The sequence below is a fragment of the Serinus canaria genome, chromosome 3 (assembly GCF_022539315.1).
Source record: "Serinus canaria isolate serCan28SL12 chromosome 3, serCan2020, whole genome shotgun sequence".
Lineage (NCBI taxonomy): Eukaryota > Metazoa > Chordata > Aves > Passeriformes > Fringillidae > Serinus > Serinus canaria.
This window is the reverse complement of record NC_066316.1, coordinates 48,365,245-48,437,333: the sequence shown is the minus strand read 5'-3', so window position 1 is coordinate 48,437,333 and position 72,089 is coordinate 48,365,245. Positions and strand designations below refer to the sequence as shown.

The 72,089-nt window shown below is 39.6% G+C and overlaps 1 protein-coding gene across 2 annotated transcripts; it reads right to left on the bottom strand.

The window, feature by feature from the left end:
* Positions 1–35,907: 35,907 nt before the first annotated feature.
* Positions 35,908–71,872, bottom strand: EPM2A (EPM2A glucan phosphatase, laforin). Of its 2 annotated transcripts, none has more exons than XM_009092776.4 (4): positions 71,467–71,872; positions 59,581–59,755; positions 39,094–39,335; positions 35,908–37,704 (listed from the first exon to the last, which is right to left on the bottom strand). In XM_009092776.4, exons 1-4 carry the CDS (start codon positions 71,726–71,728, stop codon positions 37,424–37,426), a joined length of 960 nt encoding a protein of 319 aa, XP_009091024.1. In that variant the 5' UTR covers positions 71,729–71,872; the 3' UTR covers positions 35,908–37,423. The 2 variants fall into 2 exon arrangements, with proteins under 2 accessions (XP_009091024.1, XP_030092148.1); XM_030236288.2 differs by having other exon boundaries at positions 71,129–71,603.
* Positions 71,873–72,089: the final 217 nt, after the last annotated feature.

Below are 72,089 nucleotides of genomic sequence, written 5' to 3'. Positions count from 1 at the left end.
TTGTTGCTCAGCTCTTCTAAGGCAAAATGAACAATAAAAATTGAATAGATCTGGTTACAATGTGCCATTTTTTTCCTGGTGAGCAGAACTCTCCCTGGTTTCCTAGTTCTGCATCTTGAGAAATAAGAAATAAAGACATAAGTAACTTCATTTGAAAAAAATCAAAAACTCATGTGTTGCTTCATTGCTTTTCTCCCCTTCCTATTAGTCATTTCACACTAATGCTGTGAGTGCAAACACGCAGCCTATTTTATGTGCTTTATTTTGGGCAGCTAAAATCAGATTAAGTGCACTCCACCAAGTATTGTTCCTGTTTCATACTCAGTGCTGTGTGAACAATGTCATAAGCCCTTGTGAGAGCACCAGTCTGGGACATTCCAAATTGTTGAGGTAATTAGGAGCATGTGCTCTGCTGGCTGTTGTGGTCACAGTCCCAGATCACTTGATCATTGTGACTGCAAGATCACTTGAGATTCCCATGCAGTTTCAAGCTTATGCCTAGACTAGATTGGTTTTGACAATTTTAGAACACCTTCCAAACATTAAAAAACCCCTTCCAGTTACTGAGCTGCTGAGAAAGACAGCAAATTTCAGGTTCAATGTTGATTCCAGCTATGTAGGCCAGTGGATTTGCTCTTTCCTGACTCAGATCAGCATCTTCTTTTTATCAGAGATAAAACACTGCTTGCCACTGATTCTCATAATGACCTCAGTTCCTTCACATGGTCATTTAGTATGTCTCATATACTAGAAAGAGAAGGTATTCCATACTGCCCATAAAAATGTGCTACATTTTTCTGGTACATTTTGCATGTGAGCAGCCTGGAGGCAGAAAAAATTTGGTCAGCCTCTTTCTTCTCAGTTTAAACATCTTGTGTTCAGTTACTACAATGAGAAAAAAAGCACTCATAGAAAGTTTTCTATTTAATTGCATTCAATAACTGCTCTAATTTCTTGATTATTAATCTTCTTCAGACATTACTGGAAACCCAGATTTAGTGTTGTGACAAAAGTATGACATAAGCTCCACAGAAAGTCTAGACTGCAGGAAGCTAAAGAAAGAATTTCTTGCCTCTTTTTCCTTTGGAGAAGTACAAGCTTCAGGGAATTTTATGTTTGTCTCTTTCCATAATTTCACCTAATACCTTTGAACACCTTCACTTGTTCTCTGTTCCTGAACCACAAATATCCCAGCTCTCAAACCACAAATGTCTTGGTCAAGATGTCACCACAGCCCTCCTGTGCTAAGCAGCTTCAACTGGGAATCCTCTTATACATTTCCATCTGGGATGATACTTGTTTAAATTTAAAATATTTAAAAACACAAGGTAAGACTTATTTTGGAATGTAAAATTACTCCCCACAGAAATCAGAAGATTCAAAATGAGAAGGTGTGGGAACACCACAATAGATCTGGAGCTAAATCATAGGAACTTTATCTCAGAGCTTCTTCTATTGATGCAAAGTTCCCTTGCAAGTTTCTTCTCCAGTGAACAGAGATGGTCATGCAGAAAGGACAAAACAAGGCACTAGTTTGGCCACAAGCTTCCTGTCCCCATCACCATCCACTGCTGCTCTGGTTAGAGGTGTTCTACTGATTGTGTGACTGTGATTGCAAAGGGGAAGAAAGATGCCTGTGAAGGCTCAGGCAAAGCTTGGTATCAGTCTCTGTGAGTATTCAACTTACAGTGTTAATGCTGAAGCAAACTGGGCACCCATTATGTAAACAACAAGTGGCACATCAGACCATTCCATGCCTTAACGAAAGCTATAATTTTTTTTAATGTTATAAGCCAACTGGAAAATGCTGATGAGAGAGGAGTCCTTTCTCTGCAATTTGCAGCAATTTACAGTATGGGTTTTAATTAGTCTCTTCCCTCCATTGCCCCTGTCTTTCATTGCAGAACTGACTTGTTTTCTCATTTGAAAAAATCCAGCCCTCCAGCAGCTCACTGGTCTCTGGAAAAAGGATTAACCTATTTGAAGCCATCACTAGGGGCTTCAAACAGGTGTCCAGAAGAGCATATGTGAACTGCTCTCAGTAATTACTTCCAGCTCTCAATCTGTCCCTCACTGGCTATTGGAAATTTAACCTTAAAGGAGTCAAATGGCACTTACTCCTCATCATCTTCAAAGCATGCAAAACACAAAGCAAGAAAAGTTACAACACAGGAACTTCTCCAGTTTTTTCTTGACACAAAAGCCCTTGCAGATGCTTCTAAATTGTAAGAGATGAGGAGAGGTGGAGTTTTTGCCTGAGATGTTAGAGAACTCTTGAGAGGCTGTGACACAATGGAGGAGGTTGTGCTCAAGCAGAATTTGTGAACAGGCCAGCTAGCATCACCTGGCTACAACAAGATCCAAATGACAAAATGTTTTCAGGGAGTGAATCTGTATTTCCTGTCTGACTCTAGTGGGAATAGCTCTCAAGTTACTGTATTTTAACAATAATACTTCTGCTTGACAGTTGCTTTACAACAGACTGTAGTCTCAGACACACTTTTTTACTTTGGGAAATACATCCTTACAGTAAAAATTATAAGGGAAAGAAAGAAATTTCAGCTCTGAGGAAAGTGATTACAGCAAAGATAGACAGGAATTAGACCATCCAAAGAATGTAATGTTAAGCTTTAATGATCACAGGCTGTGTGCTGCAAAATGCCTGTGACAGATTATGTCAGCCACGGCGTGGCTGCCTGCAAAGAGCACGGCTGTCTCACCCTCCTGGCCACAGTGGGGTTCTAATCTTTTCCCTCCATTAGAATGGCACATTATTGAAAACACCTTGGAAACTGTAAAATGATGTCTTGGGTTTTGGTTTGCTTGTCTGATACTTTTTCAAAGCATTTTCTTTGCAGAAAATTATCAAATTCTCCCTGGAGCCGCAACACTAGAGTTTTACTGGGTTTCTGTCATTCTGTTCCAAAGTTTCACAGTTTATGTCAGGTCTCCTACCTTAAAAGTCATGAAGTCTAATTTAAGATCTACTTTTCGCATAGAAAAATCAGCCAGTCTTCATAAGCCTAAACACACTTGACCAGGCTTCATAACAAAAGGGATCCTAATTTGTCACCTTAAGTTTAAAGGGTTTTTCAAAACTCCTTAAGTTTTATTACAACTGTGTACAATCCTAAAATATATCCAGCTAGAATTTTCTTAAATCCAGATACATCAGGCTTTGAAGTAACCTTTTTCTCTGCCCTTTTTTAATAGTTATATTTTCTAAACATTGATCCAATCACCTGAACAGCATTTCCTGAACAACAATCACTTGCTGTTCTGCTCTACCTTAACTTGACAATAGAATCTCCAGTTCCACAGCCAAATGCCCAGTGGGGAAGATGAGCCATGCAGGGCACAAGCCATGTACCTGACTTTATTTTGTGGTGGCACACGGCCATGGCAATCCTCCAGCACTGAGCGCCACAGCCATGGCTCAGCCGTGGGATCTGCCTGGACCCAATCTCCCCAAAGACCCTCTGTGAAGCTTTCATTTCTCCATCTCTCCACAGGTTTTTGAGGCAGGAGTGTTTGAAGCCATCACTAGGGGCTTCAAGCAGGTGTCCAGAAGAGCAGATGTGAACTGCTCTCAGTAATTACTTCCAGCTCTCAATCTGTCCCTCGCTGGCTATTGGAAATTTAACCTTAAAGGAGTCAAATGGCACTTACTCCTCATCATCTTCAAGGCATGTAAAACTCAAAGCAAGAAAAGTTACAACACAGGAACTTCTCCAGTTTTTTCTTGACACAAAAGCCCTTGCAGATGCTTCTGAGATGTAAGAGGAGGAGGGGTGAGGTTGTACCATATTTGGTACAGCTGGGTGACACGTAGGGAAGGACACTGGAAGTGGGACAGGAATTTCTGGGGATATGGTGCTGCAACAGTCAAGGCCAGATGGTTGGTGGATTTTGGATGAATTTGCAGGTAAGTGCAGAAGCTGCACTTTGAGACTGGTGTGACTGTGACAGAGAGGTCTGATTCCATTTCAGAGAGAAACTCTACAGATTCTTGTTGCATTATGAGATAGCTGAATTTCCTAAATACTGGCTAAAAAATGACACTATCAATACCAGCCCAATGGATATATTACCTAGCACATTTTCTTCATCACAGTTACAAGCAGTCAATGAGATGTAACACAGTTGGATTTCTGCAAGTGTAAAGGACATTAAAAGAGAGATGGCTAATGAACAGAATAATAGAAAGTAACTGCAGAATGATCAAAAATTGATTTGTTTTACATTTAAAATCAAAGAACAAATAGGAATAGGTCTTTAGCTAAAGATTTGGACTTCAGAAAAGCAAATTTAGACAAGTTAAGGAAACTGATTAGCAAAATCTGTTGGACTGAGATGATACAGCAGCTTGCCTGTGGAAGGAGAAAGGAATTGATTGCTATCTGAAGAGCTGAAATAAGAGAAATCTTTTACCTCAGCCAAAATAAAATTTATGGAAATGGATTCCGAACTTATATAAATAAAATAAATATCCAGTATTAAATAAATATCCAATATTAAATATCCAGTTTATAAATAAATATCCAGTCTTAAAAAGATATTTAACAATATACTGCCTACTATAAGGATAAAATTAAAAAGCTTACAGAAAGACCTAGAAAGGCAATAAAGACAGATATGTAAATAAAGCCAAATTTCACAGGTTAAGACATACAAGGATATAAAACAGTAACTGACAAAAAGTAACCTGAGCTGGATCCTGTAAGGGGTAAAAATCTGAACAAAAAAATTTGCTATTTGGAAATCTATAGCAGAAGGAAGAAAGGAAAATAAATTGCCTGTGAGTCCTGATGACTGGGTAACCTGTAGATTATAGATCAGTTAGGTATGATCCCAAAATAAACAAACAATTTACCCAGATTTTCAATAACCAAGGATGCACAGACAGCAAAGGCAGTAGATAGACTGGGAATGGCAATATGGTAATTAAACTTAGTTCCCAGGAGAAGAGAGAAAATTTAAGGAGGATCACAAGTAAGTGTAGGAGGGTACTTTCTAATTGAATCTGCTTACAAAAAAAAAAAAAAAACCCAAAAAAAAACCTAAAAAGAAAAAGAGACATAAGATGGGACATAAGATAAAAAACCTTCTTCACAAGGGATTCAAACAATTATCATCCTTTGACTTCAGTTATATGGCTTTGCAACACCTTTGGAAGGAAAGCAGAACACAGACATGGAGATAAGCACAAAGTGTCTTGCCCATACCCTAGTGTCAAAAGGGAATACCTACTAAATGTGAGTTTCTCCCACTGGTATTCTTGCTGCTCCTGGCTCTGCTCAAGTCCAGCTGACTCCGTGAAAAACCCAAAAACAAGGAGAGCACAGGAAGCTAAATCATTTAATCATGTAAAATACACTTTTTCTATTTGTATTTATGACATAAAACCACACAGCACAATCAGCATTTTTTCTTCATTTCATTGATCATTTTCTGTTCTCCTAAAGAGTATCTTACTCTCTGGCTAGCTGGCCAGAATTTTTTAACATCTTCTGGGTTCCATTCATTTTTCCTGAACTGATGACAAAACTCTTGACTGCTGTATTTTAGAGGAGGGCTTGTCAGGACATTGCCCAGTGATATTTAAACTTCTTGAACTTGGAACTATCTTTCCTAAAGAATTCTAGGGGTATGTCTGTCTCTCTTACATGTGACAAGAGGTAAGACACCTGCCATTGACATTCAGGTCTACCTTAGTCACTTCTCCCTGGTCAGATTACAGTGGAAGTTTATAATGGAGACTTTCTTGTCCTAAAGGCCTCTTTTAATGTCCTGTACTCAAATATTTTTCAGCCACCTCCACCATCCTTCTCCTGTGCTGGTATACTCATTCTCTTCTGCAAGATGATGCTTCTCAAATCTGTCAGTGCTGCAGTCATCCTGTTTGTGTGAAGGTCTTTAATGGAAATGAACAGGATCAGATCTGCTAGGAACATTCTGCTACCTCATCTTTAAAGCTGTTTCTTGTGCAGTGAGTTCCTGGGTGTGCTCTAGTTCTCTATAGAAATTTCCATATCTGAAATAGACTGTGGTACAAAAATCTAAAAAGAATAGCAGTCAAAAGAGATATGGAGCATCTAAACTCCATTGAAACTGTCAGATGAATTGTAGCCTTTATCAGGATTTGTATCTTTATCTGTTTCCAGCCCACATGAAAATCTATCATGTAAACTAACAGTGTTGTCACCATCAGAAGGGGAATGTCATCATAAAATAAGTGTTGTCATCACTGAAAGAGGAATGAGGAAGATGTTTAAAGCAGAGACACCTGGCTGTTTTGTAAAGAAAATCTTCAACGTAAAGAGCAGTACACCTTAGTAAAGGTTTCAGAAATATACCATATGCAGGCAAGCATGTAAAGCATAGGAAGAAATGCAGGGCTTTTCACTATTTTTCTGTTGCTTTTTATGTCCCAGTTTGCTGAAAATATTACTGCTTTCAGGAAAAAAAAAAAAAAAAAAAAAAAAAAGAAAGAGAAAAATCCCCAAAACAGAAGTGCCTGGAGGAGAGTTATGTGCAAGAGTCTCTCTGGCAATATGCCTGGATAGAGGCCTGAGCATCCTGGTCTGACCTTGGCTGACCCTGCTTTAAGCATGTGAACTCTTCTGATGCCTCTTCCAATCTGAATTATCCAATGATCCAGTGAGGCTAAGATGCCTCTCTGCAGCCCTCTTGTACAGCAGGGTTTTGTTGGCTGCTCAAGGGCACAAAGTGTCTCAGGCATTCCTGTCTACTTTCCCCCTCTCCAGGGAAGGATGCCTACCAGGTTTTTAAGGGGCTCCACCACAGCCCTGTGAGACCCAACCACAATGCTCTGTGGGGGCTTTCAGTTACACAGAGGGAGAAGTAAGAGCCACGACACCAAACAAAGCCAACATCTGTCACACACCTGCTCTTTGAGTAGAGCACAGTGTCCCCCACAGGAAAAGCAACCTTCAGGCTGATCTGGCTGCTATGCAGTCCCCTGGCAGGCCAAAAAATAGACACAGAAAAGCAGCTTGCAGTCATTCTTCTCACTGCAGAAGTGTGCTCCCACCCTAGCACAGAAAGGATGATGATGAACAGTACACAGCCTGTCTCCTGCCTGAAACTGCCTTGCTGGCCCTGCTTTAGAAACCAGGAAAAGAAAAGGAATCAAATAAACTTCAGATCACAATCTCACTGACCCCTGGCAAACAAACCTGCAAGGGCTGCAGCCATCCTTGCCTGCTGCTTCTCCAGGTTGGCTACAAGTGACCTCATGAAACAATGAAGAGAGGAAACATCACTTGGGTCTGTGCAACTCCCCTCCAGCGAGTAACCCTTTGTCTGAAGCATCCTCCAACAATTCACAAGTGTACATCCCCTTGATGCTGAAAGAAGGCTGAAGAAATACTACAATACACTCAAAAGGTTTAAAAAAAACATGTATTCTGAAAGAGACAGTAAATTCTGCCTCGTTCCTTAGAAAGCCTTCAGTGCATGCATTCAATGAGAGCTCTCTTGGCTGTATTTCCAAGAGTTGGGTGATGTCAAAGATTTATAGAGTCCCAAGGCTGTGTCCAAGGAATTGGGGAAAAAACCAAAGACTAAGATCTGTCTGATAAAGAAGTCCCTGACTATCTGTTATGGGGTCTGAGTCCTGGCACAGTCAGTGGTTTTTAGCCTTTTGATGGTGGGCTGAAGCATGAGTGAGACTTTGCTCTCCTGAAGCATGACAAAGAAAAGGGTAACCTGCTTCTTAACTGAACAGGAAAAAAGATTCAAGCCAATTGCTTTTCCAATGACACCTGCCTTCCAATGATATGAAAACTTCCTTGACAAAATTCTGGGTTTGATTTACTATTTAAATTAGAAATAAAAATAGCATATTTTATTCTCCCTATACCAGAAGATCCAAACAAAATAATTTGTCTGCATGGCTTCAGCATTAATATCTGTGGTGTTTTTTTTAGCTGTTCTGTGCTTTGTGGCTGCTGTTGTCATCTACTTGAGATTCCCATGGTGTCTGGACATACTGCTCAAACTATATACCTGATGGCAGTGATAGCCCTCATTGCTCCAAAATTGCTCCATTTATTTAATTTCATATCACCTTTGTGATATAAGTTTCTATTTCACCTTTTAATATTCCCAAAGGTAAATTCCAAACATCAAAATACTGGAAATTCCTTCCAGGTAAAAAATCCATTTCCCATCATCTCTATTTTTAGTTGGATAAACAGAAAATGAAAATATCTCTTACTTTGGCACAAAGGCAGGATTGAAGGCATGCTCACTTTGAGTTTATTTTATTCTTCTGTGGGAGACACTGTGGAACAACACAAGATTCTTCAGGTTCTGTTCCTCAGCGGGGCTCCTCATTTCCCTGTCAAGCAGCACCTTCAGCCCTCAGGGCAGCAGGGTTAGCCATGACTGGTGGCAGCTGCTGGGATGTCTGAAAGCAAACAAGCTGTATAAAAAAAGAAGTATCAAGGAAAAAAAGAAAACATAAATAAAAGAAATAGCTTGGCACCATGGCAGCAGGTCAGAGCTCATCCCTACCCACTTTGATTAAACTGTCAATACATATTTTTTGTGGTGTCCCAATGCCACAGTGTTTGTCTAGGGCTCAGTGACGCTGGGAGGAAAGGATTTAGCTGTCGGCAAAACAAACACAGAAACAAAATCACAAAGCTGGAGCAGGTGAGAGCAAAGGCACAAAACTCTCTTTTTCAATCAATAGCTCCACAGTGCTCACAGACCTGAGCCAGGAGCCAGGCTATAAAACAGATGATGCCTGTGCTACCAACAACACCCTGGGTACGAGAATCATTCCCCTCTTGTCGACAGAAGGGTAAATCAACCCCACTGATTTCCACAGAGGGTTATTCCTATTTATGCCTCTATTCATCAGGAGGCCATTGGGCTCTTGGTGTGCCCTGGACATCTTCTGCTGCCTGTCCCTCTCACTGAGTGTACCATGGCTCTTTTCACATGTAGGAGGGTTTTTTTGGTAAAAAAAATTACAAGAAATTGAATTAGAGGTACACTTCTTACCCCTAGCATACCCCCACACTCCCCCAGCCAGCAAGCACCCTGATCTTGAGGCTGGCATGGGAAGGCACAGCAGTGCTGAGGGCAGTCTCACTATATCACACAGCCATGGGGACCAGGAAAGGGGCTGAAATTGCTAGTCAGGCTGGAGCAGCTGAAGTGGAGCCCAGCCAGGACACAAAGGCTGAAACTAAGCCCACAGGAAATGTCATCAGACCTTTAGTTATTGAAGCTGGGCAGCACCTTGATCCTTTGTTGTTCTGAAAAGCAGACAACACGTATGCGTGCAGGAATGGTGGATTTACCTCTGTGCCCAGTTCAGCTGCATTCACAATAAATTTTAGAACACTGTCATCTGCTCACCACATTGCCCTCCTAGAGACCCTAATTGTGTCAAGTTAAGAGATTTAGAGAGGGCATTGGAAAATTATACCCCAAATTCAAGCCTTTTTATTTTTAAAATTTACAGGCTTGCCTTAATACAAAAATATTCCCTTTAGGGTTTCTTGGCAGAATTAGAAACATATAAAATTATTTCATAGCTGCAGGAAGGCATGCTTTCTGGGATAATACTGGTTTATGTAAAGAGATTATTCAAATACAGTGGCAGTCTCTTTCATTATACTGGAAGGTTACATTCAGGAAAGATCCTAAGATTGCTTAACAGGAATTTTGGCAAAGTCATGCAGTGAAGACTGGTAAGTGGTGATTCTGATTTGGAAGAAATTTAGCTGAGAGGATAAAACTGTGGATGGGAGAAACGCACAAAAAAATCTCAGGATGGGGCAAAACCCCTTTGAGAAAAAGAGCCTGAGGTGATTGCCATGGAACCAGAGTTAACCTGGGAAGGCTGTGCTCCACTAGTCAAATTGGTACAGCACACCGTGAGCAGGATTTTAATTTTTAAAGCTCTTCACCAGGCCCACTCTCCTTACTCTACTTAGCAGAGCAGATTTGGGCATTTTTCAGATTCTTCCATTACTTCCAACAAAGAAGTAATGGGTCCATTTTCCCAAAGTACTTGTTCTGTTGTCGGAAAACTACAGCAGTTAAGGCAATGACATGAAGTCTTATTTAGCAGAAGAGTAGAAAAAGTACAAATTTCTCTCAATCGTGTCCTGAAAAGCTACCTTTTGTTTAAGAGAAGGGACAGTGCTTCAAGGGATGATAGCTCACTAAATCATTCCTGTGCTCTGGCCTGCTCTGCCAATGGCCTTCTAAGTGATGTCTTTTAACTGGTCCAAAGATTTCCTCACCTGCTGACCTGGCATACATTCAAGCAGATTGGTCTCCCACTCCTGGTTTTGGTGTGCACTATCCTTAAACTAAAGGATGCCTCAGTTTGCACGTCAGCTGTGATTTTGCAGATGGTAAATGATGTGGATGAAACTGTAGAAAGCGTTGCTTTACGCCATGGAGAGATTCATAATGGAAAGCACCAAAATACAGTACATCAGGCACATCATCTTTGTTTTCCTTCTGCAGGACCAGTTTGTCAACATCCCTACAACAGCAAGTGCTATTTGTTTAGAGCACATACCCAGAAATATTATTTGAAATGGTTTTATGGCATAATCCAGAGTGAGCAAGCACAATGCTGACAATATATGTGCAAACCAGAATGGAACAGCAGCAAATGGACTCATTATCATCCTTCAGCCCTTTCCTTCCTTTTACTTAAGTGATGCCTTGGACATGTTAAGTATGGAAATGAAGGATTGCAGGCAGTCTGATTCAATTTTATTAAGTATTAAGTACATACTTAAGGCAAGCCCTTGTGATGTTAAAACATCTTTAGACAGAGATCCTCCAAGAACTGAGAGCAGATTGATCAAGTCACTAAATGACTGAACTAAAAATGGTATGATTAAAAGGAAAAAGACAAGGTCTTATGTCTCATTTTAATGAAATCATAGTACTTCTTGTGGGTGTCTTTATGAAAGCTTTTTTCTTCCTGATCTTCTAGTTTTACCACTAAAATGAGACCCCTTCTTTTTATGTATGGGCTTCCATGCACGGGCTTGTTCTGCAGCCTTAGTGGCATTCACTGTTGTTGTCACTTATTCAAAACTAAGCTTGTGCAATTCAGGACATGAAGTGTTTTTGTGGTGCAACAGGACTTTTAAATAAGTGATGCAATGTTTAAAAAACGTACTTAGCTACACTGTCGAAAATATTTATTACACATTTGTCATTATTTTTAAAGGAGGTTAAGGTGACTTTGTATTAAAATCTGGGGGATTTAGAATTATGAGAATAGCACATTTAAATGATAAATAGTTGTGTCAGTTTATCTAGTACCTACATTTGCAATCTAAGCTTTCTTCCTGAGGGAATGAGAGGAATACAAATATTTTTGGTATGAATTTCCTCTATAATTTTTCTTTTACTTCTAGACCTTCCTGTTGCTATCATCACCTTCCACACATAAATAGATGCAGCAGTTAATATATCTGGAAGTAAGCAATTAACCTAAGGTGTTTTTTCTTATTTAGAGTTGTAAAGATAATATGTTTTAAAGTTTGATGCGAGTCATTCATGTGACCTTAGAAAATCAGATAACACTCTAATTCTTCATTTCTGTGAAGTCTCCCAGGAAAATGAATTTCATGACTGAGTGCCAAGATCAAAGCTTATCTGAAAGCATCTGGGTTACAAAGATGCCAAGTTCATCCACATCTTCCCTAAATCAGTTTCCAACAAATATCTGGCCCAGCATTCCCCTTTCTTGAAAGTATAGCCAAATGCTTAATTCCTGGAGTGAAAAATATTTCTATAGATTTAAACAGTGTCAAGAGATATGGCTATCTTGCTGCTTGTCAGAGGCTGGTGTTCACTTTGGATGGATAGATAGTCTTGGTTTGCAAAGGAAATCACAGGATATCTTGCTTGGCATACAGAAGAAAGATTAATTTGGAGAGACACCAAGGCTTCCATGTGGGGGTCAAATACATCCCAAGGAAGTTAAGGGGGGTGAATCACCTGGAAATACTCAGGGATGCAGTCTCATTATAAACTACTAAACACTACAAAGCTCAGCAACACCCCCGCTTTATGCTGCTTTCAGGCCTTGATAAAATAGCTTTTCTTTTGCTCACATCCCTCTTTTTATTTCCTCCTGCCAATCACTTTCTCAAAGGCAGTAAATAGTAGATTCTCTTTTCTGAGTTGCATGCTGATCTGTTTACCTGCCTACATTTGTTTTTCGAAAAGGAGAATCACTGTGTTTGGATGGAGTGCAAATTCCCAGGCTGTGTGTATATGCCGTATGTAATCCCATTGATTACATACAGTGCTCTCTACATAGGCAGTAAAACATGAAAACAGTAGGTCTTTTTGGAGTTACAAGTGTGGGAAGAAAGTGTTAGGATGCCTGATAAGAATTCTAAAAATGCAGCAAAAACCACATTTTTTATAGGGGCATCTGATGGGAAAGCAACACCACCAAAGCATTTTCAGCTGGTGTTGGGATATCCAAGTGACTGGTACTGAGCAGTTCAGGAGGAGAGGTTTTTCTTTTCTGTACTGGAGAACATCAGAATAGACAGATATCCAATACTGGAGTTTGCCTTGGTCATTGTGGTCATTAACCAAATTTGTTTATGAAAAATGTGTGTTCAGGGGACAGATGCTTCCTATTAAATTTGAACTCAATCATGCAAGACTGAGGAGAAGCAAAGTCCCTTTTGATGATTAAGGACATTGTGGACTACAGTTCAGTCCCTACCTTGATAGAGCATTTTCACACTTCCTATGAGAAGTCAAGGCTCTAACATGGGAATTTAACAGGTTTGGTAAATGATTAAAAAACTTATATTAACTAAGGGGTATGTAAAAGGCTAAGGCTATTAACTAAGGGATATGGAAAATTTTGCTTCAATATTTTTAATGTAACTATCAAAAGATTGAAGTGGCTTTTGAGTTTAGGTTGGACTAAAAGAAACCATTGACTCTCCCTTGAAACACAGTATAAAATGCAGAGTTCACTTAGTGGACTATCCCAGCTCCCAGTGAAAGGGCAAATGAGGCAAGAACCTTCCCCCTGCAGCTCTTCCAAACCTCTCTTGCAGAGTTTATATCCAGTCCTTCATTTGGGATACAGCTAGTCAAGAAAGACCCCAAAGTTTTGGTGCTCTTGATGTGTCACATCCACACAGCAGCACAGCCCAGTTGGGAAGGCTCCTCTTTGCAACTCAGTGCTGTTCATTGTTCCCTTATTGTCTGCCCATAGACAAACTGCAAATAAATAATGAGACAAAAAGATGGATTCTGGGACAAAAAAGTATTTATTTTCCCAGAACTTATGGATTTAATCCTACAGCAAGCTCTGAGGCTGCATGATCACTGCTCCCTTCAAACAGCAACACACAGTTCTTCACACTCTGCCTGATTTATTGCCCACAAATATAAGCCTGTGTGCAGGTCTTGTCATCTGATACACTTGTCTTAGTAGTCCATATAATATGAATTGACTACCAGAAAATGCATATTTGTTTCACAGCCAAGATGAAATACAGAATATATTTCCAACTCCACCATTTCCCCCCCTGTTTATTGATATATAAAGCCAAATGCTATTACTCTTACTGAAGCCAGTGGGATTAGCTGGGCTAAGGAATGCTTTCATTTACGTGAGGTTACCATTGTGCACTTTTGTGACCAGACTAAATTTAGGAGAGAGGATTTAGCAGCAGACAGAGCAAAGCAAGAGGTGAAAGATGCCAGGAGAAAGTGGTGCTGCTGGGTGGCACAGCAGCAGGAGGGGCAGAAAGCATGAGAAAGCTAGAGACCCTTGAAAGCTGGCCTTCAGGTGTCTCCTTAGGCCTGCCATCACTCAGGATTTAATGATCCCCTGTTATTCTGGTCACTTCAGCTATGTTTTCTTCAGTATCCCAGCTGTAAATCAAGCATGACAGCAGCAGTCCATTTTACCTGGTTGTCATGACATCAAATGAAAGATGCATTCAAATTATAAGAGTAGCAACCCAAGAAGCCCATGAGGAAAACAACACTTCTGCCTTTAGCCCAGCACTTAAGTGGGGTGAAGGAAAAAGCAGAAAAATACTAAACCCTTTCCTTTGGAAAATGGAGTCAGAGACAGGAATGCAGGAGAATGTTGTGTATGCCTCAGAGGAAACTGCTCTTCACAGGAACCATCACACCATGGCTGTCAGAAAACACCTGAAAATGTCAGCTGAGGGCTGCTCAGAGATTGGGAACTAGGCTAGTCTAAAATTAAACTGGTCAGAGAACTGAACCCTACTGAAGCACACCAAGAGAGATTACAGTTTGGAGTTACAATTTACTGAAGAGATTACAACAAATACAACAACACAGAGAAAACTGGTTCTAATCCCCAGTGTCAGAGTTCAACCTGGCACCTGTTGGTCAGAGTCATGGTGAAGTCCTGGGATAATTCAGATCCTCCTCTGGATCTATCAAATGGTGCTGTCCCCATCCCCAAGCCAAAGATTTATGCATGCTAAGGTTCAGGTGGGAATGCTCAGTACCTCCCCCAGGGCAGGTAGTTTCACAAAGGACTGTGCAGCACTGTGAATCATGAGATATTTTGGGAGTCCTTGATGGTCTCAGCCATTGCAGCTGCCTGTTCTGCTGGTGCCACTGGGTCCACCCAGGCCCATGAGCAGAGATGACCCCTCAGGCTGGGTGTGACTGTGCTGGTGCTTCCCCAGTGGGGAGTAATCACAGCTGAGTGATTTGTGAAGAAAAAGAAACATTAGCCTGCCTTGCAGGGTTTGCCTCTGTATCTCATTTAACATTCAGCTCGTAGCCTGAGGTGCCAGGTGCTTTGGGCAGCTCCTGCAAAGGACCCATCATTTCCAATTCCTCAGAAACGGCGTAGAGGGGAGTCAAATACACAGTTGGGTTACACCCACAGAGGGCTAAACTGGCACCCTGTAACCAGGACAGACTGCCACCCTCTGCACAGACTGGCTCCCAGGGTGTCAGTGTAGTCCACCAAACCAACAGGGCTAAGTGCACATTTAGGTCATGCAGAAATCAGAGAAATGATGGGGGCAAGACAGCTTTAACAAGGGATACTGGTGGTGCTGACACTTGATGGTGCCTGGATTAGATGGGAGTTCTCCATGGTGGTGAACCAGCACTAGGAAGAGACAAACAGACTGCCATCATAGATCTTGAGTGTATTAATGCCAAAGAGATCTCTGTTTCAAAAACGTCAGCATGCACAAAAGCAAGAGGAGAAAAAAATGACACCAAATCACCTGCTGCTCAGTTCCTCTGAAGTTAAAAGCCTGTAGCTAAAATTTTTAAATCCTTTGCACCCACATCTCATTAGCAAATGTCTCCAAGCCATTGATATGAATAACGATTTTAACTTTAAATGCCAAAAAACTTTTCTACTGTTTGATTTCTGGATGATGTAAAAGCCTGACAGAGAGAGAGCACCAGGTAACATAGGTGAACCAAGGTACTGCTACAGCTCTGAGAACCTGAGGCTGAGATTAAGAAAAGAAAAAGAATAAGCACACAAGAAAGTGAGAACACATAAGAAAACAAGAAATGCATCTTCCAGTTTTAAAGAACACAAGCCTTGTTTCTGGCCCCAGCATTTTTACTTTCTTTTCTGGGACACCCAGAGGTAGCCCTGACACAGACAAATTTCTCTTAATTCTAGGAGTTGCCTTGTACAAGATTAAAATTTGTAAGAGGTCTAAAACTTTAAACACTATTTGTCCAAAATTTGTTGTCTCTTGGGATCTCACTGGGGAAAAGAACTGCCTCAGCAATCAGGAAGGATCTCTTCCAAGATATGTTTGAAGACATTGCTGGGTTGATTTTTTTGTGTTGTATTTTTTTGTTTGTTTGTTTATTAATGCCAGATATCATTGACAAAATAGCAAATAACAATACGAATCTCCTCCTTGATTTTTTGTCTTCTCAGGTTTCCCTGTTTTAGGAGACCAGAGGAATCTTTTATCTCCAGGAGCCCTGTGCCCTGCCACTTACGGTTCTAGTGAGTGTACTCAAGTTACCTAGTGATGCAGAACAAGTTATTGCTCTGGTTTGAACAAATGGATAGAGAAAAACTCAGAGTAACTGCAAAGTACTTTTACTAAGAGAATTATTGCATAGAGTAAGGAATTACATCATCCACTAGCAACAAGTAAAAATTTGGGTGTAAATATATAGAAAATATGGGTTTGAATGTATATACATATTTATATTTAACAATGAAAGTGTTATAAATGTAGCAGGGAAATTACACTACTATTTTTGAATAAGAGAACCAAGCTCAGAGCCTACAAGAAGTTTATTTTGTGTAGAGTTTTCATACTGTTAAATACACTGTGACAAAAGAAGAACAATCACATTTCACAGGAGGGGACCAAGCCAGCAGGCTGGTTGTGTGTTTACACCTCCTAAGTCTCTATAGCTGGGACATGCAAATGCTATAAAAATTTGCCAACGTTTTAAATGCCTTTCTGAATGAAAATGAAAAAAGCTACAGAAAATCAAGCTCAACCTGCAAATGTCTCCCATAAACTTGTTGTTAAGAGCTATTTTCTGGCAAAGCTGAAGAAAAATGTTTCTGTCTGGTTTAGGCAATCCATGGAGAATTCAACAATGAAACTGAACTTGTATTTATTTGGGGTCCTAAATTAGCACAGAAGCAGCAGTAGAAAATATTTGAATTTCAAATTGTATCTGAGGCACATAGCTGTCATTCTGGTGAGCTGGGAGAGATGAAGGACCACGTTCTTCTCTGTAATTGCACTGGCAAAAGTCAGGGTGATCATTTGTAGGACAAGTACTGGGAGCCTGGGAGCTTAGACAATTAGTTGTCCTTCTCATGGATCCTGGCATCATCCCTCAATGCACCCACAAAGCAATCTGACTGCAATTACACCCAAACTATTAACATTCAGGTAGTTTTTAAATCTCAGATTCACCATCAATCCCTCTTGCATTTTATTCCTATTGACCTTAAGGGGTTTTTTTCTGTCTTAGCCTTTTCCTTTTGTGTTTTCCTTTTTCCTGCTTCAAACTTAACAAAGACAGGCCAATTATTCATGATACCTGATTAATCCAAGTGTTCACTTGGAAAGATCCTGCTGCAGCCTGATAGAAAAGGTGTGATGAATTAAGAGCCTATCTTTTGAAAAACTTCACAGAATCTGAAAACTAGAGAGAAAACTTTTTCCAAAGAAATCTTACTTTTTTAATTTGTCTGTTTAACTTTCACCAGTATTTAAATAGGTCTCTGGCAACAGAGGAGGGTGGGAGTTGGTTGATGTCCCTGTTACAGGATGCCCAGATCCAGAAGAACCTTTGGATCTGGTCCTGCATTGATCAAATGGACCCCTTCTTGAGGTTAGGGGACAGGATCTTATTTTGTGTTCTGTTTTCTTTTTTTCACTTTCCTAATTTACTGGTGCAAAGAATATAATGTAATCTTTCCACATTCCTGAGAAGTTTCCTAATTTTTAGGTGTTCCTATTTGCTCCAGCAGTACGTACTTACCTAGGTGAACTTGCAATACCATTTTTAATTGTGGTTCCAGTTCAATGAGACACTCAGGAGTGGAAATGCTTTCCCACACAGCAATACCTTAATGTGTTAATGGCCAACCCCTCTTGTTAGGACTTCCTTCACTGAACGCTAGTAGTCAAACCAACCAACCCAGAAAAGCAATTTTTGCTAAGGCAATAAATTGCTTTTCACCTTGCTATTAAAATACAATTCACCACTAAAAAGCAGTGGTGAAGAATGGTAATAAAATTACATTTTCCGTAGTATTTCAGGAGATTTATGCTGATAAATTTTAACTCCGAAATTTGAAGTTGCCTGAAATTTTTCATTAAAGGTTAGGAGACTGTCAGTACCATCTTTTCACTTGGAATGGCCCAAATCAGAAAATGATTCTGAAAGGTACTATTTAATTTATTTTCTTCTCTTCTAAAATCCCAGATATTCTCATTTCTATGGAAAGGACTTCAATTAAAAGCCTATCTTCTTTCCTAATAATAAAAATAAACCATCAAGAGCACAGAAAAATGCAGCCCTGAACCCTCTTGCTCAGTGGTGAGATGTCTTTTATTTGCCTAACATTCTCACCATAAATGGCTGAAGTCATTTAAAGATGGTGATCAATTAAATACTGCTATCCACTTGTTGTTGGAAGGAATTAGGATGTAGAAATTAGAATTTACCAGACATTTAGAACAAGAATAAAAACAAAGCCAGAGAAATTCCAAGTTTTGTATCTCAAACTCACAAGGCCAGACAGAAAGAAAAGCATTCACAAGGAAATCACCATGCAAAGTCCCATTGTCTTGGTTTTAGTCTGTGAGACTGAGGAAATCAATTGCTCTCTGTGTCCAGCACACTTCCTCTCTTTCTACACTGCCCCTTCTCCAGTCAGTATCTCCTACCAGGTGCCACCCAAATAACATCCTCCATCTTCTTTGGCCACTTCCTTCAGGAAATAGAAGTGGCTCACAATAAAATATTAAGTCAAATAGTGCTTAAAGGATTTTGAGTCACAAAGGACATGGAACAAGTCTCATCTCACTTGTGTGAGTGATGCTCAAGAAATCAGTGGCGCTCCACCAGAACAAAATAGGTACCACTGAAGAAGACACTTAGTGGTCCCCCTTTATCCTGTTCTGTCTGTTCATCAGTAGGGATACAACCCCTGGCCCTCACTCCTCTGCTCTCTTTTCAAGAGGGACACAAATCTAAAGACACTTTTGAGAGGCGTTATTGGTTCTGTTTCAAAAGAAATGCAGGAAATTAATGCTTTGGGTAGTTCTTGTTTGATTTACTAAATAGTTTGATTTTTTCCTTACACTGATTTTTTTTTTGAAGGGTGCAAAAGCAAATGCTTTCCTTTGCTCCCTTTTTCAAGCAGAGCAAGTGAATTCATTCACAGTCCACTCACTTAAAGCAGAAAGCCTGGTTCTTTTCACAGCTCTTTGTCTTGTTTTAAGCCAATTGTTTGCTTCTGCCAACTTTTAATTGCACAGAAAACTTGACGTCTGTGAGTGTGAAAGGAGGTTTTCCATCATTATGTCTGATGGCTGTTCTGCTCTGCTGGTGATTATTCATTTACCTCCCATGTTTGCAGCTCTTGGCGGCCTCTGCTACAAAACTTGCAGCAGCTCAGTGTTACTTCCTATTTGTCATTCACAGAATCATTTGTTTTCTGTTCTAGGAAAACATCAACATCTTAATGCAATTTATTCTTCTGATTACCCACAGAAGTAAACCCATATGTTTTTCTAGTTTACACCCATTTTATTCAATGAGCTACAGTTGTAGGTATTCAAGAATATTTGAATTGAAAGCACACCGTGAAATTTTAATCCTCATGTGGAAAAGAAAACATTTTAGCTGATTAGTCTCACTTTTTCCTATCATCTGCTGCAGGAAACAGAGATATTAGGGAAACAAATTTTGCAATAATCAAATAAGCTTGGCAAAGCAGTATTTTGTTTCCATGTTCTCACTGTCACCCAGGAGGAGGCAGCTGTTTTTATCTGCCATAAGCAGTAGGCCTGTTGTTGGGGAATATAAATCCTGATGTCCTCTTTGTGAATCCCAAGACTATGTCCAAAACAGAGACTAAAATTTGCATTTCCTAACTAGACCATTATAAAAGTCCTTTTAGACAAATAGTCTTTTTTCTATAAAGGCTTGGGAATTAAATTGTTTCTTAGTTAAGTGTGAAACCAGTCAGAATCAGAATCATATCATTGCCTGGTATTCACAGAGGCAATGCCATGAACATCAGTGGACAGATATGTATTTACAGAATATACATTTGATCCAATCAGTACTGGTGGAAGGTATGAGACTGCATTTTACCTGGGATCCTGACTCTCTATGAACTTGGCTGATGGTTTGAAACTGAAAGAGGCACCCATCACCCCACCCTTGGTTTTAGCAGACAGCTTTTCACTTAAAAGGAAGATAATTTCTTTAAGCCTAAAAGACAATGCTTTTTGCTTGAATTTTTAGCAGGAAGAATTTAACTGCCTCTTACTGAATAAGTAATGATTCAATACATCTTAATCAGAGTACATGTCCCTCGGAGACTGGAGTTCTTGGGAAATTTCACCTGCAGCCCACTTATATCACCAGTTTGACAAAGCTCAGGACTTGTTTGGTACTATAAAAAAATGCAGATGTATTTCATCATCATCTCCCTTGTGCTTTCTCTGAAGGACATAAAGTTACCAGCCCAGACCTTTCTGGTAAAAATAGTTATCAAATGTTTAATTTCTCACAGCAGTATTTATTTACCACCTCTCTTCTTTCATGGTCTGATGTGGTATGGGAATGGGTTTATACTGTCTTCCTTCATAACTTTCATAGAACTCGGTGTCTTTGACCCCATTTTTCCATGACAACAGAAATACCCATTCAAGTGCAAACTCTGCTGCAAAGTTTGTAGAATTAGTGGTTGAAAGATAACTCAGTTTTCAAGCTTTTGTTTGTTTTGTTGTGAGTGGCAGAAGATGTCAGGGTACCATGGGTATGGGCACCATCAACTTCTGAGTCCAAAGTGCTGCAAGAGAATCTGAGAGCTCAGCAGCCCAAAACTTTCTTTGAAAAATAGCCAGTTCTGTTTAGTGAACAAAAAGCCTTGAGCTTCAGCTGGGGAGAGTAATAGATTTGCTTCTGGGTGAAAACTTTCATCCTGCAAAATGTCCCCCAGGTATGAGTAAGAGGCTTAAAAATACAAATTTTACCATGCAAGTGAATAATCTGTCACTGGCCTTCCAGCAGCTTTACTGCTGTTAGTGGGCCTCATCTGGGTCTTGCTGATATGCAGTATAAGGTCCCAGTAACTTTGAGTACAGTTTCCTAAAAGGTTAGATAATTTTGTGCAATCATTGCTGCTTGGCATGCTGAAATAATAAGGGTAATTGAATATCACTCTTCTGGGTGTATGCTAATTGCCTGCAGGGCTCTGGAAGGATGGTTCATCCCTGCACACCACACAGCATTATTGGATAGGTAATTGGCATTATGGGAGCCTTCCACCTTCCTCAAGAATATCAGTGCAGAAGGCAAAATGTCAAGTTAGATGAACAGAGGATTGAATACAGTCTGGCAAGCCCTCTGCTCCTATGGTGCCATGGTGAGCAGCTGATTGCAGGGTATGCACCTGCCATTGTGTAATGAGGTCCTGAGCATCCCAGGTCACTATTTTTAACCTGAAACACCAGCAAAAGCCCCAGACTTCTCAACATGCTAATTTCTATAGCAAACTCCATTAAAAGTAATGTTCAGTTGTGAATTAAAATGTATTTATGCTTAAATAAGAATCAGGAGTGACTATTCCTGGTTTTATAAACACACCATCCCCTGAATCCCTTTAATCTTCTCTGTGTGCTGCTGAATGTCAGGTAATGGAGGCACAGTGTGAGTTCAATTAGTTTAAAATCTTATCATTGTAATTGGGCAGGATGAGCTGTATTATCTTGCCAAATAGGACTCAACACTTTGAGGTTATTTACTAATTTTTTATACTCTTCCAAATGCAATTAATTCCATAACCATTAGAAGTTAATATTAATTAATTATCAGAGTTCCTACATAATTGTATGTGATAGACATGCCCAAATGAGTCCTTTGAGATTTCTGGAAGGTAGGGAGGGGGATTGCTACCATGAATACCAAATCTCCTTGGCAGACTGCTGACTCACCTATAAATGATGCTCAGGGACGATTGGGAAAATGGTCCATTGCTGAAGATAACTCTAGAGCATGCACATGGCCTCAGCTTAGAGATGCAGCAGATCATTAAATCACAAAAACCTTGGTGAAATCAGGACTCTTGGAAAGCTGTGTACCTCACTAGTTTCATCTGCCTTAAACAGCATTTCACTGACTTCAGCAAATTTCTGTCTTCAAACGCATTTTCACTAGCTAAATATCCTTCCCTACAATTTCAGCTAACTGGGGCTGAAAACTTTCCATGTATCAAGGTATTTCCTCTGGGTTTTTCACCAAGGATCCCTGCCTGTTCTTGCCAGCACGCTGCTGCTCTGCTTTCTTTCCTTCACCACCAAAACAGCCTCCTCCCAAAAAAAGGAGGGACATTGAAGCAATGCTTCTGGGCCGCTGTGCTGGCTGCCCTGTTTTCTTGCAGACAGCAATGTAGAAGCCACATAAAATTATATCACTGACCATCCAGCTGCTGAATTAAAGCACTGTTGCTATTCTGCCATTAAAAGTGCCACTGTTTATAGCAGCTGTAAACCCTGAATGCCTGTGCTTATCTCAGGTGCTGAACTGCCTTATTAGCTAGAAGAGGCTGTCATGATCCTGACCAATTTTCTGACTTTGTTTTCATTGTTCATGAGCAGGGTACTTCTGTTATGGTCAAACTTTCCTGGAGCAGGAATTCACTCATTGCTCCTGATTTGGGCTGTCTAGGGAGCCTGTGCCTCAGCAGGATGAGTATGTGAATGGGGCTCCATCAATAGCCACTGATTTTGTTGCAAGGTCATTGAGCACCTCTGAGAGTCAGAAAGCATGTACTGCCTAAATAAATTCAGAATAAGCTAGAAGTTTGTGGGGTTTGATCAAAATACTAGCTATAGAGTATGACAGGCAAATCAGATACCTTCCACATGATAACTGTGATACAAACAGGTTTGAACCAGGCAAGCAATGGGATGAAGTGAAATTTCTTGTCAGGAAATTATTTCAGTTGAATATTCATTTTTTAGCTACACTTTTATGTGAAGATCCCCTGCTGTTTCTGCTGGATTCTGCTTTGCTTCTGTCCTTCAGTCCAGGACAGGGTTGTTATACACAATTAAACACATATCCAGTTTGTGCTCCAGAGACTGTGGCAGCTGCACCTCAACAGAGGGCCAAGACAGAGCAGATGGATGGAAGGTGAGTGCTGTCAGTCCGTCGGGATTGAAGATGCCACAAAAATGCAAACAGGACCTGTAGTTTATAAAAGAAAATAAATGTCCTGACAGCCTGATGAAAGACTAAATCAGAAACCCTCATTCCCCCACAAGTTAAGATCAGCTAAGATTGATATGGCTGCACTGTCAAGTGCTTCATCTTTTTATCCTTTTTTATCTTTTTTTTTTTTAATGAGAGACCAGACCAATCTAATCCGAATGAGGAAAGTCACCTTCCCTGGTGCTCCATTTAATTTTCCTCAAGCAATAGAAATGAAAATAAAAATTCCATTTCAAAAACATGAAAAGGGGAATATTCTCATGAAGGTAGAAAAAGACTTCAACAGCCTCACAAGAGAAACTTTAAAACTGTCACTCACATCCCTAAAAAATGAAGTCCTCCAAAACAGAATGTTCAAACCCAAATGTGGGTGCTGCATTTTTTTCCCTCAAAGACCAACAGAAACTGCAGTGACTTAAAAATTCAATAAATGCATAGCAAGGGAACACTTGAGAAAGGAAAGAGAGGGGAGACAGAGTTAATTCAAGGTAATTTGGAAGACACTTTCAGAAAAGAATATGAACACTGTTCTGGAACTCCCAGTTCTGCACAACAGTCAGTAACAAAAGAAGGTGCTGATGCGGGGATCAACATTTAAACCCATAATACTTTGGACAAAATGCTGTTTCTAGCTTTATTCTGTACTTACTGTTTTTCACACTCTATCTGTTTCACATGCCCTTGTCCCAATTTCTTATAGACCAGATGATGCACATCTGAAGTAGTGCCAAGTCCCATGAGATCAATGAAACTTTTCACCCTAACCAGAAAGCAGGATATCAGCTTGTTTTCATGTGTTAATCTTTGTGATCACGAGCAAAGCAATCATCTGTGGCAGGGATGAATTTCCCAATCCCAGTGGAAGTGATTCTTCACCTCACCAGCTCTAGCCCAGCCAGAAGCAATGAATTTGGTATCTGCTCCCCCGTCGTTTACCAATCTGCCCTTTGTGTTACAGCAAAGATCTGCAGTCAGCCAGCTTGGCATTTTTCTATGAATTGACTATGAAATGCTACAGCTAAAGGGCAATATGCCATGGAATGACCAATTCAAGCATGGCAAATATTGACTGAAACAGAATATTTCAGAGTATTAGGGGCTCACTTGGATTTTTCCATAAGCACCTCAAACATACTCAGCATTTGCATTCTCAAAATTTCCACCTGCTTTAGAGCCATGCCTCCACACCCAGCAGCAAGAGGAGCTCATCACACTGAATGCTCTGTAGACAGAGAACTAAAAAAATTGAACCAGCCCAAAATCATTTTTTAAAAAATTGTTTCTACAGGTACATGTTTTTACCCAATTACAGAGCAGTAAAAGGAACAATGGAAATAAATCCTGTGTTGCTGAGGTCAGTGACCTGAAATCTCCCAGGAGAGAGGATGAGCAAGGATGGAGGAGGCTGGTTCTCACACCACGAGGTGCCCTGAGGACACTGAGCACTGGCACAGTCTACTGCACTGTCAAGTGAGATCAAGACAAAGGCACTTCTAGGTGGCTCTCTCAGGATCCTGCATGCTCCACAGCAAAGTGTTTTCCCTGCAAAGTGTTATTGGAGCTCCCTGAGGTCTCTTGTCAGCATGTCCCCATTAGAGGGTTAATCACAGAAATTATGGGATATGTGAAGTAAACTGTAGGGGAAGTTTGTCCTTCCTCCATTTCACAGAAACTTACAGATATTTTAATGTGAAATACTAGGATAAGAGAATTCACTCTTCCCTTGGAGTATCTTGTGGGGAAGTAGAAGAAAAAACAGTTTAAGAAAATTTGCCTCTTACAATATGGCTGGGTGCAGGGTAAATGCCTGCTTTGGCCAAGTGCAAAAGCGTTAAGACACAGGAGAGAAGGACAGGCCCATGGCAAAGGCAAGTTAATCACCAGAGAAGGTGGTATTAAAGGATCTTCTGAGGATTCCTATATTTCCATACAGATTTCATGTATGTCTTCCAGTCAGCAAGTCACAGAAGAAAATATAACTCCAAGAAACATCACTCTCTGTTGGAGCCCATGTGTGAACAGGAGATTTTTGTGTGTATGTGAGGGACTTTTTATTAGGATTCTATAAACATAAGAGGCTGTAAATCTAGACCCTTTTTTTTCCTCTTACTTTTTTGGGGATGATGGGAATATCTTGTCAGAATTGCTAACCCCCACACACACACACCCACGCACCTGGGTGTTCTCTCATAGTTTCTTCTCCTGGTGTATTTTGCTTCACTTTCCAGGTCTCTCATTTCCTTTCCAACCTGGTTTTTCCAGCTACCCTGTTTTTATACAATTAAACAGCAGTTTATCTTTGTTTTGCTCTGCCTGCCTGCCCAGATAGATGGTGGGGCAGTGAGGTTGGCAGGCAGGAGGTCTGGGCTCTCCTCTGCCCTCTGAATCATGCTGGCAGGTGGCTGAGCAGGATTTCAGCACCATGCCCTAAACACATTTTGTGATGCCTCTCAAAACCATGTTCATGTAAAGAGGCTGTTGTCTGGGGCTTTTTAAGCATGAGTCTCTCTCTGGTTTTGTGCCCAGCTGCAGGAGCTGGCATTGCCACAAGCTCTGCTGAAGGACAGTCCCCACATGCCATGCTGCCATGCTGAGCCAGGGGCTCCCTACCATGGCTTTGCTCCGCTTTCCTCCCTTCCACTCCCCCTGAGGTGCCCCTGGCCAGGAGTCTGGACTGCCAGAGTCCACAGCACCACTGCAATGGGCACCCACCAGCCTGAGCCCACCGTGCCTAAAACCTGTCCATAGCTCAGAGGGAGAGGCCAGTCCCTGCTGTAAGGCTGCCCTCAAACCCCATCCTGTCACACAGACAGGTCCCTGCAGGAGGGCACCACCTGTCTGGGCACAGCAGAGCTCTCCCAGATTGGACTGCACGCCCCCAGCAACCAAAAAGCCATCCCTCACCTTGACACCCACTTTCAGGTCATGATTTGGTATGTCCCATTTTTCACAAATATATTTCCTGAGGGAATTCAGCCTAGTTCAGAATTCCTCCACTGTGGCACAAGCTGTTTGAGAGTGGCAGGTGAAGGCTGTTGGAATGGCTACAGAGACTCATATCCTTTTTTTCCCTACACAGCTCCCCTTGTTGGAAAACCACCAGTAAACTGGTGTTTTCCATGACTGCTCTCTCTTAGCAGATGGTTTTTCCCTTTAAATCATTTTAAAAATTATTTTGCCATTTGAGGAAAAGAAGAAAAAGACAACAGGAAAATCAAATTCTTTACATTATAAACCTATAGTATTTCTGCATTCCAAGCACAGCTTTTGCTGGCAGTATAAGGGTGTCTTATATTGGCTAAGGATGGGAAGAAAGTGAACATTTCTCCTTTGGTAAACACAAACTGTCTGTCCCCTTCTATTTTTTTCACTAGAAACTGTTGGAAGTTGTTGAATGAAACAGTGATTGCACACACACACTTTTTTTTATCATTTACAATGGATGACAGCCAAAGAAGAAGCTGACATTCAAAACCCCCTTAGATTCTGGGGTGATGCTGGTGGTGCCAGCATAGAGCATTTCCAGACCTTGTATTCATCAGCTGCCAGGGCTGGAATTTACAACACTGCAGATTCCTTAGTGAGTTGAGGCTTCAGAGCACAAATATCATTTACACAAATATCATTTACATTTAATCTCTTGATGCTGATGTGAACATATGCTACCACTTCTCTCCTTTCTTCTGAAACACCTGAGATTATGGGGATATTTTTGGCATAATAGCTTTCTTCTAAGAATTCTTGCTTTGGAAGTGAGCATAAAATCTGCAAATTCCTTTACCAACATGCTCTAGGCCAGGCTGTGGCATGGTGGGATCAAGTTACCCAATTCCCCCCAGCTTCATGCCAGAATGCAGAACAGAACTCAAATTTCATTGAGCCAGAGGGGGAAGGCACAACAGAGATGCAGATGGTGGGATCTGGAGACCAGGATGCTCATGGTGGACAAGGAGCCCAGTAGTTTCCTTCCTGCTCTCCAGGATGGTTTTGGCTTGTGGTTTTATGCTCTTCAGCATAGATTTCCTTCACATGCCATCCAGCTCAGCATTCAGGGCCACATCCTGGGAGACAGTTGTGAAACATTTTGACCAGAAAAGAGGACTAAGCCTACAGTCCTGTTTCCTAGGCCAGTATTTTGAGCCCCAAATAATTGCAATGAGCACTACAGCTATCACCCCTGTCCTACCACCCTAAAAAACAAGAAAGAGTCAGTAAATTCACTACAAATAAGAGGTGTCTCCTCCAGGGATGATGCTATGCCCCATATCCCAGGCATGCTGAGGTGCTTATCAGGAGTTCCCCCAAGCTAGGGACAGGCATCAGATTTGCCTCTGACCTCTGATTTTCTGTTCAGGATCTCCAGGTGACTCCTCTGTCAGCATGCAGGTGGCATAGAGGGGCTGGGACACCAAACAATATAGCTTCACCTGGTCCATAAAAGCCTTAAAACTTCTGTGGTTTGATGAAGTTTTAGTTGGTAATTGAAAAGAAATATTAAGAAACTTCTTGGTGTCTGCTCTGTAGCTGGGCTGTTACAACTGCAGGTCACACACTCAGAAATAAATCTTTGGGGAAAGGGATGGGGAAAAGGACTTTATGAGGCATTAGTTATAAACATGAGGACCCTTTTTCCTCCTAGTTGTCCTCCATTACTTCTAGGTCTTTTATGTGTGCCTATATGCATCAGAATTTTTGCAAATAAAATAAATCACGAGAATTTCATTAGCACAAGCACCAGCAGAGCCATACAAGCAATGCTAATGTGATGATTGCTTCCACTTGGTTGTTTTAAGTACCTAGAAACAGAATTTGGTGCCCACAGGAGTTTTACATCTTCAGGCTCTGTGGGATGGCCAGGTGAGGGCAGGGACTCATTTTCTTCTTTGTGGTGGTGGCCTCTGACCGCAGCAGAGAACAAGTGGATATCAAAGGTAGGAAATAGTTAAGAAAATGAAAGTTATGTGGGAATGGCATGCACACTTCATTTAATTACTTAATAAACCAGAGGGGTTTTGAGGCAGCAGATAACAAACAGGGATAGGGGGGAAAGTTTGTCTCAAGGAAAGAAGGATTTAGAAGGGACATTTTAAACTTGTACACATAAATGAAGGTTTGGAGCAGGGAGTTCTGCTTTAAAGCAGAACAGAATTAGTGTAGCTCAGCTCCGCAGCAATGCTGTTAGAGCTCCCAAGCTCAGCAAAGCATTTGCAAGTGAGATAGTGTTTAGGTTTAGGCTAAGGTTTTGTTAATTCCCAGTGGAGCTCATCAAGTGCTTAATATTCTGTTATGTGTGTGCTTAACAGAGCCCGTGTTCTCAGATGGAAAGGTGGAGAACAAATTAATTATGCTCTGTCTCTTCCCATATGAAAACCTTGGGGTAGGAAATGTGCTGCAAAACAAACAAAATAATGTGGTTATTCCTCCAGCATGTAGCAGACTCGTGGACTTTCTTCCCAGAGGCTGCTGTGAATATTTGAAGCTTATGCACACTGAAGACAGCAGCAGGACTTGAATAGAGATATATTCTAGATTACTGAACAGAGAAATTACATCAGCTCTGGAAATATCCTGAGCTACAAATGCTCAGAGCCTGGGGGCAGCAAAGTGCCTTTGATGCTTGCCCTGGTCTCACCCTGCCCTTGGCTTTTGCTTTCAGCCACCACCTGAGTGGGGTGTTGGGCTGGGGCAAACCTTAGTGTGACCCCATCTCAGTGCTCTGTGCAGCTGGGGCCTGTGGGAGAGCAACTTCCTTAGAAGGACTGAGGGAAAATCCTGCTCAGCTCTCAGATCCAGATTCTTCAGTGGGGAGATTTCTATCTCATTGTTATGATTTCTGTACATCTCTTGTAGGTGATTCAAAGCCATGCAGAATCCTCACATAGTTTTGTGTTTCTCTCCACTGAATAAAAGCACTAGGAAGAAGCACAGGTGAAAAGAAGCAGCTGTGGCACCAAAGTACAATATAGTATTGCTCTGTATTTGGCAAGTCTGGAATGAACAGTTACCAAGACAGAGTAGAGAAGCCCATATGGAAAAAAAAATTCCACAAGGCAAAGAATTTTCCTCAAAACTTCTGTGGTATGAGTCATTTCAAATGAGAGGAGTAGCAGGGGCAGAAATTAAGCAGAAAAGTGCAGGAGTAAATGGGTACAGACTAGAGAAAAATGATGCTCAGGCCAAACATGACAGCAATATTGCTGAAAAATGCAGACTCACCAAAACACTGCAGAGCTTAGTTGAGTTTCCAGCCACTCATGTACACCTCCATCCTTTTAGTTTGCAGTATTGAAAACCCAGATCTTGGGTAGGTTTGCTCTTCATTTTATTTGTGTTCCAGGGAGGCATGTGGCATACGAACACAGATGCTCAGAAAAGTCTGTTGGTGTGCACAGCAGATATTGCCAGATATTGTTTGCATAAAGAAGTTCCAACACTTATTACCACCCCATGTCTTGAAAAATGAAGTGATTTCACTTTGCCACCTTACACATCTTATTTGAGTCACTGATTCATGTAATGAGAGAGTATTTATCCTCAAAATCATGGCGTTTTCTGGGGGCATTTTAGTTGCAGCAACAAACCAATTTTTCATTTGTTTCATCAAACATCACAGTGGAAAATGCAACCAAGCATTTCTTTACACCAAGTGTAAAGAAATTACTGTACTGGCACTTAAATTTCCATAAGCTGTGTGTATTTTGTTAGATCAATTTGTATCTAAAGGGTGTGTGAGCTGAGCAGAGTCTTTCAGAGCACAGGAGGAGAATCGGCTCATCACCTGCCCAAGTCCTCTGCTGAAAAAAGGGAGGAAAGGTACACTGATCTGTATATGCATGTTCTCTCTTTCACAAGTTTTTCTAAATAATTTTCTCTCCTGCCTTGCCAAATAAAAAGCAGGTGCAGCAGGACAACAGCAGATTCTGGTAACTACTGCACTTGTCATCAATTTTTTTTTTATAGATGTGGGGGTTTTGACAAAAAAATTTTAACACAATGAACCTTGGATTTTCATAGCAACACAAAAACATAACAGTTTGACACATAGTTTTATATTGTCTGTGCTATCCAAGAATATATTTCAATTAGGAATACAAGACAGTTATATGTATATAATACAGACATTCGAGTAAAAAAAGATAACTGTTCTATGTTTAGTAATACCCCAATAAACCAGACTTAGAAACACAGAAATTACTCTATTGATATAATTTCCATCAATTCCTGATACAGTTCTTTGGGGGGTTGTGATTTTTCTTTTTAAATCAGAATGCCACCGAAGGATACCTTGAAATTACAGCTATTCAGGAAAGCAAAATAAAACCGTGTTTATAGCTAAAATTAAGTTATTGATTTTAGCTCCATAAGCAGAAATGCACAAGTAGAGAGCTCAGCATTTTCTGAAATGTACTCAAGTCGTGTTCTCAGCAATCAAGTGAGACCTAATCAGATTTTTTTCCTCTCAAAAATAATGATCCTGGCAGATTTTGTTAAGGAGCTTGCCAGGCTTTGCTGTTCCCAAGGGTGTTGTGTGCTGACGGTGATTGCTGGGTGCTGAGATGCATTGGAGCCTCACTGCTGTGTGTCCTCAGCCCCCGTGCCTGTGTCTGCTAACAGCTGAAGGAGGTATTTCCAAGGGCTCTGAAACCCAAGGGAAGATGGGAGGCTGTGGCTCTGCTGCCCCCAGGGAGCAGGCTCTGCTCACACCTCAGCCCTGAATCTCTGCCCTGGAGTTCAGCTGCTTCCCAAACACTCTCGGTTCACACAGCTCTCCCTGGCTGCTCTCCCTGCCCTCAGCCTCTGCTGCCAACCTCACTTGCTCCTCTGCTTCTTCTCTGGTGACATGAGAGCTCAGGAAGGAAGGCCACCTGGCCACTCCCTCTGCTTCATCCCAGCAGGCTGCTCATTTCTTCAGCTCACATATTTTCCTACTCCTGTTTCTCCATCTTCCTCCAATACAGAGGAAAATAACTAGTGACTGGTATTTCTAGTTATGGCCTTACAAGACACTTTGCAGTCCTTTGCATGAAAGTTGCTGCAAAACAATGCATTCATTTTACCATATAGGAAGAGTGGAAGACTTCAGAAATTAGAAGCAGCACTTTCTGCTTTAGTTGCCCATGGCTGAATAGGTCAATTAAGCTTAATTTAAAAAAATAAAAATAAACAACCAAGCAAAGCCCCCTCACAAATGAGCTTTTCAGTGCTGCTGAGAATATCCTGTCTTGACTGCTTACATTACTCTTTGAAGAGGGCACTAGGATGGAAGGTGACATAAGGCACCAAAAAACTACACCGAGACTGGCTAAAGGTGACAGCATCTGTTCATGCCTCCTTGTTCAAGGTGAGTAAGACATCTCAGGTTGCAAGAAGGCACCATCAGATCCTGGCTGTTATGGCTAGACCCTGAGCTGCCTGTGGGTGCCATCAAGCTGCAATACTCACACCTGTGGTAGGAAAGTACTTGGGGCTCATGGACAAGTAACTCTCAGTGAAATTTGAGGTGGTCATTTAGACCATATTAACATGGAGTTCCAAAGTACCTGAAATACTGTCTGACTGAGTGCTCACAGCACCCCCACAGCCACTGTGACTGGAGGCACTGGGAACAGCAGTTCTCCCATTTAGCTATGTGTTAAGAAACAGAATAACTCAAGCAGAGAGATTAAATAATTCATCTGTGGAGTCCGGCTGGTGTCAGGGCCACTGCTGCTAGTGAGGATTTCCCACTCTGGCTCTCTGGCTCTAAGCACAGGTGTTGCAGGGTGGGAGACATCTGAGAGACCTGCCTGTTTCAGCAAGACATATGTGAAGAAAAAGACTCCATCAGGATGTGGTTTTGTTTAGACTTCCACCTGGAGCTATAATTTAAGCAAGCTGTAAGTGGTGCCCTTCCCATTAGCTCTTCTAAAGCACAGCCCTATGGATCCTATTCCTGAACCACACATCTCCAGACAAAAGATTTAAGTGACTGCCAAACCACAGGGCACCACCAACCATTTTTGTGTTCATGAAGCTTCCCCAGCTTGAGTGCACTGCATGAGGTAATTGCCCAGGAGAAGGTATCCAAGTGCTCTGTGTTCTTGAAAGCTTACCCTTCCACATTTCTTTTTTTAAATACAACTAAATATTGCAAACTGCATTTTAGGCCTAAACACAGTCTTTCATTCTTAACCTCAGTGTTTATGCATTTTATTGAATTTTTGAAGATTGGATTAATTTTCAGCATTTGATTTGTTGCAGTGACTTTGGGCTGGCTGCCCAACTTAACCATGGCTGCTACTCTTGGATGATGGCCTGACCATTAATTATTTCCCTGCTGAAACTGCATTACCACAAAATAAATTTTGTTATAATGACATTAAGTAAAGGCCACAGAAACCTGTCCAGCATTAGAAATTTCTTCTTGGAAGCTTTTTTATGCTTTTTCTTCACATTATCTGAATTGAGAATGAGATATCATTTAATATTTTACCAGCTTATGAATAAACAAGCCTTTTCTTTTCCTTGCTATAAATATAACAGCATCAGCATTGAAGTAATTATCCTGACAATCAAGACATTATCAAGACATTATCCTACAATCTTTATAAATCAAATTTCCCAAATAACACAATATATTTAAGCACCAAAAGACTGAATGATGTCAGGTTAAGTTAGTTACCATATTTAGTTTACAGGATATAACAGTTCTTACTTCATAAGACAAGTCTAAGTATGTAAAAAGGGTTTCATAAAATACTCATTCTTACAAATATGGAAATTTACAGCCACAAAATTAAAAATTAAACTATTTAGGACTCTAATGAAAGACCTTGAGGTGAAAGGAAGAACAAGAGCAAAATATGTCAAATTAAGAATGAGCACCCCATAGGTTCACTGTTAGCACAACTGAGGTGCCAACAATGTGTATTTTGGTTACTTGTATCAAAATCCTGCAATTATCCTAATATATGGTAATGTCATTGCCCTTGAAAATACTGCTTTCCTGTAATAGTTTAAGAAGTGGATCAATTATAAAATCATGTGGCTTGGTCTTGCTGTTGGTGATGTCACTCTGTTGCTGAAAGACATAAAAATTATTAATTCCTTTCCACTTCTACCATTCCCAGTTTTCTCCATCAGAGCTGCCCATTGCCCTTTACATTAGATTCATGTGGAAAATAAACCACAATTTTTTTCAGCAAAATACTTTTTAAGAAATATCTGCAGAGGTGATTTACCACTGAGAATACAAATAGAGTTGGAGACTTTCAGCTATATTTTGCTGCGTTAATCCAATTCCATTTTAGCTAACAGTAGCCTGATGTTCATCATCCTTCCAGAAGGTAAATCTTGCTTGCCAAATATATACTTTTCCTGTAGGTATTATGCTTCTAAGTATTTTCTCATTGTTTTCTGCTACACAGTGTAATTTTTTAAAGATAACTTTTTTTGTAACTTCATCATTGATTTGAAACATCTCACTGCAATTTAATTATGAAGAATAAAAGGAGTAACAGGCTAATACACTTAGAGAAAATGTCTTTGGCTACTTTAGATTTTTTTTTCCTCAGTTACAGACCAGTAAATTCAGTGGGTTTTATAGATTAGAGCTCAAAAAGGCCATCTCGATAAGTAATGGAATAAGTCTGACTTTCTGCATTCTTGTTTTAAATAGGGATTTTTATTACCTGCTCCAGCACAATCTACAGCCTTTCTCATTTCCTTTGCCCATGTGGGCTTGACTGGCAGTCTCAAATTTTAGTTTCATCCCAGAGCAGAGAGACTGTTTTGCCCATGATTTTGTGCAGCACATACAACTCCGCTGCCAGGTTTGAGACTTTTCAGCCATGGAGAACATCCCGGTATCAAACCTGCAGCCAGAGCTTTGTTGTGCTTGCTGCTGTACTGAGAAGGAAAACCATAAACTTACCACACAAGCAAAGGGATCAAAGTGCAAAGTGCAAAATAGCAAGTAAGGAGTAAGGGAGAAAGGAAGGTTTTCAATAGTCACACCAGATACACCAGCTCCCTTTCGTCAGCTTGCATCATCAGTCTAAAAATGTCCTGCAGAAGATTGTCACTAGTACTTTCGTGAAGTCCAAAGGGAAAAATATTCACAAAACTCTACCCCTCAAAGCCCAACCCATCCCTCAAGGAGCTGTGCTTGTGACAAAATCACTTGTAAGAGAATTGCTTAGCTCCTTCATGTGCATAGCCCTGGGAATGAATGCATACTCTTGTTTGGCCTTATAATGACATTGAGACACTCTAACTACCTGGAATTATAAATGCTCCCATTTCAAGCAGCAAATTCTTTAATTTTATGTAGGTAAAAACATGGCTCTAAAAGGGCAGAGAATACTCTGTTCACAGCATTACAGCTGTTTTCCCCAACTGATGCTTTTCTGTGATGAGGTATCAAAACATTTTTACCTGCTTCCCATTACTATGGGCTTCTTGGGCCCCCTCCAAAATAACCATTACTGTCTATCTGATTATAATTCTTTTAATAGGAGCTCTTTTCCCCTAAATTTTGTAGTGCTTTAGGACTAAAGTAGCAAGGAAAAAAGCAAGTACATAAACAAGAGCCTGTCTGGATCCTTTCATCCAAATTACATCAGAGGCTAGCCTGTGGAAAGAGCTAATGACCCAATCAGCATCAGAATACATTAAAAATTTGGAATCTAGTACATTATCTCTAGATGCAGATTTATTATGCAATTATACATTTGAAGAAACGGAATGCTTTTATATGTTTGATTTTTCTGTTGCCGTAGTCTCTTGCACTGATCCCTTTATCATTTAAGTTCCTAGTTGCATTCCACAGAAAAGTTTTGAATGAATGTTGCTTGACAGAGAGGTCTTCATTGACAAAGGCAGGAAGGTAGCAATGATCCCCCTGGGATCCTCCTGGGATCCTCCTGGGATCTCCTTGCATTCTTTGTTAGAGTGATGGCAAGTTGCTTTCATGCAGTTCATGAGCTAAAGCCATCTCTATGATGTGTGCTCCCAAGCAGTTCAGCAGAAAAGCAAACTGAAGTGGCAATAAGCAATAAATCAACAACCCCTTGCTGAATTGACAGTAAACAATGAATTAACAACCTGCTAGGGCATCCTTGAATTTGTGACTCCTGTGTCTTGTGGATTCCTGCCCTACAAATGAAACATCCGTCTGCTTCCATTGCCCATATAATCAGAATTAGGAAGTAGCCAATACAGAGTGGCTGTACTTAGTCATATACTCACTTGTTTGTGCCATGTTATGCACTGCTCAGTCCCAAGAGACATAAAACTACATATATCTATATATACACATTACCTGTGGAACAAGAATCAAATCTGAAAGTATTTGCCCCAGCATTTATTACAAGTTTTATCTGGAGGAAAGGGCTTCTGTCAGGGATGCTTGGAAATACATTTTAAGCTTGCCTTTTCAAATAAATCTCAGCAGAAATGTAGAACTTAAGCAAGCTTTACTCTCTGTTTCTCAGGCCATTCTTCTTCTCTCAGTGCTTGATTTTAAGGAGAATATGGTAGCAAAAGCTCACCAATTTTACTTTAAACTCAATCCAAATGAGGTAACTCCTGGGCAGGCAGCTGTAGCTCTGCACACTTGCATGTGAGCCCAACAGCCAGCCAAGAGCACTCACACTGCCCCTCTTCTCTCTGCTCTGGGCTAGGAGAAGAAACACCTGTTTTAGTCTTTGAAGGTACCAGAGGTGCCATACGGTCCACACATCTTTAATGTGCTGGTTTTGGAGATTTCCTGTCAAACTGACACAGCACAAGACAAGACATGAGCTGTTACCCTTAAAGTGGCTGGTTCCACTTCTATATAGAAATATTGGTTATGACCCTTTTTGCTATTTGTGAAATTGGGAGACAAAGACACATGACAAAATGGGCTGCTGGAATAGTCATTTTGTCTTTATTTTCTCATCCATTTTCTAAACAGGCAGTGTTATTTCAAAAAATAAGAAATGAAGTCATGGTCAAAACCACACATAGAATAACTTAAATAAACATTTTTCTTTTCAAGATGATTGAAGTATAGGATAAATAAAATATATTATTTTGGACATTCTCCATAAACAGCTCATATCCAATAGTTTTTCCATTAAGTATTCAGAAAATCAATATTTATTACTTAAACTACTCTGTCACTGACTGCATCTTTAGAGGAACAAGTTGGCTGGAAAAAATGAGATTTCACTGAAGAATAAACCTATAGAAATTATGCTTCCTAATGTTTATGCATCCTTAAGTCTCTCCTCTCTTGAACTCAATCTACATCAAACTGGTTTCATCTGAGTGGGACTGGAAGCTGTTTCCAAGCAGCAATGGAAAACATTAGGGATCATCCACAAAGCTAACACTGAAGCTGAGCACCTGAGAAACCATCCTCTCCAGAGCTGCTCTTTGTTCCTGTAGAGGAATGTATTGACTTCATTCAGCCCAGAGACAGCCCAGCATTGGCTTCAATCAGTTAAACCCAGCACACACCCACTGCTTGCACAAGGAGAGGCTCTTGCTGTATTGAAGATATTAATCTAGGTCAACAGCCCAGAGGTTGTGGTGCCAGTTGTGCACACTGCTTACCACACAATTCCTACAGGTCCTGTCTTTCCCAGTGTTACTGCTCAGACTGACTTGGCACCTAAGGGAGCCCCTGTTCAGCACTGCATGGACCAGAGGAGCAAAATGCAGCTTCATCTCAGAGAACTCACAGCCTAGGATAATGTAACAAACAGTGGTCCTGCCCCACGACAAAGCAAGGCTGTCACAGCTGGAGCTGTGTCCTCTCTCCATGCCACAGCTCAGCACAACACCGAGGTCATAAGAGAACACAGCTGGAGCCCATAAAACTAGATGACAAAGAGCAAATCTTAGTTCACTGCATTAGATATCAGCTTTTTGTTTTTAAACACTGAATTGAAGAACTGGTTTCCTTCTGGTCTTTCTCATCTACAGAATTATTACAAAACACTACAACAATCTAATATCTGCTTAAAATAACTGAGCAGCTTTGATGATGATCTGCTCAATCCTAACCTGAATCTTAATCAGACAATCTTTGAATCTTTTTCTTGTCACTTTTTATTGCCAACTCTATTTCACCTCACATTTTGTTTAGTGTCTATACTAAAACCTCAGTTCCTATAGGCAAGTAGTTAAAAGAGAATTTTGTTTCCCTTTGCAGTTTCTAGGTCTCATAGTTGCACCAAAAGTCTTGAAAACATGAACCATGTCAGCTTAAGGAAAGCAAATAAAAAACTCTAAGGCACTTTTTAAACAGAATTCTCATTACTTTTACAAGAAGCTTATAATCTGAAGAGGTGAGGTGGGTGCCTGAGTCACAGAAATTTCTAAGTCCTTGAGGTTCAAATGTAAGAATTCCTCTTCACCTTCCTTTTCTCCTTCTGCTTTTCTACTCTTGAATTTGATATGAGGAACGAAGATGCCCAAATTTCTGGTAGAAATCTTCCTCAGCACGATTCAGAGCTTCCTCATCTATGTAGACAGCTGGTCTCCGGGAAGCCAAGAAGTACTGCACTTTCCTCAGGCTCCATCCCACCACGTACCTCAGCCAGCCACTGACAGCAGCTGTAGACCTGCCAACTCCAGCATTGCAATGGACATAGACAGTGTGTCCGTTCTGCAGCAGCCCGTGCAGGAGGCAGACAGCTTGGGGCAACATCTGGATTCTTCCTAAGGTTGAAAACAAGGCACATTCATTTGCACTGGACAAAGTCAGCTCGTGGCTGAGGTCCTGCCTGTACAGCCTGATGAACTGTGAAATATAATGGCAGACCTGACATATTCCACTTTTTTCTTTCTTTTCCCAAATGACTTTCTAGGCTAACTTGTTTTTTTCCTTGCAATATAGAATCAGATCACACAAAACTGTAAAATGCCCCAAGTCTTCTCTAAATATACATTCTGATAACATCAGAAGTGTGTGGCATATTAATTTTCAAAGGAACTGAGACAAGGCAGCACATTATAGAGAACAGCACAACTTACATAGTGCTCAAGTTAGCAAGTCAAAAATGAAATTTCAACTTTTTTAATACCAGAGGTTTGTGAAGGTACCTACATAGTGCTGATTTCCAAAGCATTTTAGTGGAGGCCATCAACTCAGTGAGTGAGGGAGGGAGAGCAGCAGAACATTTTACTGTACAACTTAAAACTGTTATGATTTCACTGTGTACTAAGCATACAGTCAAACAACACAGAAGAGCCTTTCTCACTCTCAAAGGGATGAACATACCATATTTTCAGTCTCTTTTCTTCTGGCTATCCTGGGAAACAGAGCTGCAAGCAGCAGAGCCCAACTTTTCCTCATGGTACATACGAGCACTGACATTAAGCCCTTTCAAATCCCTGTTTTAAGGTCTCCTGCCTTCCCTGATGTCCTGTTGCTGATATGACAGTTACCTATTTGGGGCAGTGATATTCCCCTGTGTTGAAAGCACTCTCTTCTGCAGGCAGGCTGCTAACTTAAAAATACACTCACTTTCTAACCTTCTGGTTGGAAACAAGACTTTGAACTGAGCATTCCAACCAAGGACTTAAAAGTGCTAGTAACTGATGTTACAGCTCAGGTGCTATGAGTGTTTTCAGTTAATTGCAAACTATTATATGGAGTTTCACCAGAGTGGGATACTAAAGTGTTTGTTGGGAGGGGAACAGCAGACACACAGCAATGTCTGTCCATTTTTAATCAGCAAAGGTGGCAATCTGGCCTGCTCTGCAAACCTGCAGTCTTCCACCTACACAGCATAATTTCATTATATAGGCTGAACTCAAGCTGAAAGTAAAAATAGTCAAGCAGTTATTGATGTCAGATGACTTCAAACACAAATACACATAAAACTGCCCGACACAAAGTACTTCAGATGGCCTCTCTGCCCACAAGAAAATATGAATAACTTTTTAGACAGCACACAAAGAAACTATACCTTGTGTTTCAGCTATATTTTCATGCAAAATGTGCACAGAACTCCTCCCCCCGGCCCAGCTGTCATGAAAGTGACAGATTATTAACTCCAAGTGTTTGTTGCTATCAATTTACTGCAAGAGTGACATGAGCATTACCTTCAGTGCTCATGTCTGCAGTTGGCAGCCAGACATAGGCAAGACCTTCTTCCTTGTACAGTTTCATGAGGATTTCGGGGCTCATGGGTTCTGGGTAGCGGTTGCAGCCCCAGGAATTTTGAACAATGTCAGATTCAGTCTGGAAGTTCATCACAGCTGTAATACCCAGCTCATGCTTCAGCTTGATGGTCACATGCTCCAGCTGCCGGGGGCAACTTCCTAGCCAGATGTTTGGCAGAATCCTAGCATTGAGAAAACAGTGGGATTGAGTACAGTATCTTAAGGAAATTGCCAAGTTCAGCAGTGTTCCTTTTCCAAACCTGCTTGACTTCATCACACAAACACTGCTAAGCACAGAATTTTCATGTCAGGCAGTAAGGAACTTCTTCTTTCATTATAACTGATTTTGTTACAGTTGGGTTGGTGATGTCTGACACTGGGGATCAAGCTCCTAGACTACACAAAGAGCCAGATGTACTGAGAAAAAATTCCAGAGCACAGTTATAGCAAAGGTCTCCAATGCATCATACATCACTAAGCTTGAAGTAGAAGCTTACTAACGTCAGGAATTAAAATTAAAATCTCTGAAGATTCATGCAATTTGCACACACACAGAGAAAAAAAACCAACAACAACAAAAAACCCAAATAAAAAAAAAAAACACCAAAAAACCAAAAACATCAACAAGAAAACCTAAAGAATTCACATTATCCTGCATTACTTTAAAATCTGCATTACTTTAACAATAAGTCAAACTGAAAGAAGTCTTCCAACTCTTTAGCTATCATTATAATGAGGGAAGTAGGGAAAAAAACATTTTGAACAGCCCTTCTGTGATGAAACTTGAAAATTAATGAGTCATTTTCTTCTAATTTTTCTCTGATCTCTTGAAGGCTACTGGGAATCAAACACAGAAAACAACACATGTATAGCTTCCCTCAAGGCCTGAAGGACCAGAAATTTTTCAGGAAAACAAGGTTTATGTAGGACGGGAAAGTACCAGAAATATGGTTGTTTATCTAAATCAAACTTCAAGGCTTCTATGGTTTTCCCATTGCTAATTATCATGAAACTATTGTATACTTCAACAGATGTTGACATTATAAACTGAATATTTAGAAACTTTTTTTCAAATGAGGGGTTTTAATATGCACATGCAATTAAACTGATGGCATCTACAATGGATTATTCAGATGCTCAAATTATTAGTGATCTACTAATTTCTTTATGCTTTCATTAACTTCAATTATGAACATGTAATCTACAAACTAAGCAAAATATCCCTGCATTACATAAAGCTTTGCAAACCTTATTAACTGCAACAAATCTGTAGCACTACTAACTACAAACTTAGCAAACACTATTAAATGCAAATCTACAACAAAAGCAAGATCCTCAAAAATAAAATGTCTGCCATGCATGCCTTATGATCTTTCCCAATTTTAACCTCAGCAACAAATAAGGAAATTTTTAATGTTTTTTCAGGAGGCTATAAACCACTCTGAAATCATCAGGTAGCTATTTCCATTTCACTGTCACAGTAATAGGTACTAGCATTTAATTAAGACCTATAATTGACTGTAATTATTAAATCCTGCTATATTAGTACTGCAATATTATCAAAAATAAAAATTCAGATCCAAGAAGATCTATTATTGTTTCCTGTTTGTAATTATTGTTATTGTTATAACAATAATTGCTATTATTGTTTCCATGGTGAGTTGCATACTAGCCACACAAACACAGCCTTTGGCCTTAGCAGCCCCTGTTTCAATGGGACAAAACACTTGACCTCAATATATGGTAACTGAGACCAATTTAAACAAATATATTACATAGCAAATGACCACTTCAACCATGTTCCAACAGTGAGATCACTTGAAAAGATTTGACTTAATTTTTGTTTCAAGAATTGTCCAAAATCCAACATATCAACTCAAGCATTCCCACTGATCAGAGGGATGGGTGAGGCTCCACTGCAACAACTCCTTCACTGCCCCCCTACCCATGTGGCAGCCCCACAGCAGCCCCCATCCCAATCTGAGTGAGTGAATGCTGTCAGGATTCTGCCACAGGAACCTGTCACCATGATTAGGGCATTTCAAGGTGCTGAGTGTGAGCTACAGTGCCCTAACAGATGCTGACAAATGGCCACAAAACTCCATTCCAGAGACAGAGAAATGGCAATATCACTAATAACTTGTGACAATATGAGGATATTATTTCAAGAACAAGAACATTAGTACCCTTCCTTCAAGGGTTTTCCTGGAGACTCATACATATGTAATTCACTTTATACTTTGTGAAACATCCAATGCACTAAATTACCTTGATGGGAGGAAAAAATGTGTGTTTTCTAGGATTTGATTAAATTAAAAGTGACTAAAGCATTCCTGAGATAAATAAAATTCTGATTAGTACTCTTGCTTACTGATAAATCAATGCTATATAATTTTTCCCCCAATGATTTTTCAGTGGGTGAACGTCACAGCTGTGCTATCTGCAAGACTCCTGGGATATAGACCATTTGCTTATTTTGTTCTTGCAGCCTAACAGGTCTTGTACATGACAAGACCTCCTGTATTGCACAATACTAATTGCTGAACAATCTAAAGAATTTACCAAATTTTTATCATTGTCTTTCCCCACAATTAACTAAACTAGCAGAGGCATTCAGAGAATGACTTAAGAGATGTATTTAGGACAGGCAATTCTTGTGAATAAATTTTATGATCAGGTCCCAAAGTTTAGACTTTGAGAGGAAAAACATGTAGCCTGGAGCTTGGTCTGCAAGCCCTTTATCTACCCACTACAAATAACTATAATTCTTGTTCTTGCTGGCCAAGGCTTCACCACCCTTTTACCATGTAGAAAACAGCACTGCAGAGCTGTTCTATCAGCTAATTTATGTAAAAGTTCTGGGATAATCCTACTGGATAGTACCTATATTTCTGTTTGGCTTTATCTAGTTCAAACCTTACGTTTTTCTGACATCAGAAGGAAGGAATAAAAGGGGTTGGTGCAGGTGTGAGTACAGAGACTAATGGAGAGTTTAGCAGCTATATTTTATGTATAGATCTTTTTGATAGCCCTACTGAGGGTTTCATTATGCTGAGGATCAGGAAAACATACATATTGAACCAAGCAAGAATGTGGTAATTTCATTTTTACATCCCTTTCCTTAATGATATAACTTTTAGTTATATGATGATATAACTTTTAGTTATATCATTAAGTTAATCATTAATGCCTTTCTTTAAGTTGCCACTGAACTTCAATAGGTAGCTAGATTTTAGCCACAAGACCATTTGGCATGGGAAAGAAAGTTATGTTCCACTCTTAACTGTCAAGTTATGGTGCTCTGAGCTCTCTGACAGCCACTGCTTTCCAGCTCACATGTGGGTGTATTCCAGCAGCAGATTATGTGATCCCTAAGCACATCAAAAAACATTAGGAAATTATTAGTGATCAATAGACCTTTAATCTTTTCAGCTGAACCTCTTTGATGTTCCCAAAATATCAAAACAGGATGGTGTTTTAGCAAAACTCTACTTGAAACTTTGCTTTCATATAAAAATGGCACTTTGTCATTGTACATCTTTACTCTCTGCATCAAGGCTAATACACCATGGCTCCAGAAGTCATGGTCAATTCAGTCAGAGACAGTTTATCAATGAAGAAATCACCTAGAGTGATTTAAACACCAACACTATTTAGTGATCTTCTGAGATTAAGACTTGAAGATTGTCTATAAGCCCTTTTTTATAAGTAATTTCTGTCAGCTACTTTCAGCCTGCCCTACCAGTTCCCCACCCGCAGTATGGATGCAATATTTACTTACCTTAAGGGGAATTTTAGGGGTCCAATGGATGAATTAATGCAAGAAGCTTGAGGTTGTGGTAACAAGGACTAAATGTCAGGCAAACGTTATTCAGTTTATTTTTACAGAGCCCAGACTGAAAGCTGACATATTTAAAACCTGCTTTTTGCCTTATAAACTGAGAAAAACAACAATTATTTATCATTACCCCTGAGTAAATATGGAACACCCTGCAAACACTTGTAGACTTCTTTTCCAGCACAGTTAAATTATTTTTAATGATGTAGACATATATTGTGTTTGTTGGCTTCCCCCCAGGACCCTGCACAGTCTGGATTAAAATGACAATTCATAGTGAATTATATATAACATTGTTATATTATATAGAACAATTCAGAGTGAATACATTTAAAATACCAAATGCATTCCATTTAATCAATGTGTATGCAAATGTTCTTCCCCATCCCTAAGGAGAAAATGAGTCTGAGGCAGTGAAAAACTGCCAAAAGCAGTTGAGAATTTTTTTTTTTTAATGGTGCAGACTAATTTTCAGGCTGGTTCACAAAGCATGGCACACCATACCTCTCAGCCTTAGTACAGTACCAAACCAGCCCAGCAACTGTAATTGTAGGGATGGGATTCCCAGGGAAGGTGACCTGACCAAGGGGAAGACACCAGGTTACTGCATCAGGCAGTCAGCTCTTCCTCCATGACACCAATGTCTACTCTGCTTCTTCAGCAATCCAGTTTTTCTTTTGCTAATAATGCTTTGGGACAAACAGATCCTAAAATGAAATTTCTTTAAAATGCTGAGTTGCCAGCTGGGATGACTCAGGTACTGCTTCCAGATCTGAGCAATCATCAGTGTGCTAGGAGAAAGCATCTTAGAATCTACCCTAAAATTAATCAACCCTCTAAGAGTTACAGTTCTTATAGAAAAGGATAGGATTTGGCACTTCAGGAACACATTTCATAAGAATATCTATCAGGTACTGACAGGTGTCCTTTTATCCTGATAGTTGTCAGCTTTAATCAAAAGAGAGGACTTTGCAAAACTAAGGAAAAATAGCAGGGTATTTGTCATTGGTTACTGGCAACAATGATCTATCAACTATTTCATTTGTTTATACCAGTGATATTTTTGACCAAGGTCCAGTCTATTATTTTAAATGAAAAGTGATAGATTGAATCATCTCTCAGTTCCAGGTGAAGGGTAGCCTGTGTTAAAGCTTGCACTTCACTTTTCTACACCAGACTTCCTTAGATCCTATTAAGCATCTGATGACAGTGAGATAAGTACTAAAATACATATATACCAAAATAGAACCATTTAGCTGAAAAAACAAAAAAATAATTATTTAATTGACTCTGTCCTCCCTCAAGACTCCTATTTCCTAGTAAGGTATAATGTGCAACCTCAGCTACATGGAACTTGCAGAAAAACTTCTGCATTCCCAGAAGAGCAATGTAAATAATTCAGTCAATTTACCCCCAGAATTTTGTGTTGCTTCTAGGCATACAGAGTGGGGTTTTGGCACCAATGTAGTGCTATTACCCTGATACCACTACAAGCAAGCAGCCCAAAGGGAATATAGGCCTGAAGTACAACTCAGTTACAGACAATTTTTGCAGTACTTGAACTGCTAGAGACTGTTTCCAATTACACTGCATTCCTATTTCCTCCCCTGATGGCATTGGAGTAGGAACTCATTCAGAATTTTTTATAAGGTGGAGTTTTAATCGAAAATTATGATCTGCCTGAACCAAAAGCTTAATAGAAATGTTCAACTTTCAGCCAAATTTAAACTAGTTCAGAGACCAGATGTCTGTTCCCTGTCTCACACGACACAAAAAAGAGATTTCCAGAAGTACTGCTTTGGGCATATTCAAAATGAGAATATAGGAAATCCTCAGCTATAGCTGAGATGCTCTTTCATCTTTTCTGTATTCTCTGCCCTGTAACAAGGCACATCACTTTAAATGGCAACACCACTGGATTATGATGACCCAGAACTATCATCCTGCATGTGCTCCTTCTTTTGCCTGTGGCATCCTTCTAACAACATATAGCGGCTTATTCATAGGTCTGTGTGTGCCTTCCCTGAAGTACCAAATGAGACATCTCTCTTCCAGGCCTTCCTTGCTCTTTTCTCCAAACCTGTGCCAGTGAGCCCTTCCTAGAAATCAGATGAGGTTCCTGTACTTTTGTCAGAGCAGTCTGGAAACATCACTTAGATTGCTGTCTAATGGCCTGAAATGCATTCACAGACAGAGTAGAATTTTCAAATGACCAAATTCTGTTCTCCAGTGGAAGATCTGAGCATGTTCAAATATTCTTTGATATGTAGAAAACACACTGATTACTATCCTCACCTCTGAAAAAAATGTATTTTGTCCAATATGAATAGTGCAGTCACAGGTCATAGACACACCTTCTTGTCTCCACAATGGACACAAAGAACAGAATATTTCTTTTCCTTGTAAAACCCTTTTACTTCTCTAAGCAACTAACTCACTCCAACACAGCTTTGCATTCTTCACACATACACACACACACACTTGTCATATATTCAAAGCATCTGATCACTCTTGTTTGCCTTTGGACTCTCTCTCTTTTTGAATATGTTATGCCCAGTACTGAAAAGAGTACATTTCTGAGAAGAGTCAAAGATTACTTACTTGTGCTTCAAAGGCTTTTTCCCTCTTTAAAGTTGCCTGGCAGTTCCTCTACATCATGTCATTCCTGCCCTATATTCAACATGGGATTTCTTTTTCATGTTAAGATCTTTCCAAACAGATGAACCTACTCAACAAGGAGAGACCAAACTTTGCCCAAACTATTATCAGTTTCAATTGCCAGTGGTGTCAAGTGAAACTAAATGAATATGCAGCCAAGGAGAGATGAGATTCACAGCTGATGTATACATCTCTGCAATGTCTTGGAATAAATAATCTCTGTATTTTAAGCTAACTGTAAGCAAATAGAAAGGGAAACAGTACCTGCTTGTAGTGACACTTGGTGAAAGCATTGCTTTATAAGGAGATCAAAGTGGAAATATGAGCCTTTACCAAGAAGTTAACTGAAAGTAACAAAAAATTTATAGCAATGGTCTAAAAATATCTGATCCCACTCTATGCACTCAAACTTTAAACTTTTTACTAATATTTTATTATATCAAGAAAGATACAAAAAAATTAAAATATTAAAAATCAATTCAGTAGATTCCAGCAATTTCCTGTGAAAATACTTTCAAATGAGGGCAGACTAAGGATTTAACATTCTTAAGAGGGAATTTAACAACAGTTTAAAGATCCTATGTATGAAAAGGGCAAACCAACTGGCTTTATCCAGATAAAAGACATAAAGAATATCAAATTCCATATAGCTTCACCTATAAAGTAACTACCAAGAGATGAGAAAAATGGTAACATTTTTAAAATCATTTCTTTTGTCTTGTGTCTTCCTCCAAAATGCAGAGAGCATGGAGAGATAACAAAACAGAGAAGTCCCTTGTTGGGTCTTGCACAGGAATTCTGGTTTTACTATAGTCTGTTTAAACAAAGGACAGAAAGATCTCTCAGCAAAATGCCTCCTTGCCAATGAAATAATAATGTAGGACTGGGGGGTTACAACACTGACATTTCACTGCATATTGCATGGGGCACCAGGGTAAATGGCTGTGATCCTAATCCCTTCTCTGTTGATTTACCAATAAAGTCTCTTTGGAGAAGACAAACTGATGGACCCTTCTCGATGAGAGGCCTGACTTAAGCAGGATTGACTGGAAACAGTCAGATGCACTTCATTTCCCAGCACGGAGTCAAGCAGTAATAGCCAGAGCAGGAGAGCAAGGTTTGATGATGCTATGGTCTGACTCCAAGATAGAATAAACAGGCTTAATAAGATCACTCTTATCAAGAAAGATGGAATAAATGGCCATAACCTTAGCAGAAGCCACCAGAGAAAAGCACTGATTCATGATAAAACTATATCCTACTGAAATGACACAGCTGCAGACCTTGTAGAAACTACTTATATTCTTGAACAAAAAATTGCTCTTACCTAAATGTCAAATGTAGAAGGAGCACAAGTCATTGCTTATAAATTTGTTCTGCTTTACCACTGAAAGAGTGCAGTTTATTGTGAAGTTAAGATTTCTACCTCAGGACTTTAAATGAGGAGAATTAAAGAGACTACAATGTAGTTGCAAGGGTTTTTTTTAACTTCTCCTTCTTATTTGGAACTCTGATGAAAAGCAATTAAGGTCTGGCAAATTTTCTACTTAGATGTAATTTGAACTACTTATCTAGCCTCTCACATGGGAGCAGACTTGGAATGTAGAAAGAAGCACCTGCTTTTATCACTTTGGAACAACACTTTGTCAGCTTAGCAATATGCAAAATTTCTCAAGCCCTTGAATTCTGAGTCTTATGCTTAATAGTATCTTACTTATTTCATGTTCACAAATCTGTGGTATAAAACTACCTCATTTACTGATATGCCAAGCAAACAAGCCAGTAAGGCTTGACCTCAAGCTGACAATGTGCTAAAAGTAAAGCAGGTAAGAAGAATATCAAACCTGTGACTGAAATACAGTATTACCCAGACATTCAGCTACAAAGTGGTTCCAGTGTTGCACCACCCTCAGGTTCTGCTGTCTCAGGAAAGGATTTCCATAGCATCAGCTTGATGGTACAAAAGGGTTTGATTGTGCTCTCTTTACCCACCAAACTGCTCTTACATCAGGCACCACGGGGCCTTGAGGTTTTGAGACACTGAGCAACTGTGCCCATGCCTAAGCACAGCTCAGCTCTTCTCCTTCACAACCTCCTGGTGCATTCTGTGTGTGCTTCAGGATTGTCCCGGCCTTGAAGTCACCAGGGGTACAGAATAAAAAAATCCATGTGAGAAGAATTAAAGTCACATAAAACTTTAGGCTACAGATCCACAAAATTTTCTCTTTATGGCCCATTTTCCCCTTTCCACAGCAATCCCAAACATTCTCTTACAAGTAACATAAGAGCTCTATTAGAAGAAGCTCACAAAAACCATCTCATAATAACAGATGCAGAGATTGCGAACATTCCTAACATCCTACACCCTGCCAAAGCAGGGAACTTATTTGATGAATACACATGGACAGCTGGGAAGTAAACCACATCCAAAACTGCAAAAGTGACAATAATACTTGGATAAGCAGTAGCACTATGTTTGAAAGTCACAAAACAATCCTTCTGTTGCATCCAGTACTTGTAGACCATCATCAGGAAAAATGGGATGAAGGAAGAGAAACATCTGGAGAGCCCAACAGAGAGTGCTGGAGCAATCAAAGTTCTAGAAGACAAGTTCTCAGAGAAAAGACTGAAAGATCCAAGGACTAATATCAGAATTAATATAGTGAGATATTCCAAAGTCAACCACTCTGATTCTGGGAAAAAAGGAGTTTCCTAGCATATATTAAAGGGCTATAGAGAGGCAGGATACTAATTTGTTCTCCAAGTCTTCTGTGGAGAGAACAAGAAGAAATTAACTTGAATTGCACTAGGAAGACTTAAATTGAGATTAGTAAAGCTTTTTAATGGTTGGAATAGTGAGGTAATTGAATGGGAGAGTAACAGGCCTGTAGAGTCTCATCACTAAGATGAGATCATATTTTAGATCAGGCTGGATAAACCTGAAATGATTTAAATGTAATTGAGATTAAGTTGGGGCAAGGAAATGGACTGGATACTTTCTGAGGTCTCTTTGAGCCTATGATCTATGATACTATAATCATAAACTTTAATTTCCATTTCTGGAAGCACTACCTATATTCATTTATCAATTTCTATCTTGAAATAATTTAGGTTCCTTGTCCTTCCTGCCCTGTTTGAAAGGTCATGCCAGAATTCAGACATCATTCCTTTGATGACAGAAACCTTGTTCTAATTTACACTCTAAATTCATTCAGAAGCAATTAATATCCATTTGATCTCAAAGAAGGTTCAATTTCAATAATTCTTCTTCCCACTTTGTAGTAATTCCTGAATGTCTTTTACAAATATTAATAGATCCTCTTTCTTAGTCTTCATTAAACTATGCTGTCTATCCCAGGAGTAGTCAAACTATGGTAGCAGCATTCCTTTCAAACCAATTTATTTAGCTTCCACTCCAGTGGCATAAAAGTTGCACATCCTGTGGAAACCACTCTCATTCATTGCGTATTTGTTCTCCAGACACAACAATAGATTAAATTTGTCTAATTTTTGTCTGTAAACTCACATACTCTAGTAAGTTCAGTGGAATTGCTGTTCTCAACCTTGCAGTCCATTCAAACCTATACAGTTAAAAGAGCATGAATATAGCATAAACTCTTCTCCCTTCTTCACTTCATTCCATTAAAAAGCTTAAAGCAAATTAATTTACCTCTTATACTTTTTTTATAACATATTTTGTCTCTAGTCTAGATATGATCTAAAGTAATGTGGTCACACAAGACTTTACCTACGCAGCCAGAACTGAAATGTGGAAGATTAAATGTAATTCTCCCTGTATTCAAAGTGAAATATTTTATGTCACATTTTTCTATGTATTTCTACTGTGAAGATAAGAAAGTAATGATTCACAAGCACAGCAATGCCTTGTAGGACAGGGTGTCCAGATCTAGCCCTACAGGACTTTGCCAGAATTTATTTTCAAACATACACACAAGGTTTCAATGGATGCCTAAGGAGCACACTGTATGCAGCAGAAAGCAAAATTTGCCTTTGTAAGGAATGACTCTTCTTGCACATTCATTTAAACATTCTCTGAAAGCAGACCGTGTGCCAATTACAAAAATACAGCCTGAGAAGAGAATCAGGTTCCAAGGCTTGTACTGAGCAACCTGGAAAGGACTCCTCCATTGGCTTGTGAGCATTAATGCCTAAATGCTCCTATTAAAGAATCTTGTCTCATGCAACCATGCTTGCCAGTGGTTACTTCCTACATATGTCTCTGTTAGATTGCCAACATTCCCATTTGTTTTGAATTAGAACAAATACCCGGAAACACAAGAACAACAGGCTGCTAAACTCAGCCAGACCGCAATAAACCATTAATCTCTTGGCATTGGGAACAAGAATTTCTAACATCAATGCTTAGCAATGGCAATGATGCCACTGCTGGCACCTTTAAGTTAAATCATCTCAACAAAATTGACTTAAACTGCTGCAAATGAACTTTAGGTTAGTGCCCGAGAAGATTCGGGAATCCTTAGTACAAATACATTTTGTGTTCTTTTCAGAGTTTACCTATTAGCAGCTGCTTGGGAATGTAAACTGGGAAAACAGTAAAAGATAAATCCAGTTTTCAAAATGTAGCATTTCAGATCCAATGGAAATACATTCCAATGCTTCAGAAACAAGTACATATTAATGAAAATTGCATAATTGCAAAGCACAGATTATTGCTGGGTGGCCTTGTGATCCACATGGCACCATATGCACATGTACAAAATAATGGAATCTCTCAGAACTCCAACATCTTTCTCCATCAGAGAAAGATGTACATTCATCCCTGTGGTACCATCTGTAAACAGCCTTGATGAGCTCTGTATATTCCAGAATTTATCCAGAATTTCTAAACACACATCAGTACATTTATTTGAATTTTAAAGAGGGACATATACATACTTGAACAGCACAGGCTGGGGGAAACATCTTAGAAATGTGGAGAAAAATGGGATTAGCTTTACCACATCAGTTACATAAACATCTAAAATAAGTTGTTCTCACAGGAAAGTCAAATCAAAGGAATAACATGTGTATAGTGCTACCACAAAAAATTGTCAGAAAACTTCATTTTAGATAATGTACCTGGTTTCTAGATTCTAAACATAAGATTAATAACCCTGGTGGATGAGTAGCCAACATCAAATGTTGAGGCTGGGATGGTAATGGAGCTACTAAGAGGCCCCAGAAGAACCTATGGGTATCTTTTTATCACAAAACTACAAAGTATAGTGGAATGCCTTGAAGAAGTCTTGGATGACAAAATGGGAAAAAATCATGAGAGTTAAATTTAGGAACAATCAATGCCACAGTTTTTATTGGAGTGCAAAGACTGACATGAATTAGCAGGGGTTCTCTCTATTTTTTAAAAAATGTCTCTTTTTTTTCCTTTCAGATTTCTTTCTTTTCCTAGCAGTATCATTGAACCTGCTTGGAAATTGAAATGTCCGAGCATTTGAACAAATATTCTAAAGTGACCTACTGTTACTAAAGTTTGTTTAAATGTGTTTACATTATCAGCTGGAGCTTGACTTTGTACATTTGTTAAGCATACTGGATAACCTTATTACCAAGACTACAGATATATTTGAGAAGCTTTTTCTTCCTTTCATCTCACCAGATTGAAGCAACTCATTATTATGAGGAAGCTGAGAAATTCAGTTTTCTGCAGTGAAAGTAGTATTTAACATTCTTTAGGACTGGTCTGCACACAGCCAACCCTCCAAGCTGGCAGCTGGACCACAGAAGGAAGGAACATTAGAGAAATTATTTTATTAGGAAAGCTGCATATGCTCCTTATCAGATCATCACCTTGGTAAAATGAAGACACTGGATAGAACTGTTCTGAAGTGCTTTTAAAAGGCAGTCCTGGAGAAGTTAGTTAAACCAAAAATATAATTTAAAAAGAAAAGGCTCTAGAAGACCACCAACATCTATCCCATTGTAGTAGTGCCCAGCATCTAGCCCTGAACAGAATGATAATCATAGAGAGCCCAATTGCTGACCCACAGCTGATGGACGGCAGGGAAGAGGTGGGAAGGAAAGGGGAGAAAGGGAGAAAGTAAGCAACTACCTATTCAAATATTATTTTTTTACATATTCCACATTTTCTGGTGTCTGTATTTAAACTGAAACACATATTTTGCCTTTACGCTCTTCTTGATGCTTAAAATCATATATTCTATTACTAGGTTTTTCACATCAAAGAAAAAAGACATTTCATTTTAACTTATAAACCATGCTGTCTACTGAACCAATAAAGAAATACACATTTCTTAAAGCTTGGCAATGTCTATGACATTTGACTCAATTTTTTTCACAGTTCATGAGAGGACACACATTAAACTTCTGAACAACAGCAGGGATTATGTACCTGACTCCCTGAAATTAAATTTCCCAAATTACAAGCATTAAAGGAGAGAGCAAGAGATTTTCAGTTCAGCCTCTTAATATGTTCCCTGGGAAGACAAATGCACTTCATTTCTTTGTTGTTGGGTTGGTTTTTTTTTTCGTCACAGAGAGAAAATTATATATGGGAAAATACAGCAACCATTTGAAAATCTTTATTTACTCTTGAGAAATAAAATACTTCTGTTTCTGAGACATGCTTCAAAGGAACTAGAGCTATATTCCAGTTTCCTTTCTAATAAAAAAAATTTATCCTTTAAGTAGGACTCTCCATATTTACACATGGAGGTTCATTTTTTAAATTATCTTGTAAACATCTAGAGCATTTAAGCATGAAAACTTGCATTTCTATCTCTCAGCATTTACAAAAATTATTCAAAATGGAGGTAGAATTCATAACCTAATAGCTATGGCTTGCTACTGCTTCAAATGAAGGATGTTTAATGTTTTCCCCATTTCATTTAAAATAACTATGCAGTTGTTTATTTCAGATTGTTTTGACTTTCAGATCACCTCTTTCAGAAATATAGTATACACTGAGCAGGTAAGTAAACACCAAACTGCCTGGTGGTAATAAGACATCTGATGGTATCACTTTTCACATTTGGGGTGTAAAAACCCTCTTGCTCTGAGACTTTTTTTTCTGTAAGAGTCAGCCTCAGGCTGGCTGGGCCAATCTGCCCTAGGAGCTGTGCCTGCAAAAAAATCACAGGAAGGGGAGGCAAAGTGGGTTTACTCTGCAAACACACATCCCTGGCTCAACAGGTTCACCAGGTGTAACTTACAGAGTTGTGTTAGTGAAGTTTTTCCAACAACAACCAGAAATCTGAATTTACTCCTTCCTGGTAGGCTAAATAGCAATTAGGATGTGCACACAATCTCTGCTTTTCAGAAAGAGTTCTGCTATCTTTGGATAAACTGCATTATGAAATGCCAGCAATTACCCAGCACCTAATAAATGGATGTAAAAGCTAGGAGAAAATAAATATCTGCAAGACATCTGGAACATCATCTTCAGTGAGAGAGTGACGCTGCCCCTTCCTCGTCATCCCAGCTGTGAGCTAAATTGCCCAGGATTTCACAATCTCAGTCAATTTCATTCACAGCCAGCAACACCAGCAAATTGCTTTCCGATGGAGACAGAACTTTACTCCCTCGCTGGCAGCCTGAATTTCAAAGAGTAAAGAGGCAGGAAAACGGGCTGAAAACCTCCAGAATAAATATGAACAAGCGGCAGGGAGACACAGTAAAACACACAGAGAAATTAGAAGCAACAATAGTTTCTGCTCCCTAACAGTGATACCCCACAGAAAATTCATACTTACTGGACTCTCAACATTTTTCTGTTATATCCCACAGAGAAAAACAGAACTACGTTCACTCCTCCAGGTTTTTCTATGGAGAGTTCCCAATCTTCCTTCTGGTTTTTTTTTTCTTCCAGAATGACACAGATTTGTAAGTTTTTTTTTAAGAATTAAGGAAATAATTTTGTGTAGTGGCACACCTATAAAAAGATCCATTTTAAAGAGCAACAGTGGCTTTAAGTAAATGTTACCCATTACCAGCCAACAGATTAAAGGCATCTTCTCATCAACAGCCAGACTCTGCTTGCTGCCATTTTACAAATCAAATACTCATCCCAGAACAATCATCCTTCTAAATAAAAAATTCTCAAACACCCATATAAGAATGTCAGAATGGTAAAGAAAACTATAGAAAAAAAACCTCCAGAAAAATCTCACAAGACTGACCAGACACCATGCTAGGATTTTCTTTAGCTTATTCACACAGGTAATGTACTCTTCATCAGAAATCACTTCAACTCCATCCCAAAGCCTAGCCAAAAATTTGTGTCCCTCAGCCACTGAATGAGGCAACAAACCTGGCAGCCTGCTGGCTAATAGCCACTCTTCAGGTTTGATTGACCAGTCACTGTAGGTGGAAGGAATACTGGGACCTCAAATGCTAGTGACAGTCGTGTAAAAATCTTTAATCTAAAAGCTCTGTGACTTTTTTTTTCTTCTGGCAAAATCACCTTTTCTAAAGGTAGATTTCCCTTTCAACCTTGGCACTCACAAGAAATGCAATTAGAAATGAGTGACATCCAGGAGTTTCTATGTCAAATTCCTTTTGGGCACTCAGGCAGTAGGTCACAGCAAGAGAGCCAGAGCTGTGCTGGCAACAGCCATTTGCTAATGGTCAAAAAACCAAAATAACTGAAAAAAGAGTTCCTGCCATCTAGTTCATCCACAGTGTTCCACTTCATGGCATGTGACTGCACTGCTGGCACATCCTAACTCTATTTCTGAGTTTTCAAGACTGAGATTTGTAGTCAACAATAACTCAACAATAGCCCAGACTGGGCTATCCCAGCCGAGTGCCATCCTGCCTAAGCAAGATCACAAAACTCAGAAAAATAGAATACTTTTTCATGTTTTAAGCCATTATTATGGAGGGCACAGTGTGGAGAGTTCACAAAAGGAGAAGCTTTTTCTTTGGATGGACAACAAATGTGGAAGAAAATTGCTTTTGTACCCAATACAGAGATCACCCAAATTACATACATGAAAACAGATAGGGACTAAAACCAGATCGCATTCTAGCCTCATAATTTGTCTTCTCACTTCTGGTCCTGTTGCCTCACACTCCCTCTTCATTTTCAAGAACTTAAATAAAATATTGCTTAAATGTCACTTCTTACGCTGATTTGAAACCCATTTTCTTCACAACAGAGGCTAGTAAAAGCATTTCCCAGCTCCAGCTGGGGGTGATGTAGAAGAAAATGAAGACACACAAAGGACAAAAAATGGAATTAATCTTTGAACTATTCTATAAAAGGTGATTCCCATTGGGAAGTAAACAATGGTTCCATTCATATTAGTTTCAGACTATAGCTCAGTACAATAAAACAATTCAAAGGAGAAGTCAGATATCCTAGTTTATGGGATAAACATATAAAAAATGTGCCTTTGAATATTTTCATTACTTAATGTATAAAATGAGCAGATAACATCACAGTGAGAACCCCAAGTACTGAAATCAAAGGATGAACTCTTATTGATGTTAAGTCCTTTTGATCAGGACTATTTTACTAGAATACAATCAATGAATTTTGTTCCAGAGCTCGTTATTTCTTATTCTTTTCTCTAATATCACAAGTATTCTTGAGGCACAGGGGACAGTTAGCTCTCAGCTTTTAATGTTAATTATGGTAATCTCTGTGGACATCATCACCTCTTCTCTTAATTCATAACATAGGCATAAAATATCAGTGCAGCTTTCTATTATGGTAGCACATGTCACTGCACTCTAGGGGGTTTTTGTGACAGCTTGCTCTCTAAAGCCTTTTTTACAATTCAGTAATAAAAATAGCTAAGAATTATGTTTAAAACAGAAAGGCATTTTATTTTGTGAATGAGTTACAACCAGTAAAAAGAGAAATTAAAGACTAAATTAAAAAAAGGGCTCTCGTGTATCTTTTTTAAAGGCAATTCTAATTTCATACTGAACCAAATATACTCAACCAAGTTCTTGTTTACCACCTAATTAAAGATGCATATCAATCAAGTAAATGCTCCTTTTTCCCATAGAAAGAAATTCTGTGCTCCATCAGCAAAATACTGCTCTAGTGCCTCCAAAAGGTAAAAAGGAAGCATCTCCACTTTGCCCTGGATCATTCTTCATTCACTCACCTATCTACATTAGCATTTACTACGAAGCAGAAACACACATCTATGTGACTCTCCTGATCATCCCCACTCAACACATAACTTAGTTTATAACCTATGTTACTGGCAGTGTTGCAGGAAACTGTCTCACCAACAAGCCACAAAGCATTTTTACATACTACCTCATAAATTGTGTTTCATTTGCAACCACTGAGAAACAAAAATATTTTTTTCCAAGCATGGGAGTAAATTTTCTTTTATCATTACCTTAATTTTGTCTTAGGGAAAAAAACCACTAATGATAGCAACACATTTGTCAAATTCCCAATCACTCCATAAATGTGAAATATTAGTATTTAATAGCATATATACATATACATATACATATACATATACATATACATATACATATACATATACATATACATATACATATACATATACATATACATATACATATACATATACATGAAATGCAAAAAAGGTACTAAAGAAATTTGCACCTCAAAAAATTGTTGTCAGGACTCATAGCTACTCTCCTGTAGTGACTCCCCTGACTATGGATTGTTAATGTGCATTTTGCTCCAAAATGTTTAACAGCCATACAATACCACAGTTACAGAGGTTGTTGTCTGAGGAATTCACTTACACATTCCAGTTTATCTGCATTTTACAGGCAAAGCATGCAAAAAGTATTTTTCTTTGTCAGATTTAAGAAATATGACTCACAGAACGCACATACCTAAAATTAGTCTGGAAATAGGAAACTAACTATATGTCTTTTCCTATCAGATATATTCATTTCCATAGCACCTAATTCTGCCATCAAGCATCATTGCCTTGAACATATTATTTAAGGATTTTGTAATTTCAGGTGTCATTGCCTATTTTGCTCTTATGTAATGCCTTTCTTCTGAGAAATGCAGATGTTTTTATATAAATGATAAGGTATACTACACCTACAAATCAGGAACTTCTGCCTTTCACAGATGGAACTGAAACAGAGATAATATGGCCCAGATTCACAAATTTTCTGAAGTCATCTTCTCTCAGAAAAGATTACAATAACTCTAATTTACTTTGGAAAATTACTTCATCCTAAGTGAACTCTCCTGCAATTTGAAGCCATCTTATTGCAGTAATATCTAGCACAAAAGAGAAACCAATAGTTTTGTTTTGGTTTTTTTTCCTGAATCAGATTTTGGTTAAAGGTGTCATTACATCTCCAAACCCAGTGAATATTAATGTCATGAACATATCAGTCATGACTCCTAGCTGTGGTAAAGCTCCATTTCACATTTACAAGAAATGAGAAATCAAATCCTGCTGTGCTTAAAAACCATGTTATATACTCTCCTACCTGAATGACCAACACAAAATGAGTTCTCTAAATATAAGTTTAAATGTAAGTTCACTAAATTATGAGAGATTTATCTACATCAAATAAGAAAAATCTGATTCCTCAGAGCATTGTCATCAGCCTCAGCATAGTGCAAAATTGGTTTTGGCCCCAGCCAGAGGCAGGCTCTTCTCACCCTGCTGCAGCCCAGTTAAAGCAGAAGCTCGTGTTTTATGAAGAAGCAAGATGGCAACAAAGCTCAGAGCAACTGTTTCTAATTGTGATTCAACAGAGGATAAATAAAATCAGTCCCAGGGCTCATGTGGGAACGTCCTTTGACAGAGGAAAACCCTCCTTTCTCATTAATTCACACATGTCAGCCCTATTAAGTGGAGCAACATAGAGGATAGGCTCACATCAAAAGTTTTCTTTGACAGATCACTTCTTTCCAGCCTCCACCCCTGTAAAGATCCTACAAGTGGGGACAGGACTCAGAATTTGTGGTCATAATGTTCCCTGCTGCCTTTAGTACAGCATGGAAAAAGGTAATCTTAGCTGGAAAACCACAACCTGATCAATCTGATAATACTCTGAGATTTAACTGTACAGGCAGCAGGACTGCCTTGCTGCTTCTGTTTGAGTTTTGGTTTTAGCTTTGGGGAGTATGGGGGTTATATGGGTATTTTAAAAGAAATTGTATTAGGTTAATCTTCATAGTACTCCTCTGAATTAATAAATCCATTGTAAAATAAAGGCATTTTCATCAGCTCAATTCAACTGCTCCACCAACAAGAACAACAAAAAAAATCAAAAAATAGCTAGTATTTTTTGGCTGTTTTGTTATAACCAGCAGAATGGTGAATCTGCCCCCAACTGTTAGTAATTAAAAAAACATTTAAGGTTGCATATCTTCAAAGTATTAGAAATAATTATGTGACAGGGCTGGTACAGAGTACGCTTACTTAATATAACTCAAAGAAATTAGATAAGAGTTACTAAGATGTTCATATAAGGTTGCCTTTCAATGAATGTATGTGTGTGAGAGAAGGGAATGAAGGAGAAGACCCCCATCTGCAAAAGACTACACAGCCCAGAAAATTTTCTTCAAATATCCTCTAGCAGAATCTGCAGCTTTTTACCTAATCTTTGAAACACATAGTCAAGCAGATAAGGCAGCATTAAATGGATCACTGCTGCCTCTGGAAAGGAAGATAAGTTAGCCTTTGGTACTTAGATATTTCACTTTCTGACAGCTGTTCTTCTTTCTCAAAAAATGTCTCTGCCAAGCAAAGATTATTTGGGATTGACAAGTCTGTGCTTTGGAATAAACAAGATCTTTACTCTGATAGGACGTTGGAAACAGATGTTTCAGATCCACAGAACACCACAGTCTATCAGGAGTACTACATAACTTGAGGGGGTCTCAGGAAAAAGGCCCCACAAATACCTACATGTCCCTGATAGTGTTCATGAATGCCTGCTATTCCAAAAGATACCAAGGGGAAGAAATCTTTCCCTCTCACACTGCAAGTCTAATGAGGAAAAGACAATTCTCCTTCCTACCCTGTGAGAGGGTGGAGATAAAGAGCACAAAGAGGAGACACCATGGTGAGGTTGGTGTAGCTGATGAAGTGGTCTGGAGAAATTCACACAAAACAATTCTAGGGCCTAATGAAAGCACAAAGTGGTTTGATTTCTTAAAAAAATACACATCCCTTTGGGATACCTAACAGTTCTGTAATGAATGTGGCAGATCAGGACTGCCAGCATTTACACAACAATTATCAATCCACAAACTTCCTGCTGTATCAGTTGACTAGAGATGGGGTAAAAAAGCTACACAGTGTTCCAAATTCCTCAGTGCCACTTAGCTAACCTCCAGTGCTCAGCCTGTTGCTCTAAATACAGCCTGTGATTCATCTGCAGCCCTAAAGGTTGGGTGCCCTCCCCGACGTTTACTGTCTCCTTATTCAAACCAGGATGCTTCACCAGTGGGACAGTGGACTCCAGTGAACACTATGGGATACAAACATTTTAATGCTTGTCTAAGTTTTAGCATTTTGTTAAATACATGCCCAGAAGCAGAAGTCATCAAAAGTGGCTGTCACTAATTGCAGTGGCTGCAAGAGCGACAACATGTCACAAGTAAACTCCGGTGCTGGATTATATTATTTTTGTTTCCCAGGACAAGTTCTTCAGTAAAATCATCCCAAACACATAAGATACATGCAATTTTACGCATGTATATAGACAAGCATTTGAAAATGACTATCTAAAAATTGCCACAAAACTTTTTCAGACGTGATGCCATGTAACAGACCCATACAGGTGTCCTTGAACTTAGGATCTGCTAAACCGACATTTAATTACAAAGAGGTGCTGAATCTTTGTGAAAGTCTACTGTTACATACATATAAATCAGATGCAGTTTTCAGATATGCCAGTTCAGATTTTCTGTTTGTAACATTTGACACCAGCCATGCTCGGCACATTTCTTTTACCTGGAATAATGGATAGCTTGATGTCCTGCAATATTGAAATAGAAATCGGTTGTGTGTTTCATCTCATCAGTATGTCCAGAGACTTCGATCCAGTGTGCTATGGGGAGGCAGTAAACTCCATCTACTATGTTGCTCTGGTTGTAAACACAACTTCGATCATGATGGGGCCCATTACCTAGAACAGAAGAAAGGACAGTTGCAGGCTGTGTGTCTGGATAATCCTCAGAAAAAAGACCTGCAGGGAGATTTGAACGGAGCATTCAAGGCCAGGAGTGATGCTTCCTGCTTCTTCAAACTGCATTATTAACAACTGAAATAGTTATACTAATAGTTAAATTAACAACAGAAGCAGTGCCACAAAGAAAATGTTCAACATTAAAATAAAATTTTGTAGATTACTTTAAAAAATGCATTTTAATTTATTGGTTATTTTAAAACCCCCACAATATTAAAAACTCCTAAATCACTACAATGTAAGGAATAATTAATTTCACTTAAGTTCCTCATTTGATGTCTCAAAGTATGTGACCTCAGTGTTTAATATTCTTACTCAGTGACTTCTCCCTAGGGTATCAATCTTGCTGTGTTTCAGACATGCCATGGCATCCTGACCTTGGTTCAGGCTGACTTCTAAGGAAGTTGCCAAGATATGGGAAAGAGCTCAGAGAACATTCAGAGAACAGCCATGCATGCTCAGAACGGTAAAACCACCAAAAAAGGTAGGACTGGTGACACAGGATTTGTTACCAGCTTAAGGATTCAAGAGGAAAAAACACAATGTGGAAAGGCATCAAAGCCCAAAGAAGGTGGCAGACAGCAACGTAGAAACAAGGCAGACTTGTTTAAAGGGGGAAAGAAGGGTGGCCCTATTCCACCTCATTCACAGCTGCCTGGCCAGCAAAGACTCCTCAGATTCCTGCTGCAGACCAGACACATTTGGATATCTGGCTAAGGAGTTCATTAAACCCTCTCTGTCTTTTATGTTTGTGGGCCAATAAACACTCACTTTGTAGTCTTCAACTGTATGTCTCACTTTGAGAGTCTCTTCATACCCAGTAGAAGCTGCCCTAAGTGACTCACAGAGTCAAAATCGCAATGGTGAATGACCCCAACTACCTTAAATGGCCTGGTTTAAAGCAAGATTCTTTTTCTTACAATTTTCCACCAATATTTATTACCTCTTCTTCTTCTCCTACAGCAATAGTGTGAGCTTTAGTCAGAAAACCTGTTTCTAATACCATGCCAGAGTAAGCAACTTGAATTGAAATGGGTCGCATCCCCAATCAGAAGGTTATCTAGCCTCCAAAAATACAGTACATGTAGATTCTCCCCCCAGCACTGCTTTTACATACTTATTGTAATGCTAATTGCCTTGTAGGAATAATTATTGTGCAGATCAGAAGTGACCTAGTCTATGGCTTGCTTAAGCCTGTTACACTTATACATTATAAATGATGTTAAAATATTTCTGAGGAAAATTATGCCCAAAGGAATATCTTCAATTTCCCATTGCACGTAAATGCATGACGAGTTTTCAATCACTACAGTTAGGGAAATTTGCCAGAGCAAGAGCATTTTGGGAGATGTATTAATGCAATGATTAGAGAGTAAGAATAACATTTAAGGGGAAAGCTCAAACCATCTCCTTATTTCCAGATGACATGCAGGCCATTTTATCATAATTGTGAAATATTGTTATTTACCAAAATGAAAAATAAAATATGAGGCAGAAAACTATTTTCTCTTTCACAATGCTGATCAATTATGCATCCATAGTTTTTGATTATTTTGATTATAAATAAGGTAAGCAAGATCAGTAAAGTTTCAGAAGCTACAAATCTCACCACTATATTTTTATCTCACATTTATAATTGCTTACATATTCTTATCACTTTTAAACAATACAAGAAGACAACAGCATACATCAACAAATACAACAAAATCTATGGATGCTTATGGCATTTAATTAATGACTTCATGCATTCATCAAAATACAGCCACAAACAGCACACCTTGCCTTCCCCATTCTACTCTCCAACAACTGTTTGTAGTGATGCACATCACTGTGGCCATGTCCTGCCATCTCGAGGCTGTGTCTGATCCTGATCCCCACATGCCCATGGGCCCATGTCCTGCCCCAGCCTCAGCCTGTCCCCAGGGTGATGCCTGATGCTCGGGGCTGGGGCTGCCTGCTTCTGACTGCCAGTCCCATGGGGTGTCCCCAGGGAGTTCCTAGGGAGTTCCCAGCCTTCACTGTGCCCTGGAAGTTTTGAACCACAGATCTCTGGCTTTTTTGCTATTCCCAGCCCTGTGTTTCCTTGTACACAGGTACCCACCATGTTCTTCCAACTACCCCACTTCCAAGGGCTGCTGCTTGAGGTGCGTGCACTTCTGCCACCTGCCAGTTTTACAGTTCATCATCCTTCTCCTTCTCCAGCTTTAATACTTGTTCCTTTTTTGCCTTCTTTCCTTCTCTGTGACCTTCCTCCTCTTTGCCTTTTTAAGCACTGCAGCCTCCTTGCCTTGTAACCTTAGCACTTTAACCATCATTAATTCCCTTAAATAGCCTAAAACCACATATGGAAAAGGGGCCAAGAGTAAGTTTCCACAAGATGTTTATTTTATTTGTTCCCTCAAACAGGTTTGGTCCAATCTCATTCTGAAACACTTTCTTCTGTAATAAATATTTATCGCTGTTGATTTTTGTGCACCACTGAGCCTGAGCCTTCCCGCTGTGGCCCACAGTCAGACCTGAATCTCAAAAGGTATGGTTCTGATTTGCCTTTAGTAATCAGGTAAACAGTAGCAGCTTGCATTCATATCATATTTCATGAGAATTGCCTAGTTCTTCACTACTCCTTATGTTAGCTACTGATCTATGAATAAAACAACTTTCCTACTGAAATAAGACATCTGCGCAACAGAATGTACATCAACGTATTTTCAACATATAGATATATATTCACATGTGATATAGCTTCATACAGGAAGGAAAGACTGCTGCCATCTTCAATAAATACTAATTTAAGGAACACTATGATCAAAGTCGACTGTCTTCAGAAAGCTGAATCACAATACTTCTTAAAGGAATTATGGAAATCTGCAGTTACCAAAAAAGATCAGGTTTCACTACCCAGGTAATATCCACATGATTACACAAGTGCTGCTCACCTGAGTTTGCTTCACAATATGCATTTAACAAGGAAGTTTCAAAATGGGAAAAAACTATTTTCTCAGTCCACATCATGTTTCTGCTAGCACAATCTGTCTCAGGAAATCCACCCTATTTTGGATGCCATAAGACAACAATGCAATTTTTATACTATTTCAGCTTTTCTGTTTCTAGAGACAACAGTAAAGCCAAGAACATCAAATGTTTCGTTCACCTGTTCATCTTTGAAAAAAAAAGGAAAAGAAACACAAATGTCCTTTCAGAAAGGGCTCACACAAGAGCAAACACATGGTTTTACAGCTAAACCCATTTCTATATCAGTATTTTTCTTCATCTTTTTTTTATTCATATTCCAAGTGGAAAAACACAGGTTTAATTATTTATCATTGGGGAGCAAATATACAATCAGCTGAAAACATGTAAAATTCAGCCATAAAAAGAGGTAAGTTAAATATCTGAATAGTACTGGTCTTCCCATTAATTGATCATGCTTTTCTTTTTAATTTCCTAATTAAAAAGAAAAGCATTTTGGAAGAGTTTATTAGAATATACAGATCCTAGTTTAACTTCTAGGATGGCATTTTATTTTCTAAAATAAGCTCCATTTTTTTTTAAATTTAAAACACATCTATGTGAGTCTTCACAGCAAAAATACTTATCTGAAAGAGAAAGATTAAAATAAGTTTCTAGGCATTAAATTATAAAGTTTTTCATTGCTTTTGCACTGGTTGCTCTGTACTGCAGATGGTTTTGCACTGACACAGGGAATTGCCAGAGAGCAAAGCAACCAAGTAGCCCCACTTACAGCTCAAGCTTCACAGAAGGCTTTTTCAAAATCTGCATGACTGCAGTTTATGACTCCTTGTTTAATGCATATGAAGGATGATCAAAGGAGCATAAAAGTGTCTGTACAAATAAATAAACAAAAGAATAAAACCAAAGATCTCCATATAACTGTAAATGGCACTGGCAAAAGGATGAGACCAGAATGAAGCAAAGGAAAACTTTGGTTTTGAGCGTCCTTGAGCAGGGAAGTTGGACCAGATGACAACAGTGGTCCCTTGAAACCTGATTAATTCTGTGATTCTGTGAAAACCAGAAGCAGATATAGAAAGTGATACAAGATGTGCAGAGATATAGGACTGAAAAAAGGTAAGCAGAGACTAGAAGAGGATGTTCTGAAATTCAGTCTAATGAGGCACAACCGCAAAGCACAAAAGCCTGCAGTTACTATTTTATTACAGCTGTACTGCAGGCATGAAAGAAGTATAATTCAGTAGTCTGCCAACAGCACAGACTCATCTTGACACAGAAAAGAACTGCACACAGATTGCACAGAAGAGTCAGAGTGGAAAAATTACCAGCTTGATCTTAAAAGATAAACAAAATATGGGTCAATGAAGAGTGGTGAACAAAAAAAAACACCAATAAATGAAAAAAATGAGATTGCTTCTCCCACTGTCTCTGCAGAGCTCTATGCAGCAAAGGCTCTGTTCAGCCACTGCTCTCCCAGCTTGTTGCACACCTTGCTCCAAGCTTAAATTTTTTCTATTCTGTGTTATGTAAATGAAGGTATGCAGGAACTACAGGGCACAACAGCAGCCATAAAGGTGCTGGGTATCTCACCTCTGCCTTAGCCTGACCCTAAAACACAGATATGCAACTTCCAAACCTCCAAACCCCAGTAAGGTGAGGGTGCTTCTCAGTTCACTGCTACCTCTTTAAAAACCAGAGGGCTACTTAGATAACCTTAGTGAAACACATTAACTAACTAACCAACCCAAACCACAAGCATCACCTACTCACAAATCAGTCAGAGGACAGACAAACTCCTATATTCTTTGTCATATGTTTTGCATGAACCAGCACACTTTAAGTGTCAATTCAAAATTGACTATGTCAATTTTAACTATGTCTAAATATTTTAAGTAATTCCATTTGTATTAATTGAAGTCCTTTAACAAGGTAAACAAGTATCTTAAGTTCATACTTAGAAATTCCCCTGGAAGAGCTTAATATTATAAGCTTTCTGAGGGCAGATAAACAGGGAGGCGTCAAGGAATAAAAGACTTTTATTAAAAAAAATAGTAAAACAGAAAGTAAAGAAAACATTTAAAAATCTCAAATATAAAGCATTTAAAAGAATAAGTTTTTGCTAGCTCCCTTACCTTTTATACCAAAATTACAATGAAGAAGAGTCTCAAGTTCTATTTTGGATACAATTTTCAGTTATCTGAATGTGCTACTGCACAGTCTGGTTATCACACATCACTCAAACTGAACTTCCTTCAGTACACTCACAATATTCAAATTTACTTACCCTTCACACCAGATTCTGTCACAAAAGTCTCCCTGCTGCCTGTGAACAAAATTCAATCTCTGATGTTTTGAAATAGGATCTGTCTCAATCTTGCCAAGACTGAATTGCTATTGATTGCTAAAAAACCAGAGGTGGGGCGGTTTCCCTCATTGAAACTGAGAGAGGTCAAGTTTTTGAGAGTTTAAGTCTGCCACAGGCTCTGGAGTCCCACCTTCCTCAAGTCTCAGCAAAGCCCTCAGCAGCAGCCCTTTGTTTTAACAGACCTGACAAACATCTCCAATTCTGTATGCCATGTATGAAGCCTTAGCCATATGCCTAAGAAAAGCATACTTTGACTTTTAATGCTATTTTTTTCTGCTGTCAGCAAACCATCTTCCCCTTAGATTCTGTAAGTGGCAGATGAATTCATTGTGTTAAATACCTAGTATTAATGTAAGACAAAATTGTTAATTTGCCACACCTAGTTAAGTAACTCCTTAACTGGTCAGATTTTCAGAAATGTTTCCTTGAATTTGCAAGCCAAGAAGAGCTACCCATGTGCATCATAATCCACATGTTTATATTCTACCAGATTTAAAGCAGACTTTTCAACTTCTCTTTTGGTAGAGCTGCTACATAGAACCATAGAAACAAGTTCTAATTCTATTAAAATCCAGGCTGAATTTAAGACTTTTTAATCTATTTATATATCCTAAGAAAATTCTTTGATGGAATTACATTTTGAAATTGTGCCTGAATTAAAACTAAATGGTTTACAAGAAAGCAATTCTCAACACTTAATGCCGTTCATCACTAAGACTTTTTTTTTCCTTTTTCTTTTTTTAATCAGATGTAAGAAAATCAGAATTTTCAAAGGCACCTTTCAAAAACATGTTTTATTTCTCTCTGTAGTTCTGCTCACACCTAGATGCTTTTCAGTGGGAACTTCTATTGCACTAAGATATTTTAACCAAATGCCTGATTTAATGATAAAGTCAGAAAAAAGCAACTAAAAGGAAATTTTCCTCATATGTAAGACAATTTCTGTTCTGACAGATGCTAGAAACGACACTACAGGAAATACAGATGAAAGAATGATGGCTGATAGAAACAAAATGTAAAATCGAATACCATCTTCCCATTTGCTTTGACACTGTTTACTGTACTGTCTACTACAGATTGTTACTTTCTATCATACCAGAAGAACAGGCAGGAAATGAGCTACATCAAAATAGCAAGCATGGCAATACTTTAACCAAAGTATCATCCCAGTTACTTATCACTTCGCAGTGTTTCTTGCCATTCAAAATAAGTTGTTGAGCCCTATTGCATGCTACCATTCCTTGGAAGTGAGGGACAGGAAAAATGGTCAATACAAGATTTGCATGAACAATGCATTCATTGTAAATTTGCCATTATAACCACAAAGGCTTTAATTAGACTCTCACAGAAATCAGAACTGGCCCCTGATTATCTCTTTGGGTAGGAAAAGATACATATCTGCCAAACCCAGAGAATATGTATTTGCAAGTATATGTATTTATTTTTATTCTTGTTATTTTGCAGTTTCCCATAGGCCACTCTACATTGTTTTACTGCTGTCTGGTTGTCTGCTCAGTATAAGCTGGTTAATGCTGATAAGCAGACAGAAAGCAATGAGAATCTTGATGCCATTTAATTGCACCAAAATGCATGCTATGTATAAGTCTTGAGGGGGTTGAAGAACAAAACACAAGGAGCTATTGTACTTTGTAACCAAAGGGGTTTTTCCATTCCTTAAAGAAGTATTGGGTTGAAGAATTCAAAGTTATCCACTCATTAAGCTTTGTCACATCTGAAAGGTGTTAAGGTATCTAGCACTGCCCAGAAAGCAACAGCTTTGCAGGAACAAAATGCCTGTGATGCACAATTATTCAACTATCACATAGTTTGTGCTTTATGTCCATTTCTAGTCACCACCTACTTCAGAACTGGGATTGGGAAAATAAGTAAAACTCCGGATTATTTTCAAAAGCAGAACGGGTTACAGTAAATACTAACGAAACATGCAAGTAGCTGCAAGACACTAGGCAGCCGCTGGCTATACACAGGGAATATGGCACCACCCAGCGGGAAGAGCACCACATGAAACATCTGCATGAAAAGAGCCACGAAGGAATGTAACTCTTCAGGGTTCACCGGGGTTTTTTGTTTGGCTTTGTTTTGTTTGTTTGTTTTTAATAACGGAACTGCTACCTGTTTTGGGGATCTGTAGATTAGCTTTGGAGGGAAAAAAAAAAGGGAAAAACCCATGGATCTCAGTAGCAGAAATTAATGTTGTATCCAAAAGTACTTCTTAAAATGGCCTTGAAGGAATTTTTATTTTGTGTATCCTGCTAAGGCTTAGCTCTAAGTATTTTTCATTCTGCTAAAATCTCTCCATTGCAAATGGCAACTAGACCTTACCTTCTCATACAGCATTAGAAGAATCCCCTTCTTTTAATTAAGAAATTACACCTATTTTATTCAAATAGCTGAGGCCAAAAGTCAGATTGTTTAAGTTTCAACACACTTTAAAAATGAAATTTTAATATGCTTAATTATCACCAATGTTTTCAATCAATCAGGAGTTCAACCCTTGAAACCTATGATCAGAATTTTCTTCTGATATTTTCACTGATTGTGTTACAATGATGTGAAAACCTTTATTACTCCATAAATTTACCGATCTTTTGGTTTATTACAAACAGGCTCACAAGGAGCATGAACTGGAAATGTTGTAATGTTGTAATGGTTGCAACATACCACAGGCTGAAAAATGTAATTGTTTCCAAATTGCACTGTATTATATAATTTGTTTTGTTTTGCAAAAAAGACACCTCCTTTTCTCTCCTCCTCCCTCCCCAAAACCAGAGATGGGTTTTTTTTGGAAGGATTAAGGTCCTGCTGAACTGAACAAATTACTAGAATATAGGCTGACCCTGCTTTGGAGCTTTCACTAGTGATACTGTATCTGGCAAGCTTCAAGCAAACTCCATCTACACCAAATTAAGAACACCACAAAATCACAGAATAACAAAATGGTTTGGGTTGGAAGTGGCCCTAAAGAGCATCCAGTTCCAAGCTTCCCACCTCTTCCACAGGCAGAGATAAGTTTCAGTAGACCAGGTTGCTCAGGGCCCCATCCAACCTGGCCTTCAACCCTTCAAGGAAGGGGCATCCACAGCTTCTCTGGGCAACAAAGGATCAATCCTACAATACAAGATTGTGTACGTACTACAGGCTTATGTAGGTTTTTTTTATAATTTATTTTTCTCTTTCGCAAAAATACAAAGTGTCAGCAGATTCTACTCCATCATCTCAAAATACAGTTTGGGGCATACCTCTAATAAATTCCCTGTTCTTTTATGCAGCATGTTTCTTGATTAGTACCTACACTTTATTTAGATGAAAGTAAGGGGATAAAGGTACAGATGAGTGTTTCATCATAAACTCACAAAAACAAACTCAAGCGTAAGTTTCATCTTGTATTTATTTAGTTTTGACAGTATGCACAAATACTTTTAGTTTCCAAGCTGAGAGATGTGAAGTCCAGTTGTGAAGAATCAACATCAAAAACGAAGTACACAGACAGACACAGGTGCAGCTGGGGGTAAAAAAGGTACATACATGAATTCAGGTTTTTTTCTAAATCTATTCCCAGATTCTTAAGCTCAGCACAACCAATCTGTTTCCACAGATACCACAGCAAATCACAAACCCTCCTGGATAGCAGGCTTCAGCTTGCACAGTAGGTAAGCAAGTACCAACCTTGAACAAACTCCACACGGCTCATGTGACCTGGGCCAGAAACACTAAATGGTTTTAAGTGACAGGCCCTGGGTGCAGACCAGCAACATCTCCCTGGGACAGCAGGGGCAAGTATCTGATCCTTCAGGAGCACAGGGGAGTCTCATCTCCCACTTCATCCTCCTAGGGAAGGGAACTTGTTCCCTCAAGGCATATGCAACAACCCAGTGAATCCTGCACAGGCCAAGCCTTCCTGAAAGCTTCCTACCAAAAGCCACAGAACACTGGCCTGTGACTTTGACTCTTCTAGCCCACAGAAATAACTATTCCCACTTTTATCTTTCAGTCTTCCCTACTGTACTGGAATGGCTGCAATTTGTACTCAAAATACATGATATAGTAGGTATCGTACTATCATAAAAACAATATGCACTGCCAGTGGAATTCTCACACACATACAGGTCTTAATAAAAAAGCTGAAGTAGTTTTCTTAAACACAGCCCATGATTTCAACATCCCACATATGTAAACATCTGACATCCACAACTAGACTGATATCCATGGACTACAGTTTCTCTGGTTACCGATGGATGTCTCAACTCATAAACTTAGAGCAAGTACCATTCTTCACTTTCCTCTGTCCCTCATAAACATGTCTTCAAAACTGCAGATGTTCTGCAAGTGCTAAGGGTTTCCCAAAGCACAGTTTAATTCTAAACATGCAGAATACTAGAGACAATGCACAGCTTTTGTTTAGCACAAAAAACCCCCTGTTCTTTTCTTTGCGAAGGGAGTTCTTTTCAAGTTGTGATTTTTATAATAAACAGATGACAGCCAAACTTTCATTGATCAACAGTTACAAAAGACAAAAAACCAAAAGACATTAAAACAAATTAGATTAAAAAGAACTGCAAGACTGCTTAGTTATTGGATAAGAAAACATCCTTAGGCTCTCTCGTCATGTAATACATGAAGAACAATAAATTTCAAAATTTAAGCAAAGTTGTGCTCTCCTGTAAATATCAATTGAGGAAAATATTGTTGATATGAATGACTAATTTAAACACTTTTCTGCATTTAGATGATATGCCCACTTGCTTTCTATAATTCCAGCTAAGCACTGAGCATTCACAATGACAAGAACAAAATGCCAGCCAGGTTAATCCTAAAACTGCAAATCTGCCAAAACACAGTATGTTTATTATTCTGACTACATTTTCTAAACCTGCTCCCTAGAACAGACAATAATTTGAGCTACCACTACTTCCAAACCAGAGAATAACCATCAACCTTACAACTGCTGATTCTCTGTAGTTATTCTCCATTATTTCTATAAAATTCTAATTATTTCTAATTCTACTATTATTTCTATAATTGCAGGGTGGGGACTGCTTTATATACCAGTATCATTGTCATATTATGTACAACTTGGCACCTTCAAAGAGACCCAATTCTGCTTCCTTGGACAGATGTAAAGATTTTATTCCATAAATTCACTTTTCCTGCAATTCTGGAAAAGAAAAACATGGTTAAAACAGGCAGAATATACTATTTGTTTTAGCTGCTAAATAAAACAATTAATATTGTTTGATGTACATAGTCCTTCATGATGTAAACTTCTGTGAATGTAGCATTAACACAAAGTCTTTTATTAGCATAAAGAAGAACAAACAAATGCAACAGTTATGACAACATGCATGTTTTAGTCCACATGACAGAAAGGCCTTTCAGAAGTGTGGTATGTACTCTTAAAACAGGTGAAGACCAACTGCGCTACAACGTGTTATTTTGGTACATGGATTATTATGCTATGAGTTCAAAAAATGCCCTCACAAATTACCAAGTGAGCTGTCTTCCTTTCACTAGGTCAGATCATTCCTCAGGAGGTATATTTAGAGTTCTGACTCAGCAGACGATTGTCTGAGTGTTCTCTTTCTCTTGTATTTAAGATACTGCAATACACTAGAACAGCACAGGGAAACTGACTAGTTATTCAACATTTGAAAACACATAGCAAGAGGAAAACATGCTGGAAGTACTACTGAAACAGCAAGAAGACTGGAAAAACTGTAACTGAACTTCTCCGTGTGTTTTTAAGAAATCACAATAGTAAAATTTACCAGCCTGAAAACGTCATCATGACATTTCACCCTAGCGAAATAAAATAACAACCCACACCATAGTGCAGAGTACGAGATGGTAAATTCTTTACTTCTGGGGAAAGGAAAAAACCAAAACAAAACATCATGACAACGGATGCCTAAAGTAAGGAGGGGAAAATGAAACCGTTTCGAATAACTTTTACCAACCTAGAATGGCAGCCTCCTTCTGCATTCACCCGCCTCCATCACACGGTTAAAAACCATTTTTGTTTGCGATAACCCACGTCTAGCCGCGACAGCCTGGGCGGCTCTACCTGCAAGCACAGCCCCGGCCACCGCCGTGCCGCAGCTCCGGCAGCTCCGGCTCAGGCAGGGCCCGGCCGGCCGGGACAGCCTCCCGGCCGCGGCAGGAGCGGGCGGGGCGGGCAGCAGCCAGAGCCAGCCCTCGGGAAGGCCTCGCACCGCCCCTCCCGGCAGGGCCGGCACGTCCTTGCGGACGGGCAGCGCCGGGCATGCGAGGGACGGCGCGGGGTCCCCTCCGTTACCTTCCCAGAGGAAGTGGCCGCCCTCCCGCCGCAGGAACTTGTACCAGAAGGGGCTGGCGGCGTCCTCGTCCGGCAGCGCCACCTCCGCCAGCCACAGCGCGGGCTCCTGGGCGGGCAGCGGGGCGCTCGGCCGCGCCCGCCTCATGGGCACGGCGCGCCGCGGGTCCCACTCGCCCAGCTCCGGCCGCGATCCGGCCACCAGCAGCTCCGCGCCGCCCTCCGTCACCCGGGCGGGCAGCACCACGCCGAAGCGGAACAGCATTTTACTGCCGCACAAAGAACGGGCTTTAACAAGGAGCTCTGCTATTGCTGCAGCATGGCCGGCAGCAGAACGGCCGCTGGGAGGCCGCCCGGGCCCGCCCTTCCGCCGGGGCTGGGGGCCGGACACCGGCCCTGACCCGGGCACCGGCCCTGCCCAGGACGCTGTCTCGGACACCGCCCCTGCCCCTGGCACCGGTTCTGTCCCGGACACCGGCCGTACCCCTTGCGGAGCCCGAGCGGCGGCTCCGTCGGTCGGGGCTGTTCTCGGTGCGGTTGTTGCCAGCTCTCGGCTGCCGCACGCACGCAGCCGAGGGAGCTTCCTCCCCGAAAGCAGCGGCTGGGAGTTCAAACAACACCGACCC

Bases quoted from the DNA above. Each gene is read 5' to 3' on its own strand.
- EPM2A (XM_009092776.4), bottom strand. From the start codon at position 71,728: ATGCTGTTCCGCTTCGGCGTGGTGCTGCCCGCCCGGGTGACGGAGGGC. The intron at 59,756-71,466 runs GTAACGGAGGGG...CTTCTGTTCTAG, and splicing joins CGGCCACTTCCTCTGGGAAG to GTAATGGGCCCCATCATGAT. The intron at 37,705-39,093 runs GTAATGCTCATG...TTTCAACCTTAG, and splicing joins TGCAGACATGAGCACTGAAG to GAAGAATCCAGATGTTGCCC.